Here is a 72,089-nt window from a genome sequence, read left to right as displayed (position 1 = left end):
CTTTCATTCATGTATTATATTGTTAAATAAGTAAGATCTTAAATGTCACAATAATGAAGATAATATGATAGCACTTAAATAAATCACTGAAGTACCTAGAACCCTACTCTTATATTTCTCTTAAAACATGCTTTCAATTCTAGCCTAGTGTCATGGCATTGTCCCTGAAAAGTTTAGGATTCTATATCCCAAATGCAAGAGATTTTATTTACAAGTTAGCTAAATAACACACAATATAGTCCCTGGAACAGCATTCACTTGACTTCTTCAACTTTACCTGTCATGCACCCTTCTCTGTGGTACCTAACGAACTGCCCTATAACAGCTTCGTTTAATTAAATACCAGTGTGAATGAAAAATGGGTAGGGCAGATTGTGTCCTTTCAGGGTACTCATTGTAATGGTACCAGTCAAGGCAAACAAGTTAAATGGATGACAAGTGAAATATTTTATTTCTTGGATAGCTAAATCTCAGGTTGCTGGGGTTATCTGAACTAGGGGAAATTTTCCTCAATTCCCTGCTACATCTAAAATGACAAAGCAGAGAGATTTGGCTCAGTCCTTTGTAGTACTGATGGCCATACAACTAAATATCATAATCTTTATGGCCTGAGGAACAGCAGTTTTTGAGCCAGCACAAGATGCTTTTTGCTGCTCTGACGTTATGTGGAAGTTATGTGGTGCTCTTGCTTTTTAGCCATTTAGGAGAGCTCCCCTTGAGAAAATCCTTGTTGATTAACAACATATTCTTCATTTATTTATCTTTCCCAAGATGTACAAATACACATTTAACCGCAGCATTTCATTAAGACTGTTCACATCTGCAAATATCTGGCATAGAAATAGTTAACCATCCTTTTTGTGTCTGCTCAAGATAAAGCGAGTTTTCTTACCAAGAGGAAATGTCAGCAGCAGCAGCTAAATGACATGAAAAGACAAAAAGAATCCATAAATATTTTATAACATCTATGCACTCTTCATTCTCCTCTGCTCTAAAAGAAAACTATGATTCTGATCTCCATCACTGTGCCGTGCCTAGAACTGTATTAGACAAGCTGTCTTCCACCACAAGAGTAGCATCATTCATGCAGGTTTAGTTACGCTCTATGGTTTACAATGTAGTGCTATGAGTACTACTGAATAGATCTCATTTACCTCTAGATATCTGTTTTAATGAATAAATTATTATTATTGCACATATTTTAAAGCAGCTTAATCATGTCGCAGATGAATTTAAAATACAATTTACACAAAAACTATGATATATCTTTGCCTAGCACAGGGTTCTCAGGACAAATTTATTGGTGGCCTTATTGGGTGGCCACCAACTCTTGCTGGTAGCCACGCTCACAAGTTCTCCTTAACTACTTATTTAGCTTCAGGAAAAACAAATAACTATGGACATATATCCGTCCAGGTCATTGCAATGTATTTATAATGTAGCTAGCAAGTTTTGTGAAAAGCGATATTAATAAACGCACAAGTATCACTTTTCACAACAGACTTACTTAGCCCTGGCAAACTTGGGGACAAATTAAACTCTGGATAGGGGTCAGGGAGGCAGCAGCAGCCAGGGACAATAGGGTGGTGGGCAGTGGGCCAAAGATGCAGCAGAGGGCTGGAGCCTGAAGCTCCATAGTCAAAGCTTCAATCCCCATGGCCAGGGAAAGGGCCTAGGGATGGAGCCGCATGTGGCTGGAGTCTAGGGCCTGCTGCTATGCAGCATGGAGCCCAAAGTACCAGAGCCAGACCTTGGTGCCCCACCACCTTAGGAATGAAGCCCAAAGCCTGAATCCCACCACCCCTGGGAAGGGGGGGAATTCACTGGCTACCTGTTCTCCAACATTGTGCCCTAGCTGTCTCCCAAGGAGGGCAGAGCCCAGCCTCCCTGCTGGTGGCCTCAGCAACCAATGCCAGGCTACTCTTCTGGACTTTTCAACACCACGGTAGTGAATCTGTAATGCCGACAGGCAGGACCGAATCTCCAATCACTGGAGCTTAGTGCATGAGCTTCTCCAGCTTGAGTTAAAGCCAGGTGCTTCTCAGCTCAGGCTGCAGAGGAAACTCATTCTTTCCCTCTGTAAGTTATCTAAGTGCCTCTACAGCGGGCAGTGAACCACACCCAGTAGGTGTGTGGGTTACACATCCAGGAGCAACAGGAGAGGGATGGGCAGCTTCTTTACTCCTGCCACAGTCCAGGAGGCCCTGGATACAAGAAAAAGCCCCTGGGTGGCTGCACACAGCCAGGGAGGCCCCATTTGGGAAATGCTGGCTTAGCCTATGCGATATAACTGTAATACTTATTACTTCTAAGAAGAGGGCTACATGCTGCTCTGTTATCCTTATGCAGGTCTGTTGGAATCAGCTGAGCTCTACCAGAGAAACTGAGAGCAGATTTGACCAGTTGAGCATTTTCCATCTTGAAAATAGAGCTGGTTGAGAAATGGTTTTCCCATCTCACAAAACTTTTTGACATTTCAAATATTCTCTCGTTCCACATTGGGATAAAACTGAGACCTTTCAAACTTTTTTGAAAAAAAATCAGAGGGAAAAATTTGTTCCTAGAACAATGAACAGCCTGATGGTGAAGTCATTCACTTAGGATGTGGGAAAGCCAGGTTCTAGTGCTATTCTGGGGTGTGCCTCTCTACCACTATCTCATTGGTCCAGAAATTCCATTCTGAATGAGAGAAACTTTCACAATGAAAGTTTTGTCCCAATTGGAAAAGTGGTGTTTGCTTATGCTATACTTTTCAGGGGTTCTGATTTATTTTGGTTTAAAAACTGTATAACGTACAGAACTACGGTCCAGACAGTGTTGTGAACTGCAAAAGCACAATGCCAGGATAACTTTACCTGATCATGTGAAAAACACACTGAACTCTAGAAAATGGGATATCAGATTGGCATGCTGGTAGGCAACACAAATCAAAGATATTCTATCCTTGGGGACAAGGAATGTACATCACTAGCATATGTTTCAAAAATCCCTAACAGAATAAGGAAGTTCCTTAGCCAGGGGAAACTTGTCATTGAATGATTTTGCTAAGGGTCTATGTAGTACAATCACTGATACGGTCACATCTGCAGAGGAAGAATAGAATGCATAGATGAGATGCAGACATATGGCACGGCTGCTTAAACCAGGAAAAATAATTCAGACAACTACCAAGCACTCTGATGAGCATAATAACAGCCGTGGCAGAGATCACAAACCTAAATAGTTCTCCATCATCCTGGATAATAATCATGAGATGAATTGCTAGGAATTGTTGTGACTTGCAGTTACAAGTTAAGTGTCGCTTCAGAAAATGTTGAAGACCACCTTTTTGGATTCTCCACAGCAAAGAATGACAGAACTGCTTCTCCAAATGCCAAACAAAAATGAGCTTGACATTCGCAAAGCTTTCGCGACTAAGTTGATGGTGATGACAAAAATTTGGAATGGAAGAAATGGAAGAAATTTGATATGAAAGTCTGTGTGCCTAAGCAAAATAAAGATAAGAACACTCTTGTGTCCCTGTCACAGTCTGAACTTACTGTAATTGCTATTATTGTTATTTATGGCTGTGTCCAGACTCAGGGGTTTTTTCGGGAACAGTAGCCTTTTCCCGAAAAAACTTCCCCTGCGTCCAGACTCAAGCCGCGTTCTTTCGAAATAATTTCGAAAGAACGCGGCTTTTCTTTCGATGGCGGTAAACCTCGTTTCACGAGGAAGAACGCCTTCTTTCGAAAGTTCCTCTTTCGAAAGAAGGCGTTCTTCAATGTAAATAGGGCTTCCTCGAAAGAGAGCATCCAGACTCGCTGGGTGCTCTCTTTCGAAAAAGCGGATTGCTCTTTCGAAAGAAGCCTGCAGTCTAGACATAGCCTATGTGTTTTATGGTATCACTTAAGCCCCAGATTATGGATCTGGATCCCAATATGTTAGTCACTGTACAAAAACATGGCAAAAAGTGCCTTTTGCTACGAAGAACATAGTACAATATAGATCTCAGTATTGATGATAAATGATTAATAAAATATCATTATATTCGTAGTATTATTATTATTATGCTTAGGAGCTGTAATCATGAACCAGTACCTCAATCTCTTTGACACCACATAATTTTAGTCTAAAACAATTCTGATCTTTCCTTTAGGGTATGTCTACACTACCCCGCTAGTTCGAACTAGCGGGGTAATGTATGCATACCGAACTTGCTAATGAAGCCTGGGATTTGAATTTCCCGGGCTTCATTAGCATAAAGCCGGCGCCGCCATTTTTAAAAGCCGGCTTGTTCGAACCCCGTGCCGCGCGGCTACACGCGGCACGGTCTAGATAGTTCACAGATAGTTCGGAATGGCTAGCTAGTTCGAACTATCTAGCCCGTGCCACGTGTAGCCGCGCAGCACGGGGTTCGAACAAGCCGGCTTTTAAAAATGGCGGTGCCGGCTTTATGCTAATGAAGCCCGGGAAATTCAAATCCCGGACTTCATTAGCAAGTTCGGTATGCATACATTACCCCGCTAGTTCGAACTAGCGGGGTAGTGTAGACATACCCTATCTGAGGTTTAGGAGCTACAGTGGGACAGTCTCTGTTCACAGGGAACTTGGATCCCTCCCCCCCCGCTTTTCCCGCAGACAGAGGCTACTGCTGCCCTATACTGCTGCTCTTGTCTCAGGGGCAGAAGCAGGGGGTGGCATGAGGGAGCCAGTCTGCGTGGGGAGACTGTTTTAAATACAAAGGCAGCAGCACAAGGTAGCAGGGGGCTCCCTGGGTCTGGGGTCAGGAGCACACTGGATGACGCCCCTCCCCTCCCCTTGGACCATCAAATAATCATGTAACTGCTAAGATTTTGTGTGGTTACATGATTATTAAATTAAATTATATCTACCATCCCTAGTCGAACCCCAGAAGGTTTACCTCAGTAGCGTAGATCTTCAGCACACTGTAGACATGCCCGGGCAGTGCTTCTTCTCTCCACTACATGGCCTTGGGGCTCAACGACTGAGAGCAGCCAGCCAGATACTCTAGCAGGGAGGACCAGAAGCAGCCAAAGCAGAAATCTCTGGATATTCCAGTCAAAGCTGTAATAGTTCTCTGACTTTCTCTGCCCTGTGCTGACTGGCTCTTTGCTTCAACCTTTCCCTTCCCTCAGAATTTTTTCACTTCAGATTCACTTCACACCTGCCTCTCCCCCCCTGCCCAGTCCTCCTCAACCGCTTCTCTTTTCCTCTTTTCCCCTTTGATTTAATTCTACTCTCAAGCCCTCCAGAATCATGGAACTAATATGACTTTTTCCATCAATGCATTAACTTTGTTTTCTGTTATATCCCTTCCCCGCTGTCTCTGGCTTGTCTATTTAGACAGTTTTGTCTCATTGTTTCTTGTACTCACTCATTGGTCTATATCCATTTGCTTTTCTTGTCTCGTATAAATTGTAAGCTCTCTACGGCAGGGACCATCTGTTTATTCTGTGTTTGAACACCACCTTGCACAATAGGGTTTTGGTCCATATCTGGGCTCCAAAGCACCACATAAATACAAATAATAATAATAATAATTATTATTATTTTATTATTATTATTTTATTATTTTATTATTATTAATAATAATAACATAATAATCCACTGAGAGAAGAAATTGTAAATTGTTTACTGCTTGTTCTTTATTATTTTTCCTTTCCTTTCTCTAATAATAAAATTGTCCTAGTTAATATTTATGATTATTTTTACTTTAATTGTGATGTCCTCTATAGAAGGCATGAACCCAAAGTGTTGAAAACAGTAGGAGTGAGAGCAAGGGCAGAATTTCAGGAGGGTGGGGGAGCAGTAGCCATGTTCCCTGGACACTAAGGGTATGTCTACACTACCACCCTAGTTCGAACTACAGTGGTAATGTAGGCAACCGGAGTTGCAAATGAAGCCCGGGATTTGAATTTCCCCGGCTTCATTTGCATCTTGCTGGGCGCCTCCATTTTTAAATGTCCTCTAGTGTGGACTCCGTGCTTCCTATTCCGAACTACCGTTACTCCTCGTGTAACAAGCCAGTGTAGACAGCTCAGATTTGTTTTCCACAAAAAAGCCCCGATTGCGAAAATGGCAATCGGGGCTTTTTTTGCAGAAAAGCACGTCTGAATTGGCATGGAAAAGCATCCGTGCCAATCTAGATGCTCTTTTCCGAAAAAGCATTTCCGGAAAATCATGCCAGTCTAGATGTAGCCTTAGTGTTCAGCTAAGGCTGTAGAGGAGACTCATTTATTCTCTGTGTAAGTGGTCTAAGTGCCATTATATGGGACAGTGAACCCACATCCTGTAGGCCATAGAAAAGGGAAGAAGAGAAAGGGGAAGGAAACAGAGTTGTCATATGTCAATATCAGTCTGAAGGGTCAGGAATGTAGTTTCAGTTTTGGACATGGGCTCACTTTCCATAAGATTCAGTGTGTGAAACAGCTTCTAAATGAAATCATACCTTCCTCCTTCAAATAGAACACACATGTTCAGACCCAAAAACCCTCTTTATAACCTACACAATTATTTGTAATAGTTTTTAACTACAGTGAGAAGAAATATTCTTGAACATGGGAATGATGAATCACCTACAAATTCCTGGGGTGGGTTGAAATCCCATGGAGATGCACTTCTCATGGATACAATCATCTGTATAGCAGCAGAAAACACAAATGAAAATAGCAACAAAATATGTGCCATATGAACTGAGTCACTAAACACAATAATAGCAACATGTCATTCAGTCAAAATTCTTTCATCTCTGAAATCAACATACCATGGCAGTCAAACTGATGATGGCATCTAACCATGCCTGTTGAAAGTGATGTTAAATGGCCATATCCCAATGCCCTAGAAGGCAATAGCAAAAACCATACTATCCTCAATGAAATCAGTATCAGGAACAAAGAGAATAAAATGATCATGAAAAAAGAAGTAGAGATGCTGTAAAACATGCCTGCTATTAATGTTAGATTGCTGAATTTCTCTAATGAAGATTTTTGTTTTATTTTACATTTGAAGTCCTTTCTGGAGATTTCACTACTATATGTAAAGGCAAATCTCTGTTATCTGAAGGTGGTCAAGAAAACTAACCAATGTCCCAGCCTAGACAATACAACTGAATTTAGACCAAGTGTTCTCTGTCCTTTTCATGGTTTGTTTCATCTTAGCAGAGTCCTAGGCTGAGCTTTTGTGCTGCACATGTGACAGACAGAGCTCAGTACTTACAGTTCAGGCAGAGGGGGAACTAAAATGACATTTAGCAATTTTTACACCTGATTCTGAGTGGCTCTAGGGTCTGGAGATGCCCGAACAGCTGTTTAAATTACAGCAGCTTCCTCTGACTGCTCTTCAGAATCTCCATGCAGCTCTGTAAACTGTAGCAATGCCTCACCATGTCCCTCTCACTCCTTTCCCGGGACTTCTGCCATGCCCCCTACACTCTGATTTATGAGGAGTTCCTCAGAGAATAACCTCCCTCAGTTCCTGCTATGAGGAATTCTCCCCCTTCTGGAACCAACACCCTTTTAATTATCTCCAGAACATTTATCCGGCATATAGTGGCAAGAGTGGGAGTAAGAATCTCTCCATCCGATTAACTTCATTTTAGATATTCATCTGAACAGAAAGATTGTCTCCTGGACTACCTCTCTTTCCATTTTATATTACAAAACATTCCTCAGGCAATTCCAGGAACATATTGAATGCTGGTTTTTTAATGCAATCTGGCAGCTGGAAATAAGAAGAAGTGGTAGGGGCCAGAGTTACATTTCAAACTACTCCAGTCCTAAATAGGATCTTCAGTGTAGTTTGTAATAAGAAAGAGTTGGTACAGGTAATAATATTCTAGTCCTTTGAGAGAGGGCCTTCTGAGCCAGACCAATCATTTGAACAATTAGAGATCCAAAACTCCATTTCCCTGGTGGTAGTATTGCCCTCAGAAAAAGAATACATTAAATTTCTGTGCAGTTCTAGAGGTCAGAGATTGTAGTCTTTGTTTCACTAGATAGCCAGCCTCATGGATGCAATTTTTATATGCCTTATTTTGACTTCTTCTGAATCGTAATTCTTTCAGATCAAGTTACTTTACATCAAGATAATCAGTGACCTAATTTACATAGGCGACATCTCTGGGCAGTAATGAGATTTTCAAATGAAGGAGCACATTACATCTAGATGTAGGGTTGTATTTCTTTCGCTTTTAGAAGATGAAATTGCTTGAAGACATCTGTGGTGCTCATAATGCAGGTTTGGTACATATTGACTTTGACACCATTCTGAAAATATTGTCATTTATAAATCAAGGTGACTTATTAACAGCAGACATTGTTTTCAGATGTTATTAACCATTTCTCCCAAAACATAGAGGCTATGTCTACACTGGCAGGTTCTTGCACCAGAAATATGCAAATGAGGCTAAGCGTGGAATATCACGGAGCCTCATTTGAATATCTAATGAGCCACCATTTTTGCAGAAGAGGCTCTTGCACCAGAAGGAGCGTCTACACTGCCCCTTCTTGCACAAGAAAAACCCTCTTGCGCAATGCTGCTATGCTGATTATTTTCAGGAATAATGGCATTGCGCAAGAGGGTTTTTCTTGCACAAGAAGGGGCAGAGTAGACGCTCCTTCTGGTGCAAGAGCCTCTTCCGCAAATATGGCGGCTCATTAGAAATGCAAATGAGGCTCAGCGATATTCCACGCTTAGCCTCCTTTGCATATTTCTGGTGCAAGAACCCGCCAGTGTAGACATAGCCAAAGGTTGCTGTCCAACTCCAATTCACTGCCATGGACCTGATTAGCTGTAATACCAAAGATTGACACATATTTGGTAAAACAATGAGGATCTTTCTTTATCAATAGCTGCTAAGTAATGTTGGTAATATAGATCTAATGTCCTATGTGAAATATGTATTTAATATTTTTCAATTTAAACAGTCCTTCTATGTAAAGGAACACTTCGCTAGTGCTCCAGATGCTCACTGCCACATTTAAAATACAGTTTTATAAACAGGTTATTCCAGGACCCACTTCTTAGCTGATGACTAACTTAAATTATATCACGTTGACAGGATGCACCACTCACCACTTGTCTGGAGCCTTCTCCCAGTTACTCTGAGGATTACCTCTGTGCTAATGCAGATTCCCCTTCACATGTTGTCATAACGTCTCTCTCACAGGTCTGCTGCTCCTCTCTCATCCCAAGGACTGCAGCATCCTCTTCATGACTCAGCCTTCCAGCTAGGTCATTGGCCACTGTCAGAAGACAGGATGCTGAGCTAGATGGTCCTTTGGTCTGACCCAGCAGGGACATTCTTATGTTCTTATAAGCCCTTGTCCAACAAAGAAATGCAATGATCTGAGTGCTGCTTTATGTCTTCATTCATGTTCTACGGCCACTATTGTCAGTGTGGAATGCATCTGAGGTCCTATCTACTCAGTATTAATTTTCAGACAGAGTGCCTTCCAGTTATGTTGCACTAAGGTGCCTCACATTCAGCCCAACCCAGGTAAAGAGATGGATTGAATTGAAAATGCTGGGAGCAAAGTCATGAGGGATATGCATCAAGACTTCTAAAAACCACTGACTGTCTGGCATTAGGGAAAAAAACCTTCCTCCATAAGCATCTTATTGCATTACAATCCATCATACATGAAGGGGGCAGTGGGGAAGGTTCAACTTTCCTCTAAAGCATCCAGTACTGACTATTTTCAGAGAGATGGGATGTGCAGCTCCTCTCACCCTACATCAGCATGATTCCATGGACTTCTGTGGAGTTACTTCACCACCCCTTATTCCCATGTATATGAGGGGAGAATCAGATAATGGGTATTGTACTAGATATGCCACTAGTTTGGTATGGCAATACCCACACTCCTGTACTAAAAGAGCTCTTGAACCGTGTCTGCTAAAGAACATTATTTCTATGTGCATCAAACAGATGGAAAATGAAATGTCCTCAGATCTCCTGAGTTTCATCTATTTTGGTTGACAATTCAGAAGGATCTCATCCATCATTCTTCTCACTTGCATTATCGTACTGTAAAGATACTGTCACATTCACGCACATGTCACTTTTGAGATCAGAATAGTATGGGCTTGCTCAAAAACAGGCTCACTGTGATTCCAGAAATTGTGGGCCAGCTCTAGGCCTTCAGTATTTATGCTAATCTCTGACTGACTTTTAATGCAGTATGTAACAGCAATAGAAATGTCAGCTCTGGGGTTTAACAGACACATGCTGACTGGGGGGCTATTAAATGTATAACTGAGCCTTTCAGCTCACAGTTTCTGGTTCCGATCCCTTGCAGGTTGGTTGAGAATGGAAGTTTCTACTGTCAAGTTAGTTGTTCTTGTGATGTGAATTGGTCATCTCAATTTAATAGTGATTCCTTGGGTGTTCACATCACTAAAACCAATACCCCTGCTAGTATCTGTGCATAATTTAAACAGGCTGCTGGTGATTGGAACATGGTAGCTGTTCCATCCAATCAGACCTTGAGAGTTAGCAGCTGTTGATGCTTCATATTTTACTAATGCCACTTAGGAAAAGAGAACAAAATAAACAATGGGTCTAATTCTCCCTCCCATATTCCTGCTAAGTAAAATCTTGCAGGAGGAGTAACAGCAGTCTGAATTAGGGGCTTTAGTTCGAACTACCTAGCCCGTGCCTCGTGTAGCCATGGGCAAGGAGTCCGAACTACCGGGCATCTAAAAATGGCAGCGCCCGGGAACATGACAATAAAGCCCAGGATATTTTAATCCCGGGCTTCATTTGCAAGTTCTAATGACTATATTAGCCACCCTAGTTCGAACTAGAGTGGCAGTGTAAACATACCCTGACTGGCTTCTAACTGAGGCTATAGAGGTTTGTGCACTAAGCCTCAGAGCTCTCAGGCTTGGTTCTGCCTCTGGGCATTACACCTGCTCCTCCTTTTTAATCCCTGAAAATTCCCTTCTTAGATGGATTCAATTATCAATAGGGAACTATATGTTTGTTACCTAGACAATTTCTCCAAATTATTATTATTTATGTTCAATATTACACATGTGATGTTCAATGCAATATATTTTGCAATGACTTATTTTGAGGCAGGGAAATGAAAAGCTCTCAAATTTAAATTTTAACTTGAATGATCTACAAAAAACCAGTATAAAAGTATAAAAGTATGACAGTATAAAAGTTAAACAGTATGAGGAGTCCAGTTGCCAGGCAAGACTGGGAAATCTGCACTGTGCTTGTTGTATAGCTTCATCTTGTAGGGGTGCAGATACGGTATTTCTCCATACCAGCAGAAGTCTCTCTGCTCAGTTACTGGGGAATGCTGAGTTCTGAACATGAGTCATTGGTAAATGCCATTAAATAATCACAAGAGTCTAATAAATGTACACAGGCAAGAACATTGTAAGCTTTAAAACCGTCCTTCTATTTCCTTGTTCCATTCAGAGAAACTTTAAGCATCCTAAGGAACAATTATTATCATCACAGTGGTTAACATTAGGAAACCAATAGTTGCAAAAGAGGCTGAAAAACAAAGTGGAGTAAAATACACAGAGACGACATTTCTACAAATTTTGCAACAGCAGCAATATGCTTTATCTACTAAGAAGACACCAAAAGTAATATAAAATCAGAGCTAAGTCCTGAATTTCTTATTCAATTTTTCATTCAAATGTATGCAGTTCTTACACAGGCAAAATCCTATTAACTGCTACAAGGATTTGTTTACCTAATAATGAGGAAGAACCTCAGGATTTGGTGCAGTCTTTCTGATATTAGGGACACTTTTGAATAGTACACATGTAACTGTAAGGTGGAAAGTTTGGGTTTGATCTGCATTGATAGTGGCAATTTAGGTACCTAAAGCCAAATTCTGACATGAAATTTACAATAGTGTATACCCAAAGAGCTAAATCCTGCAGTGATCGCTCATCACTTACCCAAGAAATACTCCCAATGACGTCTAAGTAAGTTTGGCCTGAGTAAGTCATAAATAAAGACTGAAGGATTTGGGGAAATAAATGTGCCAGTGTAAAATGGGTAAAATCTCTTACCCATACAAAATGATTGTGCCATGATCCTAGCTGAACTTCCCTACCTTGGGAAGTTAGGTCTGCAATTGTTAAATAAGTGCAAATGTGGAACAGTGAAAAGCTATGTATCTTATTTATAAAATGCAGAGAAAAACCCCACATGCTGTCTTACATAGTGGACTTCAATAGACATCTTATCTGAATAAAACATTCAACCTTTGATAAAGTACATGCATAAAGCCCTGCAAAAATGCTTCATTTAACTTAGGCAGTAAATTCAGTAGGACAGGGACCATATCTTTCTCTGATGCTGTGTATACAGCAGGGGTGAGGAACCTTTTTTGGGTCAGGGGCCACTGATCAGTCATGGGCCAATCTCAAGTGAGAAGCAAAAACAAATAACTCCCCCCCCCAAAAAAACACCCTGACCTCTCACATGTGGCCCCCAAATGATGAGAAAGATGCTCCCAACATTCCCCTCCCTCACCAGAGCCTAGGGAGGCTGAGGCTAGTAAATGCTGTATGGTCCAGCCCCACCATGGGATAACAGTGGAGGCTGGAGCACCAGCACGGGCTCCCGAAGGTTGGGGGGCCCCTAAGCATCGGGGGCCGGATCCAGGCAAGCCAGGGACTGTATCCAGCCTTTAGTCCTGAGTTTCCCCACTCCTGGTACACAGCAATAAGCCTTGTAAGAGGATGGTATTTTAGACCACTTGTTGGCTGCCAAAGTGATTAGTGTATCTGCCATATCTAAACAGACAGATATATATGTATGTCAGTCTGACTGCATCCATATTGTCACCTGGTATAATTGTGATTGTTTCTCTGTGTGATGCATTTTTCTCCTTCATAGTGGCTTCTACCTGTTGGATGTGCCCTTAGGCATTCCTGAGTTGGGGGACCTTTTGGAAAGCAGTGCCTCTCAGGGCTGCATATATAGTCTCTCAGCACCAAACGTTCAGAAGCAGGGCTATAAAAGGGATGGACTGCAGCAGACTCAATTACTCAGGATGTCAGGAACTTTTTTCCATGTCTTCTAAGCCTCAAGCAGGTGCTCATTTCAAGGATGCTTTGATGCCATTTTTGGCTGTCCTCAAGTTCAACAGAAAGAAAAGGAGACACGCCAAGGATTTTTCAAAGGCAAGTTTTCAGCAACATCACACCAGAAGAGGAAAACAGATAATCATGACTCAAGGAACCATGCAAGTCCTCTAATTTCTGGTTCCTCTTCTCCTCAAACTGCTTTGCTGCCCTTAACACTGTCATCAGGGCATGTGATTGAGCCTCTGAGTACACATTATCTGGGGATGATTCTGCAAATTGTGGAGATCTACTCTAGAACAGGTACTGATAGAGATTCACTCACAGATGCATTTCTATTAGTCTGTGAAAAGACATTTCTTTATGCTATTGCATTTCAAAGATTCGTTGGTGCTATTTTCATCTGACTCTTACTGTTGAACAAAAATATACGCTAAAGCAGAGCCCAGGTCATACTGCTTGTGGCAGTATAGGCCAGACAGGATTGGCACATTGATCGCTAGATGTGTCTTAAGATCAATGTTCCCTCTCATCTTTTCCATCCATGTGTGAAATTTTTCCATCCATGAGTGGAATAAATGTTTGTGTGCACTGAGGCATGTGTGAATGTGCACCACGAGTAAAAACAAAAAACCCAGCTGTGTGCGCTCTGCTAATCATCTGGTCAGCATTTGATTCTATCCTGAGTGGCTGCACAATCACACAGCTTACAAGGAACACTGCTTGGGAGCCTTTGGCCAGGTCTATAGTATAAGGAAAGGTCAGCTTAAGGTAAGCAATTCCAGCTAGGTATATAACATAGTTGGAGTTGACGTATCTTAAGCCGAACTTTGACACCATTCCAACATCAGGAGGTTGACCGGAGAAATACTCTCGTCTACTTCCCTTACTCCTCACAACAGTGAGAATACCATTACCAACAGGGGCACCCTCAGTGTTTTATTTAGTGGGTCTTTACTAGAACCCCTAAATCGAATGCTGGAAGATTGACTGCCGCAGAGCTGATCTTACTGCAAGTCTAGACATGGCCTCTGTGTCTTCTACCTCCAACAACAGATATAATATCTAAAGGTAACACTCAAATCATGCATCCAAATCCAGTGTTTCACCCCATGGCTTTACTCAACTAACATTGACTATGTCTGACCTGACACGTTCCATGGAACTGCAGGAATCTCTGCAGTAGTCCTGAAATAAATCTATTTTCAGAATGGAAATAGTTTCTTCCATGGGCAGGAGATAACAATCTGTCTCTACATTCTGCATCTATATAGCATATTGTGGCATCTTTATTATTCATTCTGTTTCTTCTATCAAGGTGCACTTGTCATATTGCCTACCACCTGTTAGTGGATAGTTCTACTGTTTTCACTTAGTTCACCATCACGTTACTCCTGAAAGGTCTTGTCAATGCCTTCCTGCTGTGCAAAGAACCTGTTCTTTTATGGGATCTGAATTTGGTGTTGACAAAGTTAAATAATCGTTGAGCCCTTAGGAGACTGCTCTTTCTTCCTTTGTTACTAAAGACATTGGGCTGGATCTCCAGCTGATGTTAATCATCTTAGCGCCTTAGACTCAACAGGACCCATGCAGATTTGCAACAGCTAATGATCTGGCCCAGCATTTTCAATTTCAATTACATATGTGAGAGAAGAGCAAAAGAACTGAAGGCTTCTTCTTTTTCTCATATTTTAGAAGTACAAAGCTGCCCTGCCAAACTTATGCCAAAGTCTGAGTTCCTTCTGAATCACCATACCAATTTGTTGTCTTTCCTAAAACCTTTTTAGCTGGCAGAAAATGGACTTTCTATCTTAGATATCAAGAGGTCTTTCAGCTTTTTATTTGGATAAGACTAAGGCATTTAGAAAACAGACATGATTTGTGATAATTATGGGGAGCAGTGGAAAGAGAATGCCATTTCAGTCAATGCCTGTTCAAGTGGATTTAACTGAGAATTTAGACTTGTAATATCTGAGCTATGCAAAGAATACTTAAAGATCTTAGAGCTTAGTCTACCAGATTAAGATGGCCTACCTTTTCCAGATTAAAAATCTACAGGGATAATACATGGAGGTCTGCGGCACATTTATCCAATATTACCCTCATAATACAACACAGGAATCCAACACTCATTTTGAGAGGGTAGTTTTACAATCCTTGTGAAATCGAGCCAGATGTCTGTGTGTGTGCTGCCACCTAGAGTTTCACAAATAAAAATATGCAGAGGTCATCTTCAAAAAGAAGAAATGGTTAGTTTCCATAAAAAGTGATGTTCTTGGACAGTATTGTCTCTATATATTCACACTACATACCCACTTTCCTTTCTTCTGTGTTGCATTCTTACAGGGCTTTAAAATAAACTTAAACGGATGTAGCCACACAACCTGACAGTTCAATTCTGAATCTGCAAATAGACATTATGTAGTCCCAACAGCCACATCTTTCCAGAAGGCTTCTGGAGCTCAGGATGCTAGGAGGAGGATCTCCTATGTGTGACTATGCAGAGACAACTCTCTCAAAGAACCACACTTACAAAGGCAACCATTTTTTCTAGAAAATGGAAAGAGACAAAATTTAGCAGAAGATGTTCATAGATGTGTTGTAATTATCTGTCTTACTTCACTTTTCAGCAAGTTCTGCAATGTTAATTTCCTTATCTCAAACATGCAATACTGGTGCAGTAAATGGGTACTGAGGATGTAAACATTCAAAGCAGGCAGGATTGAAAAATTAAAGTCTTTTTTTGGAAAAAACAGAATAGTTTCTCCTTTCTTGTTGCCCGGGGACCCCACAAAGGGCTACTTTTTCATCTTACACATACTGAATTTTGGTGGCAATTAATATCAGATAAATAGACAAATTTGCATGCTTGAAACACAGCATTTAAATCTAAATGTGCCATGCTAGATCTCCTCTGACTTGCAAGCATGAAATGAAAGGCTCATTTCTTCAGCCTGCAGAGAGATTTGCATAGCCTCGTTTTTAAGATTTAACATTTATGATCTAGATAATCAGAAATAAAATGTGATAAAACCAGGTTTGTGTGGGAGAGAAATTTTGTGTCTAACAAATGCTTATTTACCATCTATTTATGCACAATTAAGTGGCTGAGTAAGGCATTAAGTTTCACCAGAATTTTCCATGAGATGACTATTGTAGATGATTCCATATTTAACCTTATATCTACTACAGAGGCAGATGAAGATTTATTGAGACCCTGGGTACAAAGAACCCTTGTACTCCTCTACCTCATTAAAAACACAAATGTATCAAAATGCATTAATACAAAGACTCCATTCAGTGTTTACACACTGCATTAATAATGAAGCAAATCGTATCCCAGTTCAATATGGCTAAATTAAGTGCTCAATTTTTCCACATAGAAAATGAATATGGCTAAAAATTATCCATATGCCTCACAAAAAGGTGTTCACAGCTAATCTGAACAACACTAGTGTTACATGAATAACGCATTTAGGATACGTCTACACAACAGCATTATTTGAGAATAATGTAAGGTATTTCAAAATAACAAAGAGCAAGTCTACAGTACAAGCCTTTATTAGAAATAATATTGAGCTGGATGACTTCTTACTCCAACTCCTGTAACCCTCTTTTCATGAAGAGTAAGGGAAGTCAAAGGAAGAGCATTCTTCCTTTGAGTTCCTGCTGTGCAGACAGCATCTAAAGCCGAGTTAAGCTATTTCAACTTAAGCTACACAATTGACATAGCTGAAGTTGCATAGCTTAATTTGACTTCAACCCTACTGTGTAGACATACCCTTACAGGTCAATAAACAGTTCTTTCACTTCTTCCAGTTTTCTATCATCTGACCATTATGCATTGGGAGCCCCTCCCGGAGGCTGTGACTTATAGTGGTCACTGAGACACTTTTTTCGAAAATAGTTATTTAACTTTAGAAAAAGCAAATAAGTATGCATATATGCATGTGCAACTCATTATAATTAATTTATGCAGGGTTTTGCAGACTCGGTAATAAATACAATATACCATTGTCTACATTCTTTATTCGACCTAAGCAGAATAGAAACACAAATAAGGCACTTCGCATGTTCTTGGTTTTTTTTGCTTCAGGGGGTAGCTGCCTTAGTCTGTTACAGAAAAAAACAACAAAGTCATCTGAAGAAGTGAGCTGTGCCCATGAAAGCTCATGATACCATCTACATGTTTTGTTTGTCTTTAAAGTGCTACCAGACCATTTGTTGTTTTTTTCTTGGGGTTTTTTTGTTGTTGTTTTTGGTTTTTGTTATTGTTTCTTTGGCTTTTTTAGTTCCTTTTTCCAAGCCTTTCTAGTAGGGATGTAAAATCCTGATTAATCAGTTAACTGCATAAGCAGGATCTGGGTGGGGGACCACTACAGCCTGCTTGAAGCAGCCCCTAGCCTCCAACCCACAGGGTTCCTGCTTGTAACCCTGCACAGGCTGGCTGCCAGCTCCCAGCCCTCATGATGGGGATGGGGCTAGCTGTGGAGGCTTGAGCAGTCCTTCACTGCTCCAGGGGAATCAGTTAACTGTTTACATTCCTATTCTCTAGCTAGTAGGTCTGCTGCTGTGAAAAGTGACACTTATACGTTGCTATCACTTTTCACAGACACCCAGGGGTGTGTCTAGACTACAGGGTTTTGTCAACAAAAGTGGACTTTTGTCGACAAAACTATACCTGCGTCTACACTGCCGCTGACGTCTGTCAACATAACGGTGACAGAACTTAGCAGTTTTGTCAACGGCTGTAAACCTCATCCTCCGAGGAATAACGCCTTTTGTCGACAGAGTTCTGTCGACAGAAGGCGTTATTGCATCTACACTGTCCTTTGTGTCTACACTGTCATGTTGACAAAGCAGCTTGCTTTGTCGACAGAACTGGATGTAGTCTAGATGCTCTTTGTCGACAGTATCTGGCAACGAAACTTCTGTCGACAAAAGCCTGTAGTCTAGACGTACCCCCAGATAGCTACTAAGTCTGCTCTGAAAAATGACTAACAAACAAAATTTCACTTTTCACAGTTAACTTATTCAGACCCAGCAAGCCCAGGGACAAATTAAGTCCTGGATAGGGAGGTGTATAGGGAGGCAGTGGGGGGCCAGGGCAATGGGAGTGGGAATGGACAGGGAGCTGGGGGCAGAAGAGGGACAGGGCTGTCTTTAGGGGAGTGTGGGATCAGGGCAATGCCCCTTCTGCCCCAAGCCTTGCCCCTTCTCTATCCCTGTTCCACCTCATCCCTGCCCCAAGTCCCACCCTCTGATCCCTCATTGTACCCCTACGTGAAGCCCCCTCCCCTGAGTGACATGGCCTGTGTGATTACTGAAGGTCTCGGTGCAGGGTAGCAGCAGGATTTGGGCCCCTGCTTCCCTCATCATGGCAGTGGGAGCCATGAGAAGTGGCACAACCCAGCAGACTGCTCTGCTCTGTCTCCCATCTCCCAGCTGGGGCACACTGCTTCCCCATTGCAGTGGGAAGCAGAGCCCATGTCACTCAGCCCATTGTGCTCTACTCCCCTGAGCCCATGTAACTCAGGGAAGGTGGACTCTGTGGTCTCTGGCCAGACTTAGAGACCCCCAAATTGGCTGGGGCCTCTAGGCACAGGCCCTGTGGGTCCATATATTAGTCTGCCACTGATCTAAAGTTATTTTTTACTAGAAATTAGTTTATGTTAAATTCTACACAGCCAGCTACATCCCTAAATGGCATAACTGTGGTTGACACTACAGTACAGTGATGTGTGGTGTAAGATCCTATAAAGCCTAGAATAGAATAGCCTGGAGATATTTTGATGGAAAAATAAACACAATAATGATGTTTTCCCTGTTTGGTCCAGGAGATCAGTGCCTTTTGATTCTTTTTATGAGCATTTTTTTCTTTTGTAATTTTTATCCATAACAACAATATCCATAATTAACATTTTTTAAATATTCCACTTCCATTGGATAACTGATGTACATTTCATTAAGAACATCAAGTTATGTTTATAATTGCTCTTAAGAAATCCTTGTATGTGTGCAGTATAGTTGAGGCCATGTTTGTTCTTGGATGTGAAAAACAACATGACATAAAGTGAAGTAAAATCTTTTATTGGACTAACTTCCGTTGGTGACAGAGACAAGCTTTGAGTTGCACACAGAGCTCTTCTTCAGATCTGGGAAAGATACTCCCAGCTTCACAACAAAAGGCATGGTGGAATGGTCCTATTGCATATGCATGCCTTTTTTTAGATGCCTCCATCTGCTCCCATTCACAGGTATCTGGATTGCCTTTCCTTCCACTCATGATCACAAATTATCTGTGGTAATCCCATAGCATAACATTAATAGGAAAATATTCAATGTATTTTTAGCTGTCTTTAATGTGACATTGAAGCTGGAAATGAGGAGAGCCAGGCTAGCATCGTATGACCAGCCAACTCATCCCCACCACCCTTCACTATATGTACTATAGTTGGGAATCAGGGGCTGCAAGTTATATGAGCCTGTGGTTCTCAGGTTCTAGGAATAGTCCTGGCCCAGGGGCTTGATTTCAGTAAAGTTCGGGTCCAAGTATCTTCCCCACCCCATCTGCTGCCCCCATGTGTCCCAGGCTTGCCTGCCACCCCTGGGCAATTTTAAAAGGCCGCCAGCAGCAGCCCCTATGCAGGGGAAGTGGTATGCATGCACTGTCACTGCCCTGAGCAACCCTGCAGAGAATGGAAGCTGCAGGGGTAGTGCTAGTGGGCAGCAGCATGCCGAGTCCCTCCACCTAGGAACCATTGCCAGAGGGGGGTGCCCCAAGTAAGCACCACAACCCCATCCCTTCCCAGAGTTGCACCCCCCTGCTCTATACCCCTCCCCCACACCTCCTCCATACCCTAAACTCCCTCCCAGAGCCCCCACCCCGATCCTGAACTCAGCACCCAAACCCCATCCCAGAGCCTGCACCCCAGACACCCTCCCACATATACATTCTCTCCCATAGCCTACCCCCCATCCCCAACCCTTGCCCAGAGTCTGCACCCAGCACCCAAACTCCCTCCAGAGCCTATATCCCAAATCCCCCCTTCTGTAGCCAAACTCCCACCTAGAGTCTCACTCCTTCTGCAAACTTCTTCCCAGAGCCTACAACCCTTCTGTACCCTAATCCACTGCCCCAGCCAAGAGCCAGCACCCAACAAACAAACTCCCTCTCACAGCCCGTACTCCACCCCTTCCCAAACTTCTCTGTGGAGCTTTAGCCTGTGGAGGGGCGGGGGGGGGGGGGGCAAGGGAGTTTGAGGAGTGTGGGCTCTGGATGTTTTGGGCACCACCAAAATTTCTAAAACCTGCCACCTTTGTTGGGAACTGGCTAAATTATGACACATATAACACCTAACTGCATACAAAATCTCAGAGGACCCCTAGTGCTCTGCAGGTGGGCCACAGGCTTGAGACTCTCCCTCCCCCAATGTGGAGAGCCCGTGCTGGTGCTTTAGCTCTGTACCCACTCTGTAAGGATAGAGTGCCAGCGCTGGTTCCCCACCGTGGGGGGGGGGGGGGGCAGGGAGGGAGTGCTGAACCTTGCGGGCTAGATGTAGCTTGAGGGGGGGAGGAAGTGACTTCTTGCACTGACAGTCCGCTCCCTCTGGCTGGGGGAACAGCAATGCAGGAAATCGCTTGCCTGGAGGCTCTCCCGACTGCTGCCACTGGCTGGAATCCCAGGCAATGGGAGTAACAGGATGGTGCCTCAGGGTGTGGAGACAGGTAGGTGCATCTTATACCCCTCCTGCTAGATCCCACACCCTCATCAGCCTCAAATACACACTGTCCCACTGAGTGCCCACATTCTCACCCTGCTTCTGCATCCTCCCTTCCGCCCAGATCTCTCCCCCTCAGCCAGTTCCTGCACCCAACCTCCCAGACGGCTCACCCAGAGTCCCCTCCTGAGCCCTCCCTCCCATACCTTGCACCCCAGTGAACCCTTTTTGTCATCGTCGGTGGTTGGCTGGTGGTCTGCAGAAAGATTTACCTTGTGCAGCTTGGATCACGGGCCAAAAAGTTTGAGAAACACTTAGAGACTAACAAATGTGTAAAATCATGAGCTTTCGTGGGTAAAACCGCATAGTACAAGCCATGGGGAGAGGAAGCGCGCTGTGTCCCCCTCTAACTCACTGCTGGGGTCTCCTCCGCTGGATGGGGAGTGGGAGAGGATTTTGCTCCGTGTGTTTCACAAAGAGCCATTTAACCATCTCCACTGTGATCCATGATCCCAGCAGCACCGGCAGGCTCTGACTCAAGAGCCTGTGTGAGCCTGTGTCAGCCCTGCTGCTCGTAACCTCTCCTCTCCCGCCCTGTTTGCGTCCCCGCCCGCTCAGCAGGTCAGACGAGGACACGCGGCTGCAGACGTGCGCTCCATGGCGTTCTACCACAGCACAGAAAAGCTGAGCCTACATTTCCCAGCATGCAATGGTGTCCTGGAATGCCCTCTCACGGTACAGCTCCCCGGGCCGGCCCTGGATGCTGTCCTTGTGAGCCAGAAAGAAGCAGCGACGCCTTCACGGACTACACGTCCCAAAATGCAACGCGTCCCCTGACCGGCATCTCATGTGTATGAGTCACCCGTCCGGTAAACCAGCGATGGCCATTGGTCATATTCGGTTGACGTCCACCAAACGTCACTTCGCCCGCCCCCGTAGCTCGTCTGGCTATAAAAGCGGCGTCGGCGCCGTCTCTTCGCCTTTAGCTCCAGGTGTCTGAGAGGAGAAAGATGCATCGATTCTGTTCACGGGCCTCCACGGGGATTTCTGCCGCCACCTCTGCTTCGTCTTTCGCCTGCCTCCGCCAATCTCCTCCACTGCCTCGGTCCGGGAAGTCAGCCCCGCAGAGACGTTGTAGTAAAAAGCGCTCCTGCTCCTCCATCGGCTGATTGTCGCTGAGACCCGGGCGGGGGGGAACAGAGAGACCAAGACCCAGCGAGGGGAGTCGCGCGCGCCGCCGGTGACCATGCCCAAGTCAAAGAAGCGGGGGAGCAACCACCAGCGCGGAGCAGGTAGGAGCCGTGAGGCACCCTGGGAGTTGTAGTTCTCTCCTGCGGCCTAGCCCAGTCTCTTCTGTTGGGGGCGACCAGAAGAGGAACTACATTTCCCATGATGCGTTGGTGCTCGAGCACGGGGTGGGGGTCTCGGTGGGCTGTAGGGAGCCGGACCTCGACCAGCGGAGCCGCCCTGTCTAGCTGCGCGGCCGCGCTTCACGCTGCGGGGCTCTCCCGGCATGCAGGAACCTGCCCGTCCCCTTCCTGGTGCCCCCGGGGTGAGGGGCCCGGTTACAGCGGGGTTGACAGGAGCTGAGATTGGAAACCGCCACCTCACACAGCCACTCGGCGCATGCGCACAGTCTCCTGCTGCTCCGCCTTTGCTGCGCAGTGCTCGGGAGGGGCCCGGCCGATGGGCAGCGGGCGGCCAGCGGCCTGTGTCCAGCGCGGCGCCGCAGGCAGCGCCCCGGGGCAAATGGGCGCAGCCGGCAGCTCCCCCGCCGTGCGCTGGTTTCCTCTGAGCCGAGCTCGCCGTGACTAGTGTCACGTCTGCGGAGCAGCCCCAGGACTGGCGTCCCTGCTGTGGCCTGGCCCCACCTCGGCCCGCCCCATGGCTGGAGCGTTGCACGGTCCCTGGCGCCAGGGCTGGGGACGCTCCAGAAAGCGCTGAGAGGGTTTCTCGGGTCCCTTCTGTGCAAATGGGTCATTCCGAGTTAAGTGTCTGCACCTGAGAGGACTCGTTGCCAGGCTTCAGTATCGCCCTGGGAATGTCAGCTCAGTGTTGTGTCCCTCCAAAGCCCTGGGCCTAGCAGTCTGGTAAGGGCCTTGTTATGCCCGCTAAAAAAGGAGAGCTCCAAAATGGTCTACTAGCTTGTGTGAGGTGCTGGGGAGAGAGGCATTAGTGATGGAGGGGCCTTGACTACTGAGGAGTGTGTACTGGCCGTAGTTGTGGAGATGGGTATTGTTTACAAGCTTCCATGGTATGGACAGTACACTTGATTTTTCTGAAATGTGCAAAAGTTAGTTTTAGTGATTCTCAGACTTTCACGTGCTGATCCTCCATTTAGAAATTTCCATGTGATAAGAGGGCCATGTGCCCAATACCTGTTTGTAACTGGCCTGGAACTCTTGAGAATCCATGCCAGGTAGTTTACTTGTGCTGAGGGTATGCTTCCACTTACCTGCTATAGTGGCACAACTGTTGTGCTGCTCTAGTGCTTCATTTTAGATACCATTTATTCTGATGGAAGGGGTTCGCCTGTTGGCATAATCAGTGGTCCCCAATGCAGTGCCTGCTGGGGCATTTATGTGCGCCCACCTAGTGACCAGGGCTGGCCTGAGCCATTCTTGCACCCAGCGCATGCCGGCCCCAAAAGGTTGGGGACCACTGGCATAAATAATTCCTCTGCTCAATAAATTATAGCTGGATTGATAGAAGTCGTCTTTTGTTGACCTCACGGAGCCTACTTTGAGGACTAGGCCACCATCACTCATGTCTCAAGGGTATAGATTTTTTTATGCATCAGATCTAACTATGCTGATGTAAGTTTGCAATGTAGATCTGAGACACCTTGGAAGTTACTGATTTATGCCTTATGACTAGGTATGTGAATGACTAGTTGACTATCTGATAAGCAAATGCTTATTGGATAGTCGATATGCTAGTTGCTGCCTCCATCAGAAAGACAGCGGGAGGAGGGGGAGAAGATGGGGGGTGCTTCAAAGCGGCGGCACTGTATGGAGCCTCTGGCCAGACACTGTGCTGCACATGGCATATCAAAGCTGCAGTGCCACATGGAGCCTGGGGTCTACAACTTTGAAATGTTGTGTGCAGCCCAGGAATAGTTGGGAAGTTCAGCTGACCCTGGGCTTTATGTGGTGCTGCTGCTTTGAAATGCCATGGGGACCATGAGGCCAGCAGACAACTGCTTGAGTCCTCCGCTGGCCCTGTCCTCCCCACAGCACTCTTGCCTTTGAAGTGTAGCTACAGCTCTGGGACAGAGGCATCCTTATCAAATAGTCGATGCATATTGCATTGACTATTCTATTAGCCAGTTAATCTAAATTTAGCATCCCTAGTTGTGACTACTAAATATTAGTATATGAATTTCATTCTTTGTGCCTAAAATTAAAGGATATGGCATAAATGTTGTTACAGGCTTTGATATTCAGCTAATTATCACAGATTGTGGAATATTGACATCTTGCATAGTCAAAATCAACTGCCTCACTAAAGGAAACTTCCTCTCTGATGTTGGAAGAATAGAACCTTGAGTTCAGAGCACCCAGAAAACGAAACACTGCAAACTATCAGAGAAATGTAAATAATTTATGTATCGGTTTCAGCAGCACTTCAGCATCAGATTAATTAAGGAATAGTTGCTGTTACCTTTTGCACCTAAAAATGACAAATCAGACTGATGGTATGAAAAAAACACAGGGTAAAGATGGACATTTAAAGACAGTTACAGTTTTTATGCTAACGTTTCCTTCACTATAGCTCTGAGCAATTTAAGGAAATACTAATTCTGATTTAATAACACTTTAATATCTGTGGAAAAAACCAAGTGGTTCTTCAACAGCTTTTGGGTTTTTTGTTTTTTGCAATCCTCTCAAGTCTCTTGGTTTCCTGAAGGATGTTTTCAGGAACCTTCCTAGTTATGAATGATTGGAAATCAATTTAAGATTGTCTTTTCAACATTTAGGAGGCTTGGCAGCAACTTGTTATACATACAAGTACTTTGAACAAACATGTATTTTATTCAGGAATTGTAGACACTAAATTTCCAAGAACTAGGGGTTTTGAAGGCACTTGATAAGTAACAGGCTTTCACTGCTATGTTGGAGGAAGTCTGGCTAAGAGCAGGTAATAAAACTGGAACAGGGACAAAACTGAAGAAGAAAAATTAGGAGCTATAGAAACTTTGTTACTAACACCAAATATTAAGGTCTATGTTGAATCCAGACAAAAGAAGGCTTGATGGGCTGTGGAACATCATCCTGCATTGTTCTGTTTTCTCTTAGCATTAAAACAGAATATTTTACTTAGATTACTTAACACTACAGCAGTTTAAAAAAAGGGTGGGGGAAGAAGGAAGACTCATAGGTTGTACAGCCAGCTCTGTTACTGCTCAGATTTATATTCGCTCCACTTAGAATGTTTCAGTGAAATTTAAATATGGTAGGTGCTGAAAAAACAAACTGGAATGAACTACACAATGAGTTGCATTTTGTCATATCTCTTAGGTATCTTCATTGTCTTTTTTCATATAAAGTGTGGATTTGGTTTGGTGAAAATCACAATAACTCCCTTTGGGTCTTCTGCAGTGGTCCCGAACGCGGTGCTCGAGGGCACCATGGCACCTGCCAGGGCATTTAGGTGCGCCTGCCTAGTGACCAGGGCCGGCCTGAGCCATTCTTGCGCCCCTGGGCGCACAGCGCTTGCGCAGCCCCAAAAGGTTGGGGACCACTGGTCTACTGTATAGACACCACATTTTGTGCCCATACCAAAACCACATTTCTGGTTGACTCATTAATCAGTGCTCTTTCAAGAGCAGCAGATTTGGGCTGAATTCAGCTCTTGATTGTCAGTGGTATCCAGACAAGTGTGTGGCAATCTTATCTCAAAGTTCCCTTTCTGTTGAATGCTGTGGCAAAATTTGCCATAGTTAGTGCACTTCATGCTACTCTGTTTGGGTATATAGAAGACTATATTGTGTGTATCAGGGCTTCAAACATGCAACATGTTAATAAGTTACAATAAAAAGAAACTGCATACCAAATTTGGTGATCCTGACTCTGCCTGTCAGTTTAAGAACTCCTCCTAAATAGCAAAAGGCAGAGGGATGAGAAAATAGATGTACACTTCTAAAATAGTCGATTTTCTAGAATGGCATCCTTCTCAGTTATGGAGATATACAGAAAAGCAGAATCCAGTAATGCTCTTGGTAGTTTAGTGACTAATCCATTGCTTAAAAAGCAAAACTCAGTTGTACTTTTATGTTGATTAAAATGGATTTTTAAAAACAAGGAAATTCCATTATTTGTGGTTACCTGTGAATGGAATACATTCTTTAAACATAGATTGTAGTGCTGTTTGAAAGCCCAATCAGAGGTGTTATTCCTCCATAATTCTAAATTCCACCAGTACACTGAATACTGTGTATCAGAACACTATTCCAGGTGCAAATCTCTGTAAGTAGTTTAAGATTGGGAAAGGTTTCCCTGAAGCCCTCTTAAACCATGAAACCCTAAATAGGGCTAGGAAGAGATGAGAACCCAGGATCTGGAAAGCCTCATGTTTTCCAGAGGGCAAACCTTTTACATGAAAGTCCCTTATTTCTTTCTACTTTCTGCAAGGGGTCAGAGATACTAAGGGTTAGAGCAACAATGTGTGACGCTGCTGCAGTGATTCCCTAATATAGAAGTAGTTACTAATGTGTTTTTTTTCCCCCCTCAGGTGGTCAGCACAGAAATGTGCAGCCTTTCAGTGATGAGGATGCATCAATTGAGACTATGAGCCACTGCAGTGGCTTCAGTGATCCTGCTAGCTTCACTGAAGAAGGTACAGGTTAGATTTTAATTGATGCATTTTATGAAATTTCTTTATAAACAAAGGTCATGTTTCTGATGCATTCTTTACTATCTAATATTCAGTCACTAACTGTGCACTAATGTTTAAAATAACCAAAAACTTGGTGGGGGGGAGTGTATGTGGCGGTCCTCTGGCAGTGTTCCTTGTAAGCTGCACATTTGTGTGGCCACTCAGGAGCGATTCAGATGCTACCCAACCAATTTAGCGGACTGCCCACAGCCAGATTTTTTGTTTCTGCTGGTGGTGCACATTTGCACATTGCTCAGCACACATTAAAAATTTATTCTTGGATGGAATGAATGGAAAAAATCTGTACCTGAATGGAGAGAGTTGAGGGAATAGAATTCTCAGGGCAGTGATCACCAACCAGTAGATCCAGTTCTACTGGTAGCTCTTAGAGCCTCTGACAGTGGATCCTGACTACTTTGGCCAAGAGGCTATCAAGTGCTGGCACTACTGCTGCCCCCCTTCCCCTATTGTTGTGCATCTCCTGACCTTTGCCTTGGGAGCTGCCCCTCCCCTAGGCTACGTCTACATTGCATCCCTTTTTTAAGAGGGATAAGGGATCTTTTGGAAAAGGCTTTATTTTCCGAAAGATCCGCGTCTAGACTGGCGCTTTTTTCGGCAAAGCTCCGTGCCGGAAAAAAGCAGCAGCCATTTTTATGCTAATGAAGCAGGGGAGATTTAAATCCCCGCTTCATTAGCAATTTCGATACGTCTAATTTGCATCCTTTTTACGAAAAAGGGATGCAATGTAGACGTAGCCCTAGGGAGCCTCCTGCTTTCTGGGCAGGGCAAAGGAGGGATGCTGATGTTAAGGTGCCCCCTCTCCCACTCAGTATCTTTTCTCCACAGACCAGAGAGGGGGCACAACAGGACTTGGGATGGAGTTTGCTGGCTTTTTTAGGGAGTGGTGCAGGGCCAGGAAGCCTCCCTTAGCCCCACTGCACCACCACCCAGGAGTGCCCATCTGGAGTCCACATACTAAACTCCTCCCTCAGTCAGGAACCCCCTCCTGCACCCCAAGCCCCTGCCCTAGCCCCTAGCACTATTGCATCCAAATACCACCCCAGGGCCTGCACGTAGAACCCTCTCCTACATCCCAACTGCCTGCCTCAAGAGTATCTGAGAGTCCCTCACACTCTAAATCCCTTAATCCAAAACCAGAGCCTGCACTACAGCCTTCTGCCCCAGCCTGATGAAAGTGAGTGAGGATAGGCAAGAGCAGGAGGATGGAGTGAGCAGGGGTGGGGCCTTGGTGAGAAGGGGTGGGAAGGAGGTGTGGCAACAGTATTTATATTTGAGGAAGATCTTGGATTCCATTTAAATTCAGAAAGTGATCTCATGCTCAAAAAGGTTGGAGACCACTGTCTCAGGGCATTACTGACCCCTTTACTGTAATGTGTGCCTCTTTAGGTATGTTAAGTATTTACAGATAAATGTATGTTTCATAAGATTTTTAAAACCTCCTGTGGCTTTTATTTTATAAGTATAGTTTACTAATTTCCAAAACTAAGGTTAGATTTAATCAAATTTATAATGTCTTTATTCAAATGTAATTTTTACCACTTGCGTCAGGGACCACAAGAGAACCTAAGACCTCAACCCCCCCCCCCCCCCCCCGACTTTGATTGCTGCTTCATTCTAAAATGTACACATGCAAACTATTCAGCAAGAATTAATTGGCTACTAAACCAAATGCTTATCCGTAGTTGCAGTCTGATAGGTTCCTCTCCTGGGTCATTTTACTGCTGTAATATCCTACACTTACTGCTAAAGTTCCTGTTACTTGAAAGAAGGTGGATAGTATATTTAAATGTAGTAGTTAGTGTTTCATACTGTATATTTCAAATGACCTAAATGCAAGTGTTGTGATGTGTTAAGATTAAACTATGTTGTATTCATTAGGACCTGAAGTTGATGAAGAAGCAACTCAAGAAGACTTTGAGTACAAGTTAAAGGGATTCATTGATCTTACCTTGGACAAGAGGTATACTATGTTTGGTGACTACTCTAATACAAACTAATACTATGGTACTGCTCCATAGAAATTTAGCCTATCTTTATTTGTTACATACTTACTAAAATTATAGATTAGTAATGCACACTGGGGGAAAAGGGGGGCAGATTGATTCTCTTGTGAATCAGGAATAGCTCCCCTGGAGTCAGTGATGTTTCTTCTGAACCAATGATGGGTTGAATAGTTTTTCTGGGCTAGTAAACTATTGTGTTGAAGTGCCGAAGAAGGCATATGTCACAGCATCTGACTATAAAGGTTTTACCCTGCTGCATTCTAGCTGAGGAAGGCAGTGGAAAGAGAATAAACTGTGTTGTAATTGGAGCTGGTTTGCCCAGAAGATTTGCTCAGCATCTGTATTAAATGTTTGTACTTAATTCATTGAACTTCCATAAATTGACAGCACCAGTTAGATGTGTAATAAAGACTGCTATAAAAGCGTGCTAAGGCAGAGCCTTCAGCTTTAACTTGCATGAAGACTTATTTGTATCAATCTATTCCTTCAATAGTGCAAAGACAAGACAAGCAGCTCTTGAAGGTCTTAAAAATGCTCTGACTTCTAAAATACTGTATGAATTTATCTTGGAAAGGAGAATGACTTTAACCGATAGCATTGAACGTTGCATAAAGAAAGGTAAGTGCTTGTATACTACTGGAATGTAACTGAACTATAGGATAGGTACTAATTTGTCATACCACTGTAGAGTTAACTACTATGTTGAAACTTCTTAGTATTTTACAGAAATTTTTAGTAGCTACCATATGTTAGCTTAGCTTCTCATGTCCATATTGAGAATTTATTGATTTTTGGCCATTGAGCTACAAAATTGACTAGCTTCCTTTCACTTTTGGCTGGAAGTATGGATATCATATCAGTTCCCATATTCTTTTCTTCATTTGAGTTTTCTTTGTTGCTGGATCTCACTTTAGAAGTCTCTAAATGTGTTAGTGATTCAGTGCAGGAAAAAACCCACAGGTGATCTCTCAATGTATGTTCTTTAATCTATAGGTAAGAGTGATGAACAGTCTGCAGCAGCAGGGCTGGCATGTCTTCTCTGTGTGCAGTTAGGATCAGGAATTGAAAGTGAAGAAGTCCTTAAGACCCTTGGACCAGTTCTGAAGAAGATAATCTGTGATGGAACAGCTAGTATCCAGGCTAGACAGGCTGTAAGTATAAAATGTGCTGGGCAGTCAGAGGTAGTACAGCAGTTCTAAGTGTTACTTTCTTTCTCTGCTGCCACAATACAGACACTTCATTGATGTGTTAATGCAGGGCTATAATTTAATTCATGCTTTAATATAAAGTGGCATTGTGCTGTAAGAAGCTTTCAGCAATGGCATGAAATTTGAGAATTGGTGTTAAGCAAATAAGCTTATGTTGATGTTCACTTAAGCTGAAACTTCAAGTTCTGGTACCAACGCATTTTGTCAATCCTAGAGAGCCATGTTCTATAGAAATTGGGGCACCATGTAAAGTATCTTTGTTCCTTTGAGTTTTAGTGCTTTTTCTATCTCAAAACTTCAGTCACATCTTACAGTGTGACTAGGCTTCAGTCAGTCCTTCAGTTTGGACTGTTAATAGCTCTGACCTGGAACAACATTAATGTATGACACCTACCATTAACTAGGTATAGTGTATAGTCTAGACTAGACAGTGTATAGTCCTTTCACTTCTAGAATTGCTAGTAAGTATTGTCTGTCTTTTAGGATTATTTTAATTTTCCTGAAACAGTATCCTGAGTCCACAGGTATTTAAGCAATCTTGTTAAGCATAATTATAGTCAAGGGTTTTTTGGTAGTGATACTAGCCTCAAACACAAGCACAAAGAATCCACCAGTTCCTCTGGTCCTGCATCTAGCACAATATTAACTAGGAGCCTCTTCAAAGCAATAGCTGTTTCTGCTGTTGAACTATCACCATTTAATTCTCTTGCATTCGCTCTTGAACAGATGGCTTGCCTGTGTTGTTCTCAAAGACCATCAAAACTAATAGTTCTAGCTTGACTATTATCTCAAAGCACAACTGAAACACTGCTTTAAAAGTAAAGCACCTCTGGTATTTAATGCAGGCATTTAACACTTAAAGGGCAATTCAAGCTCCTCTTAGATGAGGACATCCACAAGAAACTGCAATCCATTTTATTTTGTTGTGAAACTTGTAGTTCATAGTGAGGTTTTACTAGCTCTAGCTAAATTGGAAATCAGATGAAAGGCTGACTGCACTCAGTTTTCTGTAATGCCCTAGTAGAATCAGGCAATATAGCCAGGGGTCGACAAATGATGGAAAACCCTACTTGCCAGACAAAAAAGGGACTCGCCACCCTCCCCCACAAAGTGTTTTTTTAATGGCATAAATTCCTAATAAGAATAAGAACAGTAATTACTAATAAGTTATTAATAAATAGCACCCAAGTTATTAATAAATATCTTATAAACCTCTACCTTTTCCCTCTGCTGCCATGTCTCCTCCCCTTGCTCCATCAGCTCCCCTGGTGCCTGCTGCCCCCCAACCCCTCACCCTCCTCTGCTGTCCTGACTCCTGCCCTTCTCACTGCCCTCAGCCTTCTGAGACCTGCCCCCCTCCATCAGCCCTTCTCTTCCGCCTGTGCCCACTCCTCCAGTAGCCCCACTCTGCTCATGTGAGCTACCCCTCATCCCCGCTCGTAATACCTCCCTGTACACACCTGCCCTGCCTCTCTCCTCTGGTGCTGGTCCCTCCCCTGCAGGTGTCTGCATTTCTGCTTTACCCCCAGAATCCCCAGGCACCTGCACCCTCTTGGTGCCTCCCCCTTCCCTCACTGCCCCTGCCCCTTTGCTCTCTTTTTCCCTGATTCCCACTCCCCCAGCCTTTTCCCTGCCCTGTCCAGCCCCTCCTATGGACAAGCACCCTTTGCTCCTGACCCATGGGGAGCAGGGTGCAGGGACAGCACAGAGCCAGAGGAGTGCAGGGAACAGTGGGGGAGAGGGGACGGTACGGGGGAGGCGCAGAGCCAGAGGGATGCAGGGATCGGGGGGAGCAGGGTGCGGTGGAGGCATGGAGAATGGGATGCAGGGAACGTGAGGGGCAGAGGGATCGGGGTCTAGGGGCAGTGCAGGGAATGGGCAGCACAGAGCTGGGGGGGGGCAGGGATTGGAGGGTGTGGGGTGCAAGGGTGGTGCAGAGCCAGAGGGTTGCAGGGAAGAGGGAGAGCAGGGGGTCCGGGGTGCAGGGGAGCAGGGGCGGCATGGGGAATGGGTGGTGCGGAGACAAAGGGGGAGTGGGGCTGTGGCGGGACTGGAGCGGGTGGGGCCTGGCTGCGCTGTGTGCCGCAGCCAGCTCCCAGGGACATGTGGCCAGAGCCGAGCTGCTGTGGCCCTTTAGAATCAGCAGGGCCTGGTCATGCCAGCGTCCTGGCATCCCGCCCTGCCTCCTCATGCCGGAGCTGCCCGCAGGCAGCCCGGTGGCAAGAATCGCCGCACTTCCTCCTTCCCAGTGGCGTTCTCCTCCTCTGCCAGTCTGCTGATCGGATGCGGCCACGCCGCCTGTAGTGCGGGCTTCGGCCAGCTCGTCACAATGGCCCACCAGGCCAGTCCGCCCCTGCACTCACCAGCTGGTAAAATCTACTTGCTGCGGGCGAGTGTATTTGTTGAGCCCTGAATATACCCAACAAAGTCATGAGCTTCTGATGGGCCAGATACAGCTATGAAGTACAAAAATGAAAAACTGGGAAGGAGGAGTTCATGCTGTTTTTAGGTCCCAAGTGCATTCAACATAGAAATTCAATTTATATGAGCAGTTTGACAGCTGGAGTAACCAAGATCAAAGGTTACAATTTGGGGATGATCTTGAGTCTGGTAGAATCAAGCTGAAGTATGAAATACTGACTTGTTTTATTTCTTTTCCATGTCTAGTGTGCGACCTGCTTAGGAGTTTGCTGTTTCATAGTCACTGATGATATTACTGTAAGGATAAACACTTAATACTTTTTATGAAGCTTCACAGAAATTTAGGTAGCTGAATTTAGTCACTAACACTGCTTTTTTTTTTAAAAAAAAACAGGAACTGTATTCAACTATGGAGTGTTTGGAAAATATCTTCACTAAATCCTATCCAAGGGAGAGAGAAACTAATGGCATCTCTAGCACCCACAATACAGTGCTTCACATCAGAGCACTTTTAGCATGGACTCTGTTGTTGACCATCTGCCCAATGAGTGAAGTGAAGAAAAAACTTGAAATGTATGTTCATTTCCCAGAAGGCAACTTTTACAGTTATTTGCTATTTTACCTTAACATTGCTCTATTATAAAAATCATTCTTCAATGATTAATAAAATGTAGCTAATTTTTCTAGGCATTTACCTAAACTTCCAAACTTGTTATCTTGTGATGATGTCAACATGAGAATTGCTGTTGGAGAAACACTAGCTCTTCTGTTTGAGCTAGCACGAGAAACAGACACTGTAAGTATGATTGATTAGCAGTAGTAGGCTTCTTGCATTGAGATTGTTACACACTGCAATGTTTAGTCTGCGATTCTTTCACATAGACTCCCTAATTCCAAACAGCCACCTTTTACAATCAAGTTGCATCCCTCTGCACGTTTATTGGAAAGTTGCATAGCAAGAGTAATGAAGAAAAATCTATCTAAACAGTGAAATGAAATTTAGGTAGACACTTGAATAGTCGAGTGACCTCATGAATTCTTATCAGTTACTTGACTATTCCATAGTCCCCAGGGATGGGGCTGGCAGCTAGTGCAATTTGGCCCAATTCCCAAGTAGCATCTTGTCAGTCTACACTGCTGCCTCTGATACATGATACAGGGGTGTCGGCAGCCCCTGTTTGAAGAGTGTGTGTTTGAGCTCCTGGGCCTGGTGTGAATCAGGTCTGAGCCAGGGCTGCCTGCTCACCTACCTCCTAATAACACTTAATATTCAGAGGTGTAGTTGGGGTAGGTCCCAGACCTGTCAAGCCAGGACTGAGACAGGCTGCTGGCCAGCCTGCTAAAAAATTTACTGATGGTGAGGGCAGATGTGTGTGTGGGGGGGGGAGAGATACTTAGCTTATAGCATTAACCTATATGCTTTTGCTTATTGGTTAATCAACTACATTATTACATCCCTACACCTTATAACTACCCCAATAAAAACGGCTTACTTGTTAGCTCTCCCATTATTGTCTTCTAACTCCCAAGACTGCTGGAAGGCTAGCATCTAAAAATCTGATACCAACCTCTAAGTAACTATTTTTTTAAAAAAGGAACTACAAAGAAAAAAAAGTAGATTAGCATCACATACCTCAATAAATAATGTTAAAGGGGTGTTCGGCGCAAACTTTGCCCTTTTCAGGTTCCCTAAATCTGTCAGCTGAGTTCTAGAAAGCTTTGTTTGCTATTGCAATGTACTCTTGTATTATATTTAGTAGTATTTTTCTATTTTTTATTTAAAGTCTCAAAGGGGGTATCTAATGACAAGATTAATAAAAACCAAGTATTAAATGACACTTGCCTGACTCTTGTTTTTAAACGTATTGTTACAAGTGCCAGGAATTTTTTTGTGGCTAGTTGCAACTTTTGAGGAAGGAATTAATTACATGTTTATTTTGTGCTTCTGAGTTTCATTGGTGTATTTTCCCTGTCACTCACCTTTGCACCAATGCTTAGCTATACTAAGTAATTTGTAATTTGTTTTTAATATTGCCTTACAGTAGAGACTTAATGTTTTGTTGTCATTCAGTAATGTGCCTTATTAACTTCTTAACTGTTTTCTTGACAGCACTGAAGAGAATAGTCTCCAATTACCCATGGGCACAGCTTGGGAGGGCTGCCAGAGGGCTCCTGGCAAAGCACGTCAGCCTTGATCGAGCTAGAACTGTCTGAGGGGGAAAGGGTAAATGTAAATGAGGCAGGGTATCAAGCATGGTAACTTCCCATAGTAAAATTCTGATAATTTTTGTGATGCCTCTAAATATGAAAGGGAATTGGCTGCAACATCCTAGCCATGAAAACTTACTTTGAAAGGCCTTATAGTGAAGATGTTAGGCTTGGCAAGATGCAAGTGAAAGCAATTTTGATTTGAATGTAATAGATTTTGATTAAATATCTGCATTCTGTAAGATCTTAAACATTTCCTTTAAGAATAGCACTTCAGTTTCAGAGGGGTAGAAGTGTTAGTCTGTAATTGAAAAAATTTAAAACAATGAATAGTACTGCAGCATCTTTAACAAAAAATGTAGATGGTGATATGAGCTTTCATGGAGAAGTGGGTTGTGCCTCTAAGATTCTGCAGGACTATTTAAGTTACTTCAGTTCATATGGAAATTACCAAATTCAGTGGCTTGTATAACTGGCAGAATTCCACAAGGATTATCCCAGTGGCCTTGCAACACATCTGATGCTAATCTTATATAGACAGTTCTTTCATACTAGATTTTACTATATTCTTAGCCTTTATATAGCATTCAAACTACATGCAATATTCAATATTAAATTTATCAACTAAATATCAAGATTGGGTGATAATGCTGAGTATATTTGTGTGACAGGGCAGACTGGGAGGATAAGAGATAAAATGAGAAGGAAAACGGAATGACAAGAACAAATAGACAATTGGCAGCTATTAAATATAGTAGTGCCTAGGAGCCTCTGATAAAGTACAGGGTTCTCTTGTGCTAGAAAATTTCAAGAAATAAGATGGACCATGCCACAAATACCATGCAATCAACATAAAATACTCTCATTGGAAAGAGTACTGCAAACAATGTAAAACTGGTAAAAAGACAATGCACTTTTTTTGTCTAGGAGTTAATCTGGTCTCCATACTCTGTTTAGATTTATTCTTTATAAGGGCAACTTCAGCTCCCTTTCCAAAACTTTAATTCACAGAAATAAATGGCTTTAACCATCTTACTTAACATCCTTAATACTAACAGTTGACTATCAGGTAATTGACTAATTGAATAGTTAATGCATCGATAGGACGCCTCCACCTTTGAAGTGTAGCAACAGCCCTACGGCTATTGCTGCACTTCAAAGATGAAAGCAGCTCGTAGAGTCCAGGATCAGTTGGGGACTCCCCCACTGTCCCCGGGTTCTGTGCAGCACAGCTGCTTTGAAACACCACAAAGAGCCTGGCACCAGCTGAGCCCAGGCTCTATGTGGCGCTGCCACTTTGAAACGCTGTGTTGAGCCTGGGATCTGGCCCCAGGCTTCAAGCAGCGCTGCCACTTTGAAGTACCACATCTTCTTCCCCCTCCCTTGCTTTCCTCTATTTGATAGAGGCAGCAAGGGGGGGAAGCGACTTGTCCTTCACATCCCTTGCTAGTGTGTCTCTGATGCACCCCAAAACATAAATATCTCATGCCGATAATCAACTCCTTGATTCCCAAGTGCCAGAGAACAGAATGATACAGCATGTCTAAAGGGTTAACAAATATAGGCTCTTGCAGGCTAAATGGCGAGGGGGGTGTTTCTATCCAGGGACCTCACAAGATCTTGTTGGGAGACAATTTTCTATTGAGGGAGCTCCACTTTAAATACTACACCTGATGACTGCCAGTAAGTGCGCACAGGTTATATTTGGGTAACCTGGACTCTGATTACTTAATTTTTCCAATACAGTTAATACATTTATTTTTTCTTTACGAACTCCTCATCTAGTCAAAATGACAGACAGTATCATTGGGAAAAGTTGATGTAAGACCAGAAGCTGAAATCTCTCATATTGTCTGGTTAGGATTTCTTTTATGAAGACATGGAACTCTTAACACAGAAACTAAGAGCCCTGGCTACAGATGGAAACAAGCACCGTGCCAAAGTAGACAAAAGAAAGCAGCGATCTGTCTTCAGAGATGTCTTGCGAGCTGTAGAGGTATTCTTCAGTTATTTTGAAATCCTTGATCTGAATTAAAAAGTGGCAAATAATTTATAAAGCAGTTGTATTAATGCTTGTGATATTGCTTTTTCACTGGAAAAACTTTTAAAATTGTAGGTGAATTTGGAGCATAAACACAAAGTAACTTCAATTTTCATTATACAGTAAAAGCTTTTTAACCAGCATTCTAGGGAAATTGTGGTGCTGATCAATTAAAAAGCTAATTAAGGAGAAGTTTGGAATGTGGGGCAGTCGGCTACATGGGAGGGGCTGTGGGACACAGGCTCAGTGAGATACTTTGGGTCCAGAAGGGGATTTGATGGGAGTGTTTAGAGGGTTGAAAGGAACATAAGAACGGCTGTACTGGGTCAGACCAAAGGTCCTTCTAGCCCATATCCTGTCTGCCGACAGTGGCCAGCACCAGGTGTCCCAGAGAGAGTGGACAGAAGACAATGATCAAGCGATTAGTCTCCTGCCATCTCTCTCCAGCCTCTGACAAACAGAGGCCAAGGACACCATTTTATTCCCTGGCTAATAGCCTTTTGTGGACCTAACCTCCATGAAATTATCTAGCTTCTCTTTAAACTCTATTATAGTCCTAGCCTTCACAGCCTCCTCTGGCAAGGAGTTCCACAGGTTGATTACACGCTGTGTGAAGAAGAACTTTCTTTTATTAGTTTTAAACCTGCTACCCATTAATTTCATTTGGTGTCCTCTAGTTCTTCTATTTAGGGAACTAATAAATAACTTTTCTTTATCGGCCCTCTCCACACCACTCATGATTTTATATACCTCTATCATATCCCCCCTCAGTCTCCTTTTTTCTAAACTGAAAAGTCCCAGTCTCTTTAACCTCTCCTCACATGGGACCCGTTCTAAACCCCTAATCATTTTAGTTGCCCTTTTCTGAACCCTTTCCAAGGCCAAAATATCTTTTTTGAGGTGAGGAGACCACATTTGTACACAGTATTCAAGATGTGGGCGTACCATAGTTTTATACAGGGGCAGTAAAACTAGGGAACTCTGTGCTGACTTGGGGGGTGGAATGCTCTCCTCCAGCAGCTTCCCTTCCTGCTCTTGCTGATGGAACCCTCTCCTGAAGTTCCAAGCAGGCACACTGCCTCCATTTGCAAGTGCTGCCCCCTGCAGCTCCCATTAGCTTTGGTTCCCTGTATTCAGTGTAATGAGTTTGCTGCTGAGATTTGTCTTCTAGCTCCAAATTCTGATTTACTGAATTGTTCTAAAATGTATCAGTTAATTAACAGAATCCTTGCCATACAATATATGCAAGGATCAGCTTGCATTATTTAGCTATTGCATAGATTCAGTTTAACTGCTCTATTCAGTGCCCTCAGAATTTGTCCCTTGCAGCATATCTCAATTATGCATTGTTGTAGAGAGCCTTATATCATACCATTGTTGGAAGCTACTGTTCAGAGCTTTCAGGACCTGAGCAAAGGATTCACAAGTTAGTAAGGCACATCAGTGATTTAATGTAACAAATCATTAGCTTACATTTAGTAAGAAAAGGATATATTGATAAGGCAGATGACATTTGAATCTTTAACGGGGCAAAATCAGGCCAATGCCAACTGAATAAAAAATGTACTTTCAAACAGTCCAAAGTTTTTTAGTAGTGAACATAGCTGTAAGAAATTGGTATTTAGGGGGGATGCTTACACTGTCAGGAGTAACTGCCAGTTAAATGCAGAAGAAAATGATTTGGTAATAGCTTCAATTGACATTGGCACTCATTGCTAAGCGGTATACACATTAGTATGGTTTGCTTCAAAACTCAGCATCTTAAAAGGGGTTTAATAAAATTTCCTTTTTAATTAAGTATTAGGAATTTCCATGGGTATTTAAAGATCCACTGAGACTTGACTAATTTATAGATGCAAACCAAGTGCATTGAACCATTTTAGACAAACCCCATGCCCCATGTGAAAATTCTTTTGCTCTTCTGTTATGTATTCGTACATATAGCAGTGTGACTGTTAAGTGCTTTCTAATGTTACCTATGGCAACATAAATATTAAGTTTCAGTCCTGCTATCACCCTGTGTCTATTAAAAGCAGCAATTGTACTATACAGTGTAGTAGGCTACAAAACATGCATACTGGTTACTTCACAGGATAAATCATTCTTGTCCTTACTTTGTGCAGGATTTCACTCAGTGAAAGGAAAACTACCCTAGTTATGCATAAGCTTTCTATATAACTTTTGCCTGCTTAGGACTTTTCTAAATCAGGGGATGTGGTAATGTAGCTTGCTTTCCTGTTTTGCCTTTGCCTTTGATTTTTTTTTTTTTTTTGTCAGGAGCGAGACTTCCCTACAGAAACTGTCAAGTTTGGACCTGAGCGTATGTATATTGACTGCTGGGTTAAGAAACAAACATATGACACCTTCAAAGAGATTCTGGGATCAGGGATGCAGTATCATTTGCAGGTGAGCTGTTTCCACAAATTTCCTTTCTGGCCCCTCGAAATTATTTATGAAATTATCCTAACTGTTCTCTATTGGAATCTAGCCAATGATTTGTTAATGTTTCCTAACAAATGTCATAGCAGCTATGGTAAACTGGTTGTAAAGTAACTTTACATTTTCATTCAAATTTTGTGAGATGACAACTAAGGGGTATTTTACATTCAGCCTGATTATCCAGTGTGATCTGTTATAAAATGGCTAGCTGACAACTCTGCTTGCAAAAGGGACCTCACATTGGATGTGGCTTACACTAGGCCCCATAGCATAGGACATATAGCAGAGTAGTAGAGTCTTCAATGCTGAGGTCCGCATTGCAAAAATAGGAAGCTGTAACTGCTTCTTTGACAACTCTTTATTTGCATCAGACAGTACTTAGACTTAAGCCTTGACTAATTACAAAAAATGATGGTGGGGGAGAGCATATATTACTTGTTATAGACTCAATATTATGTAGTTTAGATCTCAAATTTAAAGCTACAGCAGTATTCAGAATAAAAGCTTGGTTACTGATGTTTCCATTTTTTCACTCAGTCCAATGAGTTTCTTCGGAATGTGTTTGAACTTGGACCACCAGTAATGCTTGATGCTGCAACTCTTAAGACAATGAAGATATCCCGTTTTGAAAGGGTATGTTATCACACCTTTAACCATATCACCTGCATTTGCCCGCTACTGTTCCCTTTTGGGAATTAAGTAACTTTCAAACCCTTAACAGTTGAACAGCTGTAATTGTATAGTCAATCTGCTACAAATATTTAGTTTAATGAAAAATGGCTGTTCTGGGGTGCTTCATATACATTCTGTCCTGGACCAACTTTTAATCTTCTGACTGAAGAACTAGTATACAGCTCTCATTATACTTTGACTCCTTTCTTTGGGGTACAGCACTTGCTTTTGTCTCTGGAGTGTCCTGAAATATTGCTGAGTGTGACAACTGAAGGCTGTGGAAAAGCATCTTACCTCAGACATGAGTTTAACTCTTTCCCTGTTAAAACGTTATAGTGGAACTCATGGGAACTAGAAGACCTAGTTATTCATGTGTGAGAAATGGTCTTGACAATCATCAAAAATTGATGTAAAATGACATCCAGAGTTCATGTAGTGTGCTGGTATGGCTTTATTGTGATTGAATAACCCTTGTTTTGGAACTATCAGTGTGGTCTATCAGGCAGGAATACTGAGCTACAAAACTTAGACAATACCATGTTATGTATCTGAAACGCTACTATGCTTGGTCAATTCACACTTATTGGAGATGTAATATAAAACCTGAATAAGCAGGTAGGGTTTTCCTGAGTCTGAAGACTGAAGCTGACTTGACAGGAGAATTAACTCTAAAGTTTAAATGACTGACATTTGGAGAATTTGCTGTGCATTAGTCTTAAAATCATTCCTTGGCCATGTTTAGGTTGACCTGTGGACTATAGTTAAATGCAATTTTGTCCTTTTTTCGCAGAATGAGTTTGACACCTGTGTTTGGAGCTGTGAAAGAAATACTCAGATAAGGAGTAAAACTTTCTAAAGTGCCCAAGTCACTTCCAGTGAAATTTGAGGAGTTTACAGTCCTATTCCCTTTCATTGTGATTTAGAAAATATAATAGGCATTCAGGAGCCTATTTTGAGAATTTAGATCTTCCATATAGTGACACTCATGCTTATTAAATAGCAGTTCTCCTTTAATTAGTTTATTAGAATTGTGTTAAAATGTTGGAATCTTTGATCTTCCTGGATGCAAAATTTGTATTTTCCTATCAGAATTTTGAGTAATAAAATTTTAAATCAGAATTTACAGTCTTATTTAGCTGACCTTTATAGCCTAATTATGTAAAGAACATGAACTAGTAAATTATGTTTAGACATAGATATTTCAAATACCTGACTGACTTTTTTTATCTTTCACTTTGTAGCATTTGTACAACTCCGCAGCATTCAAGGCACGAACAAAAGCTAGAAGTAAATGTCGTGATAAAAGAACAGATGTGGGTGAATTTTTCTAGATCTTCCATCTGGGATCCAATGTTGAAGACTTTCATAATTTTCTATAAATGTAATTGAAACTTTGAAATCTGAGATTTAACTTATATATCCACATAGCTTAGACTTTATTACACAGGGATATATATCCAATGTATAGTATAGTATCTGTAATTGTGATGAATGTTAGAATTGCTTTAGTTGTGTATAAACCATGTGTGTATATAGCATCAGTTCACCTAAAATTGTGTGGAAATGTACCTTAACACTTGTGCTGGATCAAACTTACTCATGAATTTGAATATACTAACACTTAGTAGTTAGCTGGTGCTGAAAACTGTATATGTTGAACTGCCATAACTGTCTGATATTGCTTATTTTGAATTAATACAATGATGAAATTACATAGAACAAGTAAAGGGACAAACTTGCCTCTGGAACTGCTATTTCTTTGCCCAATTATACCTTGTAATTTTAATACTTTTTTTAGACTGGCTGATGGACTAACAAATTGCACAATATATGACTTTACTATATTAAACCAGTGCTATAAAATCCTGCTGTGGGCACTTGAAGTTGTAAACCGCTCAAGTATACCAGACTACGTTGAAATTTAGAGTGGTGACACATTTTGCATATCTTTGTATAAGACTGTTCCATCATTGGAATAAAAATTTCTCTGAAGTGTTTTCAAATATGGTGGTTAGACAAGGTGTATAAAAGTAAATGCGGTCGGGTTTTTACCACTAAATGATGCATATACTAATGTAGCCAAAATATACATTGTGAAAGTAAGTTTCATGCAAAATTAGCTATTGAAGATTAAGTGCTCAAACTTGGTTATTGTGAAAGCTCAATTATAACTCTTTTTAGTCTTATGCCAAAAATTGTGTAACTTGTCAACTGGAGGATCATGGGGAACATCAGTAATCTCAACTACATGACTAACTTTTTTCTGTAACTTTGGTTCTAATAGTAACAGGACAGACACTTTATAAATTCCTACTCACAACAATACTGTGGAAACATCACTTATGATTATCAGCTTAAGTTTCCCTTATCACTTTCTGCTATAGTGTAACATACCTGTCCAAATGATCATTCAGTTAGATAAAAGCAAGTTTAACTAAATTCTGCCACAGTTTTCCTTTTTCCTTTTTTCCTTTTCAGTAAAAACTCTTACATAGGTCTTAGGGATTTTTTTATGCTCCTCTTAAGGTACATCTAGACTACAGGCTTTTGTCAACAGCTACTGTTGTCAAAGCTTCTGTTAGTGTGTCTTTCTTGGTTCAGAAAACCAACACATTTGGAAACTTCTACAAAATTGCATTTTTGTGAGAAGGTTGAAATAAAGAATATTTTAAGAAGATGGTAAACTTAAATTGGCTGGAAAAGGATGGCACCTTGCATCCAGAGCCATTCATCAGTGCATGAGAACTTGGTTTTAGTAGGTGTCCACATACAACTTTAGATATTTGCGTCAGATGCAGGGAAGATTTGGGTGAATGAAGTTTTTTTAAAGTGTTTGCCTGCTAACACAAGTTTCCGAAGAATTTCTGAGTAGTCATGGTAGCCAGTCTTTAAAATAAATTGTATGTAGACTTAACTGGTTAAGGCAGGGGCTGGCAGTTTTTGAACAAGGGCCACTTCAGAAAATTGGAGGGGTCACAGGCTGCCTGACAGGGGTAAGGCCTTAAACAGAAGGGGGTGGGTCTTCAGCAGAAGTTTAAAGGGTTCACTCCTGCTCTGTGGCTTCCAGCCATGTTACTAGGGGACGGGAGCTGCAAGCCCTTTCACTTCCTGCTATTTAAAGGGCTTATTGCTCTTGGCCTTGCTGCTAGTGTGTTGCCTGGGAAACTGGGATGCTAGAGCCCTTTCAACTGCTTCCATTTAAAGGGCTCGCACCTTCTCCATGCCTATCAGGCAATGCATTGCCCGGTAGCTGTGGGGAAGGCATAAGCTCTTTAAATAGAAGCTAAGGGCTTGTGTGTCAGGCACCTAGGAAATGTTAGCGGTGGGGCCTGGAACTGCTGGGGGCGGAGGGGGGATGCATCAAAGCCCTAGGCAGGCCAGATCCAGCTCAGAAGCTTTTGCCTACACCTGTCTTAAGTGTTCTAAGTCATTGTCAGTAATGACACTAAATAGTCTATTAAAGCCTTCCTGGCAGTAATCCTGTCTAGCAGCCAATGCTAGATTAATAGAACTTCACTAATTATTTTGTGGTAAATGTAGTACCACCTCCTGATCCACTTATGCCCCAAAACAGGCAAGTGGGTATTCTTAATACTCTTCCTTCCATAACTGCAGCTACTATTTTTGATTATTTAATTTTACTGAGCAATTTGAGTGCTACAGCATAGTTATTCATTATAAATAGTAGCATGGATTTGTCAAGAACAAATTGTTAAATCAGCCTAAAAGTAATGTCTGCCATTATCATGAGCTAGAGAAATAAAACCTAAATGGAGGTAGCTAGGGTGGCTTAACTGCTTGCAAAGCCAATCCTAGAGTGGTGTGCAGTCATACAGGGAGAGCGTTGTGAATGGGGTACTCCTGGGCTCAGTTCTGTTCAATATTCTCAATGATTTAGATGAGAGTATCAAACACTTGTGGATGATACAAATCAGGGAGGAGTTAAAAGTGCTTGCAGGACAGGATAAACATTCAAAATGATCTGGATTAAAATTCAGTCAGGATAAATGAAAAGTGCTCCACTTGGGAAGGAACAATCAGTTTCACATATACAACATGGGAAATGACTGTCTAGGAAAGCGTACGGAGGAAATGGGTCTGTGGATCCTAAGCTACACATGAATCAATGGTATACCAATGCAAAAATAAAAGTGGCAAACAATTCTGGGCTGCATTAGCAGGAGTGTTGTAAGCAAGACACACAAACTTACTCTGGGCCGAATAGGCCTGAACTGGAGTATTGTCCAGTTCTGGAAAGATATGGATAAATTAAAGAAAATGTAGAGCACAACAAAAATGAGTAAAGATGTAGAAACATGACTGAGGGAAATTAGAAAAAAATGGGTTTATTTAGTCTGGTGCAGAGTTGAGAGAGGACATAATAGTTTTCAAGTACTTAAAAGGTAGTTATGAGGAGGTGGGAGAAAATTTGTTCTTAGTTTCTGATGATAGGACAAGAAGCAATGAGCTTACATTGCAGCAAGGATGGTTTAGGTGGGACATTAGGAAAAATTTCCTGTCAGAGTGGTTAATCCCTGGAATAAATTTTGTAGGGAGGTTGTGGAATCTGCATAATTGAGGCCATGTCTACACTGCTCCCTCTTGTGCAAAAAAATGCAAAGGAGGTGAAGTGTGGAATATGGCTTTGTCATTTGCATAATTAATGAGGCTCCATTTTTGCACAGAAAGGAGTGGTCTACACTGCTCCTTGTGCATAAATTCCTTCTTGCGCAAGAGTCGTTCTTTCACACTTTTTTCAGGAAGAACAGCTCTTGCGCAAGAGGGTGTTTTTGCGCAAAAAGGAGCTGTGTAGATTACTCCTTTTTGTGCAAAAGCGTCTTGTGCAAAAATGGAGCCTTATTAATTATGCAAATGAGGCATGGTGATAGTCCATGCTTCATTTCATTTGCATATTTCTTGCGCCAAACAGGCGCAGTATAGACATAGCCTGAATGTTTTAAGAGCAGGTTAAATAAATATGTCAGAGATGGTCTAGAGCAGGGCTACTCAACACACAGCACAGAGCCCATTTATGGACTGCGGTATGGCTTGGGTTTATGGAGGGCTCAACAGGCAGCCCACGTGTAGGAACCAAAACAAAAAAATAGTCAATATAATGGTCTTCTGTTGATATGTGTTTCAGTAGTTAAATTCCTGGACTGTCATTGCTCATAAAAAGTGATGTCATATATGTGGAAATTGGGTAAATATTGCATTTTATTAATATCAGCAGAACTGACTTAATCTTTGTATTCATACTATCAATGTGAAAGAAGCTATTTGTATATATTTGCGTGTACATTCAACCACACTTGAGCTGTGGCCTTCAGCATGTACTGAGAATATCATTGTGGCCCTTAGGACTTCCAGAGTTGAATAGCCCTGGTCTAGAAAATAGCGTAATTTAAATCAACATAGCTTAGATATGCTTATCCTGGGGTCCACACTACACTATGTCGATGGCAGACTCTCTTATCGACTCCCCTTACTCAACTCTGGTGGAGTACTAGAGTTGATGGGTGCGGTCTGCAGTTGATTTAGTGGGTCTTCACTGGACCCTCTAAACTGATCTCTGATGCACTGATTGCCACAGCATTGATCCCTAGAGTCCTGCACGGATACAAAAATGAGCTGTGGATATAAAGCAGATTTGGAGGTGTCTATTGATCCCCTGTTAGGCTACATCTACACTACGAGTTTTCTCTGCAAAAATATGCTAATGAGGGACTCATTTGCATGAGTCACCATCTCATTTGCATATTTTCTGCCGATCAGTTTTTGCACAAAAACAAGCAGTGTGGACGTTTTCTTTTTGTGTAAAAAACGCTTTTTCTGCAAGATTGGTATGCCTCCTTTTTTGGGGCATAAGGATCTTGTGGAAAAAGGGATTTTTGCGCACAAAGAAAATGTCCACGCTGCTTGTTTTTGCACAAAAATGCCAGTGCAAAAATGGATCGGCAGAAAATATGCAAATGAGATCACGACTCATGCAAATGAGTCCCTCAGCATATTTTTGCCGAGAAAACTCGTAGTGTAGACGTAATCTACGTGTATGTAAGTCCTAAATCCTGCTTGGAGTGTAGGGCACTGCACTACATGACGTCTCGAGGTCCCTTCCACTCTTACAATTCTGTGATTACACACTTGTTTGTTGCCTTTAGTTCCATTTGCCTTGATTGTTAGAGAATGTCTTCTGATTTTTCACATTTGTTATGCTCAGATTCAGCAATTATGTGGTTTTGGCACTTGACATGACCAAAGTTTCACACTGAAGAGGCAGACTATCATGTAATGGTATAGAAATCTGGGACTGTTCCATAGATAACTATGTGAGCATATTTTCGTTTTGTATTAGCAGCGGTTAAATAAACCGCTTGTGTGGCAGCGGTTAAATAAACACGATCAGTAATATTAATTGGATAAATGGAAATTTGTATTGTAGGTATTTACACATATTCTTAATAACAGAAACATCTGTTAGAATTGTTTTTACGGAGTACTCCATTTATCTTCATAATAAAGTGATTTTAAAGGGATGGAATTTGTGTATTTTAAGATGTCTAAATATTTCATTAACTAAAATATTGTTTTGATTTGTTTATCGAGCCTGAGTTTTAAAGTCACACAATGCAAAAGATTAGTAAAATGATACATGTAAAAAACATATGCTAAAACTCGCCATATTAACAGTAAATATTAAAATTTTATAGTGACTCTAGTCTAATAAGTGAACTGTGTGTGTGTTTTAAATAGGTTAGTATTTGGAAACCAGACTACTTGGCCAAAATGAATGCTAAATATAGACTGAAAGAGTCAGTTTCATAGCAGTGTTTATGGATCCTGTGGGAGTTTACAGGGTCTAAAAGTGAGGGGAGAGGGAATTACAAAGCATGTTTTCTTCTCATACTTGATACTAGATGACTTCTATCCTGAATTTTTAACTGAATATGTTAAATTGTAAGTAATTCATACTTCAGTCTAATGTTTTGCTAATCCATTTAGACTTGATTTTATTCTTTAAGAATTTGTAGGCACTTGTTTTACAAAGTGGTAACATCACCAAAAGTCACTTATCACAACTTAATTCTTTTAAAGTTATTGTAATGTTCATAAGGTGGTGGCCTTTAAGCAGTATTAAAATATAAATTAGAATGACTAATTTAAAAGCTATGAGGGTTAGCATAGCCCGGTTGTGAAATTAATTAATAGGAAGCCAGTGACGCTGATATCTGTGTTCATGTTTGTTTCAAGGTGCTGATGTAGAAATAAACTATACAAGAATTCACAGGATGCTGTTTTTAATCATTGAGAAATGTGTACATTGGGGAAATTGGTTCTAAATATTTAATTACAAAAATCTACAACTTGTGAATTTAACACGTCTAAAACTATCAAATCAGTTACTTACATTAGAGCTCAAGTGTTTAGAAGAGTCTTCCTTAAAGTTGTTGCAAGAAAGTGTTAACCAAAATGGAAAATGTTCAGGAGAAACAACTGTCCTTCTGAAGCTAAAAATAGCAGGAGGTCTTGTGTGTTAGAGATGGCTAATCTGTGGAAAGCTGCATAACTACGTCCCGTAAGAAGTATGACTGCCATGAATGTGGTCATGGAGATTCCCAAGACAGTAATGATAGAACCACTAGAATTTGTTAAATTATACATTCTAGTGGATAGAACCTATCTATCCTGAAATTACTGCTGCATATATAAAAATCTACTGAACGGTTGCAATTCTAGTTTTCCCACCTTATTTTTGTATTTTTTCAGCAACACCTCAGAATGAAAAAATAAAAAGGGGTTGTACTCATTTTCATATCATTTACCCTAAATTGAATAAAGACCGTATTCTTTCTTTGGCTGTCTTATTTTCCCTTATTAATTCTAGTCCCCTTTTCAAAAGCACCTTAGCAAAGTAGGAGTCTCACTGAATAGTTATTAGGCTGTGTCACCAAGTTTGGGAGAAACATTGAGCAGCAGCATGATTTGGCATGATGCTATGAGTACCTGCTGCTGCATGTGCCTGACAGGAAACAGCCCCTAGTTTCCAAAGGCACTTATTAAAGTGTTGGTACAGAGGAAACCTGCTTTTCATGATGTAATACTATAGAAAGGGTGAATAAAAAAAACATGCCAGTTGAGTTTGGTAACAGCTCACCAGAGAAGCTATTCAGGCAGCTAAATCCTTTCTAGTTCTTTCTTAATGGTGAGGGAAATAAGAGTATGTCTACGCTGCATTGTTTTTTTGGAAAAATTGCCATTTTTCTGAAAAAACCTTCACTTACGTCCACACTGCAGTCACGTTTTTTCAAAAAAAATTGAAAGTAGAGAGGGGATTTTCTGACATTAGTAAACCTCTTTCTACGAGGAAAAAGTCTTTTTCCAAAAGAGCTCTTTTGGAAAAAGGTGCATTGTGGACGGGGAAGAAGGAGTTCTTTCGAAAAAAGAGGAAAAAGCACAGGTGATCTGTTGGCCACTTTGTCCATAGTAATCACAGCTTAATGCGAGATAGCATCCATTCAGTGTGGATGCTATCTTTTGAAAAAGCAGATCGCTTTTTTGCTGTGCTTTTGCTGTGCAGACGCTGTCTTTCGGAAGAAGTTTTTTAGGAAGATCTCTTCCAGAAAAGCTTCTTCTGAAGGAACCCTGCAGTCTAGAAATAGCCTAAGAGGTTTTTATTCTCTATAATGACTTCAGAAGGGGCTAACATAGCAGCCTCCTTGGGGCTCTGATAGCAGCAGTTTCAAATTCCCTATTAACAGAGAGAGAGCTGGAGCTTCACACCGCTGAGTGTTTCAAAACTGGTAAGTAATCCACTCACCTTTGGAATGGTACAGATATATGCAACTTTTTCAAATTAGATCCTGTGTGTCAACCAAAACTATAGTAAGGAAAGAAGGGCTATTACAGCAAGCTACACCTTTTTGCTGACAACCCTGCCCCAACCACAGTCACTTGTTTATCCAAGAAAAAACAAGCCTCAGTGGTACATCAATATTTATAAGCAAATTAATGAGTATCATTGTAATTCTCTCCATTCCCCTACCTCTGTTATGTCATATCATATCCCTAGTACTTAGATTGTTAGATACTCAAGGGAGAGACTAGGGGTATGTCTACACTGTAGAGCTATTTCGGGATACCAGAGGCTATTTCGGGATACACAAGCTGCCCATTATTTCAAAATATTTTTTGAAATAATGGGCATGCTATTTTGCCATCTCAGTAAACCTCATTGCACGAGGGATAAGGGATGGCTCAAAATAGCGTGTTATTTCAAAAATTGGTGCTGCGTAGATGTGCCAAATTTCGAAATAGCCTATTTCGAAATAAGATACATAATTTGTGTAGCACAAATCCTGTATCTTATTTTGAGTTTAGGGTGCTGTGTAGACGCACCCTATATCAGGGGTCTCCAACCTTTTTAAGCATAAGATCACTTTTTGAATTTAAGTCAATCCAGGATCTACCTCAAACCCAAATACCCCTGCCCCACCTCTTCGCCAAGGCCCCACCCTCCTCTGTGAAGATAGGTTACAGGGAAGGGGGACAGAGTGACATTAACATCCCCAGCCTCAGTCTCCTGCACTCTGTACAACAAGCAGAAGGTTCCCAGGAGTCAGCTCAGAGGCTCTGGGTAGGAGCAGCAGGGCAGTGGAGGGGTTGGGGGGGGAGGGGCGGGGGCAGGGGCAGCTGAAGTGCAAGCACTTGAGACTCACAGTCAAACCAGTCAGGATCACCTTTCAGAGACTCCAAGATCTGCCGGTAGATACCAATCTACTGGTTGATGACCACTGCCCTGGATGTATTATCCTGCCATCACTGAAGTCAATCACACTTTTGCCATTGGCTTCAATAGTTGCAGGATTTCACCCTGTTTTACTGGTCTGTAAAGTACCTTCCAGGCTTTGGATGTTATACAAATAAGTAATAATTTACACCTGAATCAATGCAGGAGCTAGAAAGATGGAAGTTTACTGCAAGATTCAGATGTGGCAATGAACTTTCAAATGTGGAGATCTTGAATAATAAAGTAGAAAGGTTAGCTAGTGAGTTGCTCGCAGCTCATTTTGGTCCAATCCTGAAAGGTGCTGAGTGTCTCTATAAAATGTCTCCTATCATTCTCAACTCCCTCTTACTTTAATGAGAGATAAGGGAACTGAGCACTTCCCAGGATCAATTTCCACGTTTTCTTTTAGGTACAATGGAGAGTTCTTCTCTGGAAATTGACTTACTGGATACCAGTGAAGAAGGAAAACTTTATGTCGTTGATTCTTTAAATAATCTAAACAAACTGCATCTGTGTTCTGATGGATCTCAACACCTGTTAAGTATGTATGCCAGATAATGCTTGTCAACTATTCTCAATGTACTCTAGGTCAAAAGAAAAAAAAGAAAGAGAAAAGAAACTAACATACAGATGTATTTGACAATTTAAACTAATGTGTATCATTCTGGGATTTATTTTCCATAGAAATACATGTGCTACTTTTTAAAGAAAATGAGCCATATTTGCAGCTGGTGTAATTCCAAATAGTGTATTTCCACTGATGTCAACAGTACAATGTCAATTTACAACCTCTAAGGATCTGGCCCAATAAGTGCACTTCAACTCAGGCTTTAAAAGGAAATTGAATTCTGATAACAGAGAGCTATAACAAAAACACCCAATTCAGCTAGAATCTTACACAGAACACATCAGATCAGTGATCTTAATACTCGGGTAACCTCTCTACAACAATTGCTAGTATGAGATTCTTCTTGGTGGCATCTGTAGCATAGCTAAGGATTCTCTGTGGAAACTGAACTATCCTTTCATGCCTATTTGGGCCATTCACATCTTATCTGAGGTACATTGTAGGAAGCCTGTGCCATCATTCCCAATATGTATCCATTCTGGGAATAAAAATGACCTTTCTTCTGTCTGGCACTTTTCACAATTACTAAAATACACATAAAAGCTTAAAAGAAAAAAAAACCAAGAGGCAACTAAAATTATTTTGATCCTGTATTTGTTTTTATGGAATCCTCTGATGATCCGAGACAGTTTCCTAAGGTATTCGATTAACCTTCCTTTGATCCTAATTCAGGGAATTTACTTCAAACAGATTCAGAATTGTACTATCCTCCTGATTTTACTGTTTTTATGCATTTTATCTTTGTCTCACACGTGACAGCAAGATTATTTTTAGCTAGCGATATTTGAAATGTTTTTGACTCTTGTGATCTGAAAGAAATTTAGAAGCAGCAGTTTCTTGGCAGAATTCCACATTATGGTATTTAAGTAGGTACAATATTCTATAGTTTTTCTCCTTAGTTTAGCAGCACAATTTGTACTTTTAAAATTTAGCTGAAGAATATTCGTACAGTAAGAGTCATAATCAAAGAGGCTTCAAATAGAACAAAAATGCAGTGACCCACTCCACCACCGCCTTTACTGATTTTATACATGTATAGATAATGCTGAAAGAAATGTCATTGGCGACACTGGTTCTTAGATGCAAGACAAATTAGAAAGATATCAATATCTTAGCTCAGGGGTGGGGAACCTTGTTTGGGTCATGAGCCACTGACCCACAATAAAATCAGTTGGGTGCCGCACACAAGTGAGAAGCAAAAAAACCCAAGACAAACCCTCACTGATGTGGCCCCAGCTGAGAAGGAGAATGACACATCCCCACATTCCCCTCATACACCAGACCCTACAGGGACTTAGACTAGTAGATTGTTTGCCCCAGCCCTGTGGTGGAGTTTTGGGGGGGGGGGGCAGGAGTGCCAGGATGGGCTCCTCAATGATGTGGGAGGCCTGGAGCCTTGGGGGCTGGATCCAGGTAAGCTGGGGGCTGCATTCAGGCCCCGGGCCTTAAGTTCCCCACTTGTCTTAGCCCATGGTTGTAGGGGGCGGGAGTGCCAGGATGGGCTCCTCAGTGATGTGGGAGGCCCGGAGCTGCATCTTTCAGCTGACTCTGTTTCTGAGTCCTCTAATTTTTCTGATGCTAATGACTATAGAGGTGCAGCTGCCAGACACAACAAAGATCCCATATTGAAAATGATAGAAATCTGCCATATTATTGTCTTATGTAGGCCACTTGTCATTTGAACAAGAACAATGAATGCATCAGTGCTACTGTCAGATCATTTCTGTTTTGCCTACTTAGATTCTCCCTATAATTTTAATGGGTGTTATTCTTCATTTCTGGACTCCAGGTGCTTGTAAACAATTACCTACAGGTTCTAGCATTTCAGCAGAAAATGACAGCAGAGCTATGTGTAGTTCATAAAGCAATTTGGCTCTTTCTCTATAATATTTTTAGAAGTTTCTTTAATGTTTGGAGTTTTATGAAAGTATCTTGCCCTCACACCAGTATAATATATTCAAAGAGACTGCACTATTTAGCATCCTCAGCTGCTGTACCAAGAAACATGTTACATTCTGGATCTCTTTGTTACAGAACTATTAAGATAATAGAATCATAGGATGGGAAGGAACCTTCACATCTAGTCCTGTCCCCTGTACTGAGGCAGGACTTAATATTATCTAGGCCATCCCTGACAGGTATTTATCTAACCTGTTCTTAAAAATCTCCAATGATGGAGATTCCATAACCTTCTCAGGTAATTTGTTCTACTACCCTTACAATCAGGATTTCCCCCCTAAAGTCATCCTAAATCTCCTTTGCTGCAGTTTAAGCCCATTACTCCTTGTCCTGCCCTTAATGGTTAAAGAGAATAATTCATCCTCCTCCTTTTTATAACAACCTTTTACACACTTGGAGTGTTGTCATGTTCTCCTCTTCTTTTTTACGGACTAAACTAACCCAGTTTTTTCAATCTTTCCTCTGAAGTCATGTTTTCTAGGCCTTGAATCCCTTTTGTTACCCTCTTTTGAACTTTCTCCATTTTTCCTTATCTTGTGCACTCACCATGTAGTAGCTTTATCTAGCTATATTTCCCTGGTTTATTTATGAACAGGTCATGTGAGATGGTATCAAAAGCCTTATGCAAGTCAAGCTATACCATATCCGCTGCTTCCACCTTTGTCCCTGGATTGTGTGAGCATTTTCCATCCTCTGGTAATCATTAAAAATGCATGGGACAATGCTACCATTTTCTATGGAAAATACCAGATCTGAGTTTAAAAAAAAAAAGATGTTTCAACATTGCTTGTGATGCAGTATGCATGACTTTTCTTTAGCTCAGTGGCTTAATATAACCTGACATCACCAAATCCAAGGCAACACATTAGCCATAATTTTAAAGCAGTTTTCTAAAATAAAAGGCTTCTAATTTTGGTAGGTGCACCATACCAATTACTTTTTGCTTCACAACATAAAATGTCCTCATTGTTTTCAGCTTGGCAGGAATCCTTGTTCACTGGTTGCTTACAATAGCGTAAGTTGGCACATTTGGCCAGTTGGTTAGTATGAAGCATTCATTAGACAGAACAGACAAGTGGCATTTATGAGAACTCTATTGATAGCTTGCAATGCATGAGAGACCATGAAAGCAGCTCTCCTGTCATTATTATTCTGGCTAGCAAGCAGTATCTGTGGCAGTGGCATTTAGTACAAATTTGATTTTTTACGAAGGCTGAGGGCATGATAATAACCCCCCCCCCCCCCCCAAATATTAAAAAGCTGCAGGCTTTACCTTATCCACAGGCAGGAACACATTAAATGTAATAAAGGACAGCAAAAATACTCCCCGGGATCTCTGACTAGTTCAGTGAACTCCTGAACCCCATGTCTACTCATTATTAAAGTGCTGTTACAGCACACACAATTCTTTCCCTTCTTTATCATCATCAGCTTAGCTGCAAAGCCCCACGAGTCTTACAACTTCAACACCACACTGATAGAAACCTGGGAAGACATTTTTCATAGCAGATTGTCATATGCAGCTGTGATTTCTGTCCCAGTTTTAGGGTAACCCCATTTTAACCTCTCCTCTGTGGACTGCCCATGCTAGTCTCAAGCCTCTAGTCTTTCCCTCTCTATGAGCAGAGACCCACATCCATCCTCTTTCCAACCTGGGATTTTAGACAGTGGACCATAGATTCCCAGGCCAGAGAGAGTCATTGTGATCACCTAATTTGACCTGTATAGCATAGGCTACAGAATTTCCCCAAAAGGTTTCCTAGGGCAAATGCTGCTCAAATGTGAAACTGAGGTACACTCAAAACTCTCAGTTGTGCTCAAGAACTCTAAAAAGGATTCAGATCCTGTTCCCACTATCTTCCCTACTCCTTCACCATATCCACCCCACACTTAACTGTTTTGTTTTTCAAGAGAGACCTGTCCTGTCACCCACTAAAGTTCCTAAATAGCAACAAGCTGGCTTGCCTCACAAATTTCAGTGAAGGAATACCTAACTGGTTGTCCTTTAGTGCACAGTCTTGCACCTTGAGGAGGGGCGGAAAGTGATTATACCTCTCACCCGCTGCCACACGTACTTAGTTGTATATACTAAATCTGGCTGGAGAAGGACCATTCCATTTCATGATAACTTTTCAGGCCTCAGATATTGTTTTCAATTTGCATAGGAACAAACCAAAACATTCCAAATGTTTTCACAAAAGAGAGTTGTGTGGGCTATTTGTGGATCAAATGGCTATTTGCGGATCCAAAAATGTTAGCTTTTTATTTGGGTCTCCCATTCTCTGTTTTCCTGGAAGTGCCAGGAAAGTCTTGGCTGACAAAAACTTCACCAAACTCCATACATCTTCATTTTAGTGAAACAGTATATTTAAAGAAAATGTCCCAACAAGCTCTAATATAGTCTAATGTCCAGTTCTGCCCATTCAGGGAAAGTAAAACGGGGGTTTTCCCTTCTCGTGCCATATTGTAAGAGATAAGGGTTCTGCAGGCCAAATTAGATTCTCAGCCTGTGCAGGCCCATTGATATCAGCAGAGTTGCAGAGCTGGTCAGGTGATGATTCCCAATTTGGAAAGGAGTGTTGTTCATTCTCCCTTAGCTGTATGGCTCTGTCGGTATCAGAGTGAAAGCAGCAAAATATTTTTGTCACTAAAGTGAGCTGTTATAACCCTGCCTGCATAAAGGGAGTGAATCTGTTAAGCAAGCATTGCCCTTTTTGGAACAGGACTGCAATTTAACTGGAAACAGTTCACAGTTTTAATAACATGGTGCCTGTCTCCAGCTTAGAAACAGAAATGGACCCAAGTCATAAAGGTTGGACTTGGCTCTGAATGTTCCCAAAGTTTGGGTGTATTCTGGCTTCTCTTTACTTAGCACTAGAGGCTTTTTGTTAATTGTTTTCCTAATAATCTCCAATCAATTTCTTAGCAGAATATTATTTTCATTCCATAGGAACGCAGGAGGAAGAGAACACTGGCAGTTTGATGACATGGAGTAGCATGAGAAGCCAACATTTGTTCTTCGTCATACTGATAATTATTTTGATTGTCAGTTTGGTGCTTGTTTCATTTGTAATATTCTTAATAAGTAAGTATAACACACCATGCTTCTTATAAATAACTTGGTCAGTCAAAGGAAGGAAGTGTTGGAATAGCTATGGGGGGGTTCCATTGTAACATGCTATCGTAACACCTGGATTGATAATTGGCATTAGGCATTGAATCTGGGGAACTTCTGGATCTAAAAGCATGAGCTTCTAGTTCAGTGGTTCTCAACCTATTTAACATTGTTGGCTGTATATGCATCCCGTACACCTGTATGGCCCTAAGAATGTCACATGAGCACAACTCTGCTGATTCAGCCACAATGGCTTGTGGGATGCAGGTTGAGACCGCTGTTCTAATCCTTGAGCTAAGGAGACCAGAAGCTACATCTGAGATTTCAGACTTACAAGCCTCTCTGCTCCAACTACTGGCGTGGGACAGAAAGCCACACTATGTGAACAGGAGCTACACTACTGTATTGGATCATTTAAATATGTTGCAGTTAAAATGGCTCTGCAAACAAAAACATGGATAGCTGGTGTCCCAAGATGGGAGAGTTAGATACCTCCTGAAATGTGAAGTGACAGATGTTCACTGGAACATGTCTTAGATTTGACACCCAGGCCAGAGAATTATTCAGACCTGCTTTCTTACCCCCAAAACAAGAACACGGGTAGCTCTCTCCATAGCACTGCACCACTGTGATCCTAGAACGCATTCTCTCAGGACAAGGGGTAGAAGTTAATTAAGCTAAAAATGTCTTGTAGAGGGGCTGCTGCTGTGTGCCAGCTTAAGCAAAGCTGGCAGGGCAACCTTTAAAAAGTTTGCTTTTCATGCTACTTCATCAGCCAAGCCCAGCAGCAGACTATCAGTGTGGCCCAGACCTTAAAGGAGGATTTTAAACAACCTGCGTTTAATCTTGAAGTGATAAGAACAGTTATTTGAAATATACCTCAGCAATGCTGTGTTTTAGTTCAGGAGTGGGGAACCTAAGGCCCAGGGGCCAGATGCAGTGCCCAGCTTGCCTGAATCTGGCTGCCAGGCTCCTCCCTCCCTCCCACAGTGGGGAGCTTATGCTGGCACTCCAGCCCCAGCTGCCTCCTGCGTGACTGATTTTCCTGTGGGTCAGAGGCCCCTGAGCCAAAAAAGGTTCCTCGCCCCTGCCATAGTGCCTGGAAATGTTTGTAACGCAGAATGCTTTGTTTTCAAGATGATTGTACTGCTGGGACATGTTTTGAAAACATCTTTTTTCTTTTCTTCTCCAGAATTTTTTTCCTTGTGTAAGGCTGATGGAGTAACATGTAGGGTGAATTTAGCTCAGTTGCCATGGAGATAGTTTAGTCTGAGGGCTTCAGGTTCCAGAGCTAAGAGGAAATAATCTGGTGCAAAGAATTCCCCAAACAAAAAGAGCCTGAAAAAAAAATCAGATGTGATCTCAGAATTGACTAACAGCAACACCTCGGTAAAGATAATTATCTGTTTGTAAGGTCAGTAATGCTGCCTAGCCAACAGCCACAGGCTACCCTTGAATCATTGCTCATGCTGGTGTTAGATAAGAATGGTTGGTTCTGCTAATGTTGCTCAGGATACTGGGGGAATGAGCCCTTGGGGCCTTTTGCCAGGAGGATGTTTCCCCTAAGTTGTGGCTCTAGCTAGATAGAGCATGTTACATGTTCCTCACTCTCTTTTTAACCAGAAACTTTCATCCATTCTTTCCTGAGCTGTCTACACTAATGCCATTTCTGGATTCATAACAGAGCCTGTTGGCAAAGCAGTCTTGGATTGTTAGGCTGCATCTACACGGCACCCTTAGCTTGAAATAAGCTACATGATTTGTGTTATCCAAATTGTGTAACTTATTTCAATGCTATTTTGAAATAGCTTATTTCATAATTTGGCGCTATCTACACAGCACTAAATTTTGAAATGACTCACTATTCTGAAATTCCCCATAACCCTCACGGAATGAGGCGTACCAGAATGTTGGAATAAGAAGCCTATTATTTCAAAATCTATTTTGAAATAGAGGGTTGCTTCAATAGATGCGGAATAGCTATTTTGGGATACTTCTGGTATCTTGAAATAGCTCCAGAGTGTGGATGTACCCTTAGGGAAGTAAAGGCTGCACAGGGGATCTTCGTACCTGAGAAGCCCTTATTAAATTGCTTTACAATGACCCCAAATTTGCTTAACAGGAAGTGTCACTGTTGCAAGTTTTGGCTTTATATTATGTATAACTGAATGAATAATATTGCTGTGTAGTGATTAGGTAGCAAAGAGGGTAAGGGATCCACTAATATAATTAATTACAGGAAGTCTATTTGGACCCAAAGTGGGTAGCAGCCTGCGTTTTGGGAGCTGAAGTGCCACGGTTTTTCTCCCAGTCATGAGTTCAATCTAGTGTTATGTCTGCAATCTCCAGACATAGGTTCATCAAGGATTGGCAGCTTGCTGTTGAATTAAAGCTCCTATCAAACTCAGAACCTTGGGGAAAGTTTTGTCTAATTAGAGAAGGCTCAAGTACATAATGTATTGGCTTGACTGGAGTTATATCTAACTATAAATGAAGTGGATGTAAATCTGTGCAGTATTAAGCGCTGAAAGATTTATCCCTAGGTCTGGTCACAAAACATTCATAAACCCTTTCAGGCACAATCACTAAATAAATCACAGAGATTTAGGACTAGAACCAGAACCCTTCATTTCCCCAAACATAGTTCTCTACCATCTGAGTTAAAAGAGAACTCCTGTATCTCTCCATCTAGATATCTAGAAAAAGTGAAGCCAGTACTTTATATCTTTGGGACATCTTTAGGTAGACAAAACTTTCTACAAGGTTTTGAGTGTGTGTGTGTGTGTGTGTGTGTGTGTGTGTGTGTGTGTGTGTGTGTGTATATTAATCCTAAGAGTAGTAGGAGTTCTCTTTTAACTCAGATGGTAGAGACCTATATTTGGGGAAATGAAAGGTTCTGGTTCCAGTCCTAAGTCTCTGTGATTTATTTAGTGATTGTGCCCGAAGGGGCAAATGAATGTTTTGTGACTAGACGTAGGGATAAATCTTTCAGCGCTCAAATAAGAACATTTTCTATGGATGGAAAGGAGAAGATTGCCCATCTTAAAGAGTATATGTGCAGCTTCTTAACCAGTATATTTTCTGCATTATACTCAGAGGTGAAAGTAAGAGACTGTGCCCTGGTGCGTAGCTCCAGCGAGAGCTGGCTGAGCTGTGGCAAAAGCCAGCAGGGAGCTATTTAAAGAGCTGGCAGGGACCCAGATTGCAATAGAACAGAACCTGTACAAAATTTTAAGTTACCTTCACCGCTGATTGTACTATACTAGATTGAAAAACAAAAATCAGTTGTGAAAGAATTCAGTCAGATCATGACTGCTCAGCACACAACCTTTTCCAACTAGGTTTCTGAACCTGTCATCTTGTTATGTCTTTGAGCAGAATACATTCCATTCCATTTCCCACAAGAATGCACCAAGTCACAATGCTCCAATTGGTTTATATGTTTCCAGTTTAACATAAAGTACTTTTCTTTTAAAGTTCACACTGGCAACAAGATGAATGAAGTGTCGAGCCAACTAGCATTTGGAAGGAAGAATACAGAAGATCTTAAGAATATAAACAACATGCTATTAAATCATCTAAACCAATCAGGAATTTTGGAGAAGGAAGGAAATCGCTTCACAGGTCAAATGCCATCGTCTCCTTATCTTCGTAACTATTTATTTACCCATTCAAAACTGGAAGCAACAGCACATTAGATCTGTGCAATGAAAACTACTCTCAGTATATTCATTTGCTTTCAACTGTACTCCCATGTAACCAGGTGACTTATTTAACTATTCAGATTTAGCAGGTGCCATAACAACCATTGAAAAGCAACCTGAAGAAAATGGAGCTATTAACACTGCACAGATTTACATCCTCTATATTTTCTGTTTTGTTCAAGCTTGAATATATGAATGAAACATGTTTAGCTCTGGCCATTTGACTCTGAGATGCTTCACTAAGGCCCCACTCTTGCAAATAGCTCCACGTGAGCAAAGTGTCTTGCAGGATCTGGGCCTAAATTTCTAATAACTTCTAAATTAAAAATGGAAACTAGTACCTGAACCTGTTTATATGAGTAAAGTTTTGCAGGTTAGACTTGGCTCCTGGGATTTATAATGAATTGGGTGTATTGTTAATTGTTTTCCACATGGTCTAAAGGTCAGAGTCCCTAGGTTTTACTACCCACAGAAGAAAATAGCTATTTTTCTATTTCAGGTTGAACCTCTGTAATCCAGATTTCCTTGGTCCGGCAGTGTTGGCAACTGCATGTATACTACAGGGCTGGAGAACTTACAGGGTAAAATAGGTTGGCTGGGGCCAAGAGTGTTGCTGTGCTAGGGAAGAACAGAGCCTGAGGGCCAGCAGCTGGGAATAGAGCCCTGCTGCTCTGGTGCACCGGGGGTGGAGGCCAGGAGCAAAGTCCTAGAGCCTCAGGGCCAGTTGCTGGAAGTGGAGCCCTACTGGCTGGCTGCTGGGAGGAGAAGGGCCAGCACTGACCCCCCTTGGTCTGGCAAATTTCCTGGTTTGAGCCTGGTCAGGTCCCAAGGGTGCCAGGCCACGGGAGGTTTCACATGTAGAGAACAGTGCAGTTTTCAGTGAGAAGCGTTTCAATGCATATCCTGATCAGTGAGTATTTTTACCATGAACAAGTTCTACATTTGCTTGTATATTGTTTGTATTAAGAAGATGACACGACTTCTAAATATACCTGGTTCTGCCTTGTTGTCTGATGGTTTACTCTTGCATCAATAGAAATATCAATGTGCTGCTTAGTTTAAAATAACAAAATTTTATATTAAAAAAAGTAACTTCTGTAATATGACAAATCCAGGCCAGGCTGGTAATGACCGAAAGTGGCTGTCAGTTGTCAAATGTTTGTGGCTTTATGTGTTAGATGATGTTACTCGGAAATCTGGATCCAAGGCACTTCAATAAGTGCCTGCCTATAACTGTAAACCAATTGTCAATTTGGCTGACTTCAGTGGGTAACCAGACATGGCTTATGATTGAGGAATTGTCTCTGACAATCACTGGACTCTACAGAATGAACCAATTCTGTTAACCTGTGACAGAACGTGGATATGGTCTTCTGTTCAAAGGATTGGCACTCAAGCAGTAATTCTTTGAACACAAATATTTATTTTAAAGGAAATAATTTTAATAATCAAGAAAGAATACATTGTGATACATGATACATAGCATAACACAAATTAGCATAGCATTTAGAAGTCTTGTACTAAGGCAATGCAATAGATTACCCAAAACATATAGCAATACAATGTTGCATGGTATGGTAGACATTGACCCCCCCCCCCCTTATATATGTTTCAAGCCCCAAATACAATGCTATAATATTGCTTAAATAATATAATAGATATTATGTATAAATATATATTATATATAAATAGTAAATATAACAATGCTATAATATTAAACCTATTACAATGTAACACAGAGAAACTGTACATGTGAAAATCAATATTACACCTTTGGGAACATTACTAAATAATAGCATTCAATGAGTAAAAACAATGAGAATTTCTGTGGCACCTTAGGGTATGTCTACACAGCAAAGTTATTTCAAAATAACAGCCATTATTTTGAAACAACTTTACTAGAGTCTACACAGCCAAACCACTATTTCTAAATTAATTCAAAATAGCAGAGCGCTTATTTTGAATTTGGTAAACCTCATTCCATGAGGAATAATGCCAAATTTGAAATAGCTATTTCGAAATAAGTGCTGTGTAGATGCTTATATCAAAATAGGGGGACTCCAGCCTTCCCAGGGTGCCCTGGTGGCCACTCCAGCCTCAACAAAGAACACTCCTCTACCTCCCGCCTTCCTGGAGCCCTTAAAGGCCGTGTCCAGACTCAGGGTTTTTTTCGGGAAAAGTAGCCTTTTCCCGAAAAAACTTCCCCTGCGTCCAGACTCAAGCCGCGTTCTTTCGAAATTATTTTGAAAGAACGCGGCTTTTCTTTCGATGGCGGTAAACCTCAATTTACGAGGAAGAACGCCTTCTTTCGAAAGTTCCTCTTCGAAAGAAGGCGTTCTTCAATGTAAAGAGGCCTCTTCGAAAGAGAGCATCCAGACTCACTGGGTGCTCTCTTTCGAAAAAAGCGGATTTCTCTTTCGAAAGATCCGCCTGCAGTCTAGACGCGATCTTTTGAAAGAGGCTCTTTCGAAAGATGCTTTCGAAAGAGCCTCTTTCGAAAGAAGCCTGCAGTCTAGACATAGCCAAAGGGGTTGACTCTGGCCACAGTGCCTGTTCCAGCTCCAAGCCTGCCAGCCCAGAGTCACGAGTCACTGCCCCTGACCCAGTGGCCCCAAAACATGAGCCAGCAAGCCACTGGCAGCCAGCCCTCCACCACTCCCCAGGAGCAGTCTGCCAGCTCCCAGGAGCCTGCCAGGGCCTGGAGAAGGCGGGCGCCTTCTTGGTCCGGGGTGGAGATCATGGACCTTATTCAGGTTTGGGGGGGATGCGCCCAACGTCCATGATCTCCTCACTAGATGGAGGAACGCAGCCATATATGACAGGATAGCTGCCAGCTTGGCCACCAAAGGCCACATGCAAACCCAGGAGCAGGTTCACATGAAAATCAAATTGGTCCAGCAAGACCCCCAACCCTGAGCCCTGAGCTTCCCCTCCGCCTTCTTCCCCCTTCCAGCTCCCTCCTCCCAAGTTTTCCCCTACCCTCTTCCACCCTCTCTTCTCCCCCTCCTGCCTCCTTTCCCCAGTCTCACCAGAGTTTCCTTCCCCCCTCCCAGTTTTGTTAAATAAAGAGAGTTTATGTTCATGAAAATACGTGTATTTAATTTGCTATCAGGAAGGAGGGTTATGGAGGGGTAAATGGAAGGAGGTGAGGGAGGAATGAGGCACAAGCCCCCAGTGGGGCAGACAAGGGAGGCTCTTAGTGCTCCTCAGGGTGGACACTCTCCCGCAGGGCCTCCTGGATACTGACGCCCCTGATGGACCTCCCAGATGGCAGACTGCAGAGAGTGTAGCCAGGCTCACAGCAATGCATCCACAAGAAGCACCAGAGTGCCCAGGAATGATATTCTCCTTCTAAAATCCCTCTGTACCATCTATGGTCCTTCTGCTCTGTTTCTCTCCAGTTCTGATGCTGCTCTTCCATTCTCTGCTCACTGCTTTTCTTCTGTGCTTCTCTTGCTTCTTCTACTCCATTCTACTTACACACCCACCCCCAAGCCTGTCATCTCTTTCTTATCTACGATTATTTTTGGCTTCTCTGGCTGCATTCTCAGTTCCAGCTATTAGCTTAGATACTTTCAGTGGGGCAATACCTGCTTAGCCAGTTAGCTTTACCTGTCATTTGAGCTGAAAGTAGTTGAGATCCTTCTCTTGACCTCTCCCTTCAGGTGTTTTGGAGTGAACTCAGTCTAACCCTGCTGAGCTTTATTTCACCCCAGTCCGCTGTCTGCTGTTGGTCAAGTCAGTCTGAGTCCTCCATTTTGATTTTTCTAAAGTAAAATTATTACAGTTACCATTTTAGACTTGTAGATATACCCACACTAATCTGTTGCTATTAATTATGTACCAAAAGCCTTAAGTCTTTAACTAACTACATTTTGATGCATGTTTAAGTATTATGATCGCTTCACCACCTTCATTATGATAATTGGGGTAAGGTGAATTTTATGATGTTTTCTGGCCCTTCCAGCAACATGGTTGGGTGCCTTTCTTGGTACTACTGAGTAAGCCTCCTGTATCAATAAATGAGGGGAGCTTAGTCAGGTTCCTAGGAGACTGTTGGCCACTGCCTAAAGGACATTGTTTTACTGGTATTCGTTACAATTTTAGCAGCAAGACCACGTATTAGTGACTGATTTTATGAGGTGATCTCAAATCAGGGTACATCTATACTACAGAGAAGATCAAAGCTGCTGATGTCTATTCTCCAGGGTTCGAATAAAAGGGTCTAGTTAAGACAGTTAATTCAAACTGAGAGGGACACTCTGGTTGATGCTGGAGTCCTGCTCCTGTGAGGAGTAAGGGAAGTTGAAGAGAGTGTTTTCTCCCTTTGAATTCCTGCAGTGTGGACAGCTCCAATAGTCGAGATAAGGTACTTCGACTTCAGGCACACAATTAACATAACTGAAGCTGTGTATCTTAATTCGACCATGTCCTGTAGTGTAGACATATCCCAAGTGTGCAGCACTTCACAGGATGAACCTGGAGCCTGACGTTCCCTCTTATCCCAAATGTGGTCTCTGCAGTTTAAGATTGATGTCCATGGAATGGCAGAAAGGATGAAAGGAGAGAACTTGCACTGTGGCTACCTTTGTCATATTTGCTCTGTGACTAAATAGTAGATTTCAGCCCACAGGATTTTCAAAATGGCACCTTTCAGATCTTAAGTTTTTAAAAGTTGCATGATATACTTGAAGTGCACAAATAAAAGGCAAGAGAGTATGTTCTGTTGAAGACTTGTTATTGAACGGAACTGGTCACAAAGACCTGCAATTGCATCATAGAAAATGGAAATATCTTAGGCACAAAACTACTTCTATACTTATGTATAATCGCTGTGTATATACATAATAACCTTCACCTGGAGTCAGAGGGGAAGAAAGCCAATACCTTTAACACTAGAAACATAGCCCTACACTACTTGAGCTTTAAGAGTAATTTTTTCTACTAGTTGTGGTAGCGGGCCCTTATCTGCTATGTGGTCTGGCCTCTAGAAGGGGACATCACACAATGTGTCTATGTATGCCATAAACTTTTCTTTATCTCCTATTTCAGTTTTTTTCATTTTAGTTACTTAGTTGAGAACATTCACATGAAAACCTTTATTCTAAAGAGTTCATCAGCTCCTGCTACTAATTCCCCAGCTGGAATCATAATTGTCTCTTTTGGGATACTACAGTGAGTTGCTGTGATTATTTATAATGTCAACAACAAATGATTATAATAGCAAGTGACAAATAAACTGAGAGACAAAATGAATCCTAAAACAATAATCTTCTGTTTCTGTAAATGTCTTTAGCGATAAAAGATTTAGGAGAAACTTTCCCCATGTACTGAAAACATGACATTCACAAAGAGTTGTTTCAAATCTGCCCCAGAGCTGTTGCTTTTCAATGACAACATGAAGTTCTCACGCAATCTCTCCCACTCATATTCTTGTTACCATAACTGTGTTCTGGTTCTTTCTGACACACATCCATTCTTGTAAGCCAGTGGGAAAAATTCTAGTATTTGGCATTCCCGAACATGTAGATTTGTGAAACCCCTATGAGTGCTGCAGTTATCAGAACAGCCTGTGGTTTCACATGAAACTGACACTTCTAACCTATAGATTTTTCTGGCAGGAGAGAACATAAATCACATCTGTTTTATCAACAAGAATCCCCAAGGAAATAAACACTTCATTATCTCTGTGATCTAGGTCTCAGATACTGCTCATTTGGTAACTAAATCATAGTCCAGAATACAACCACCTACTACAGCCTTTCAGAGGTAGATTAAATATGTTGCTGTTTTCTCTATCTTGCAAAATATTGAACAACTGCAACTTCTATTGACTTATCTCTCAACACTATTTAGGATTTAGCCCTAAATCACTCCTTTTGTAGAAATGAAGGCTGGTAGGGATTTTGAGAGGTAATCTAGTTCAGCCCACTGTGCTGAGACAGGACCAAATATACCTAGACCAGTCTTAACAGGTGTTTGTTTAATCTGTTCTTAAAAGTCAAAAGATAAGGATTCTACAACCTCTCTTTGAAGCCTATTTTAGCTTTTAACTACCCTTATAATTAGAAAGATTTTCTGAATATCTTACCTGACTCTCCTCTTCTGCATACTGAGACAATTATTTCTTGTCCTACCTATAGTGGACATGGGCTATGTCTAGACTGCAAGCCTCTTTCGAAAGAGGCTCTTTCGAAAGATACTTTCAAAAGAGCCTCTTTCGAAAGAGAGCGTCTAGACTGCACGCGGAACTTTCGAAAGAGCAAGCCGCTTTTTCGAAAGAAAGCACCCAGTGAGTCTGGATGCTCTCTTTCGAAGAAGCCCTATTTACATTCAAGAACGCCTTCTTTCGAAAGAAGCACTTTCGAAAGAAGGCGTTCTTCCTCGTGAAATGAGGTTTACCGCCGTCGAAAGAAAAGCCACGTTCTTTCGATTTAATTTCGAAAGAACGCGGCTGCAGTCTAGACGCAGGTGAAGTTTTTTCGGAAAAAGGCTACTTTTCCCGAAAAAAACCCTGAGTCTGGACACAGCCATGGAGAACAATTTTGTGTTTTGCCATATTAGCTTTCTAGCAGATGTCTTGGTAGTTAAACTCCCCAATACTACCAGGTCTTGTGTTTTGGATATTCTGTTCTTTGTTCTAAAAATATCTCCTCCACTGCCTCCTCCTGATTTGGTGTCCTTTTAACATAAGAATGGTCATACTGAGTCAGACCAAAGGTCCATCCAGCCCAGTACCCTGTCTGCCGACAATGGCCAAAGCCAGGTGTTCCAGAGGGAGTGAACCGAACAGGCAATGATCAAACGATCTCTCTCCTGCCATCCATCTCCACCCTCTGACAAACAGAGGCTAGGGACACCATTCCTTACCCATACTGGCTAATAGCCATTTATGGGCCTAACCTCCATGAATTTATCTAGTTCTCTTTTGTACCCTGTTATAGTCCTAGACTTCACAAGCTCCTAAGACAAGGAGTTCCACAGATTGGCTATGCCCTGTGTGAAGAAGAATTTCCTTTTATTTGTTTTAAACCTGCTACCCATTAGTTTCATTTGGTGGCCCCTAGTTCTTCTATTATGGGAACAAGTAAATAACTTTTCCTTATTTATTTTCTCTACACCGCTCATGATTTTAAATACCTCTATCATATCCCCCCTTAGTCTCCTCTTTTCCAAGCTGAAAAGTCCCAGTCTCTTTAATCTCTCCTCATATGGGACCCGTTCCAAACCCCTAAATATTTTAGTTGCCCTTCTCGGAACCTTTCCTAATGCCAGTATATCTTTTTTGAGATGAGGAGACCACATCTGTATGCAGTATTAAAGATGTGGGCGTACCATGGATTTATATATTTATCCCTTTTTTAATGATTCCTAACATCCTGTTTGCTTTTTTGACTGCCGCTGCACACTGCGTGGACGTCTTCAGAGAACTATCCATGATGACTCCAAGATCTCTTTCCTGATTAGTTGTAGCTAAATTAGCCCCCATCATATTATATGTATAGTTGGGGTTATTTTTTCCAATGTGCATTACTTTACATTATCCACATTACATTTCATTTGCCATTTTGTTGCCTAGTTACTTAGTTTGTTGAGATCTTTTTTAAGTTCTTCACAGTCTGATTTGGTCTTAACTACCTTGAGCAGTTTAGTATTGTCTGCAAACTTTGCCACCTCACTGTTTACCCCTTTCTCCAGATCATTTATGAATATGTTGAATAGGATTGGTCCTAGGACTGACCCTTGGGGAACACCACTAGTCACCCCTCTCCATTCTGAAAATTTACCATTTATTCCTACCCTTTGTTTCCTGTCTTTTAACCAGTTCTCGGTCCATGAAATAATCTTCCCTCTTATCCCATGACAACTTAATTTACGTAAGAGCCTTTGATGAGGGATCTTGTCAAAGGTTTTCTGGAAATCTAAGTATGCTATATCTACTGGATCCCCCTTGTCCACATGTTTGTTGACCCTTTCAGAGAACTCTTAGGGTATGTCTACACTAGCCCCCCAGTTCGAACTAGGAATGAGGTGTAACAGTTAACTCGAACTAAGGACTTAGTTCGAGTTAACGTTTGACTGCTGTGTGTAGCCGTGGGCAGTTAGTTCGGACTAGGGGGATTTAAAAATGGTGCCCGGATGGCAGGGTGCAAATAAAGCCCGGGATTTTTAAATCCTGGGCTTCATTTGCAACTTTGAATGCCTACATCAGCCTCCATAGTTCAAACTAGGGGGCTAGTGTAGACATACCCTAATAGATTAGTAATACATGATTTCCCTTTACAGAAACAGGGTTGACTTTTGCCCAACAAATTTTGTTCTTCTACATGTCTGACAATTTTATTCTTTACTATTGTTTCAACTAATTTGCCCAGTACTGACGTTAGACTTACCAGTCTATAATTGCCTCTAGAGCCCTCTTTAAATATTGGTGTTACGTTAGCTATCTTCCAGTCATTGGGTACAGAAGCTGATTTAAAGGATAGGTTACAAACCATAGTTAACAGTTCTATCAATTTCACATTTTAGTTCTTTCAGAACTCTTGGGTGAATGCCATCTGGTCCCGGTGACTTGTTACTGTTAAGTTTATCAATTAATTCCAAAACTTCCTCTAATGACATTTCAATCTGTGACAAGTCCTCAGGTTTGTCACCTACAAAGGACGGGTCAGGTTTGGGAATCTCCCTAACATCCTCAGCCATGAAGACTGAAGCAAATAATTCATTTAGTTTCTCCACAATGACTTTATCATCTTTAAGTGCTCCTTTTGTATCTCGATCATCCAGGGGCCCCACTGGTTGTTTAGCAGGCTTTCTGCTTTTGATTCACTTAAACATTTTGTTATTACCTTTTGAGTTTTTGGTTAGCTGTTCTTCAAATTCCTTTTTGGCTTTTCTTATTACATTTTTACACTTAATTTGGCAGTGTTTATGCTCCTTTCTATTTACCTCACTAGGATTTGACTTCCACTTTTTAAAAGATGTCTTTTTATCTCCCACTGATTCTTTTACATGGTTGTAAAGCCATAGTGGCTCTTTTTTTAAGCTCTTCTACTATGTTTTTTAATTTGGGGTATACATTATTTAAGTTGGGCCTCTATTATGGTGTCTTAGAAAAGTGTCCAGCAGCTTGCAGGAATTTTACTTTAGTCACTGTACCTTTTAATTTCTGGTTAACTAACCTCCTCATTTTTGTATAGTTCCCCTTTTTGAAATTAAAAGCCACAGTGTTGGGCTGCTGAGGTATTCTTCCCACCACAGGAATGTTAAATGTTATTATATTATGGTCACTATTTTCAAGTGGTCCTGTTATAGCTACCTCTTGGATCAGATCCTGCGCTCCAGTCAGGATTAGATTGAGAATTGCCTCTCCCCTTGTGGGTTCTTATACTAGCTGCTCCAAGAAGCAGTCGTTTAAGGTATCAAGAAATTTTGTCTCTTCATCTTGTCCTGAGATGACATGTACCCAGTCAATATGGGGATAGTTGAAATCCCCCACTATTATTGAGTTCTTTATTTTGATAGCCTCTCTAATCTTCCTTAGCATATCATAGTCACTGGTCAGGTGGTCGATAATAGATCCCTACTGTCACATTCTTATTAGAGCAGGGAATTACTATCCATAGCAATTCTATGGAACATGTTGATTCATTTAAGATTTTTACTTCATTTGATTCTAAATTCTCTTTCACATATAGAGCCACTCCCCCATCCGCACGACCTGTTCTGTCCTTCCGATATATTTTGTACCCCGGAATGATTGTGTGCCATTGATTGTCCTCACTCCACAAGGTTTCTGTGATGCCTATTATATCAGTATCCTCCTTTAACACGAGGCACTCTAGTTCACCCATCTTATTTTTTAGACTTCTAGCATTTGGGTACAAGCACTTTAAAAACTTGTCACTGTTTGTCTGCCCTTTTCTGATCTGTCACTTTTTTATGTTAATGTTTTTCGTCTGATCTGGCCCATATTTTATCCTCTTCCATCCTCTCCTCCTGACTAAAACCTAGAGAATCTCTATCAATAGACTCTCCTCTAAGAGACGTCTCTTTCTGATCCATGTGCTCCTCTGCACCAATCAGCTTTCTCCCATCTCTTAGTTTAAAAACTGCTCTGTGACCTTTTTAATGTTAAGTGCCAGCAGTCTGGATCCATTATGGTTTAGGTGGAGCCCATCCTTCCTGTATAGGCTCCCCCATCCCAAAAGTTTCCCCAGTTCTTTATAAAGCTAAACCCCTCCTCCCCACACCATCATGTCATCCATGAATTGAGACTCTGAAGCTCTTCCTGCCTACCTGGCCCTGTGCGTAGAATTGGAAGGATTTCTGAGAATGCAACCATAGAGGTCCTGGATTTCGGTCTCTTTCCTAGCAGCCTAAATTTGGCTTTCAGGATGTCTCTGCTACCCTTCCCTATGTCATTGGTACCTACATGTACCATGGCCACCGGGCTCCTCCCCAGCACTACACATAAGTCTATCTAGATGCCTCGAGAGATCCGCAACCTTCGAACCAGGCAGGCAAGTCACCATATGGTTCTCCTGGTCATTGCAAACCCAGCTATCTACATTTCTAATGATCAGCTCTCCCATTACTAACAACTGCCTTTTCCTACTGACTGGAGTTCCCTCCCCTGGAGAGGTAACCTCAGTGCAAGAGGATACACCAACATCTGGAAGGAGGGTCCCAACTATGGGAAGGTTTCCCTCTGCTCCCGTTGACTGCTTTCCTTCCCTGAGCCTTTCATCCTCCTTGACAGCACAGGGTCTGTCTGACTGGAGGTGGGACAATTCTACAGTGTCCCAGAAAGCCTCATCTATGCACCTCTCTGCCTCCCTCAGCTCCTCCAGTTCAGCCACACTGGCCTCCAAAGTCCATACACGGTCTCTGAGGCCAGGAGCTCCTTGCACCGAATGAATAGGTATGCCACCCGCCCACAGGGCAGGTAGTCATACATGCTACACTGAGCACAATAAACAGGATAGCCCCCAGTCTGCTGCTGGGCTTCTGCCTGCATTCTCTCCTACAGCTACCTAGGTTATTGATAAGGTTTTTAGTTAAATCAGGAAGTTTTGATTAAAACCTTTAACTAAAGACTGGCAAGTGCACCCAGGCTGCTTCCCACTCCCTTTCCAAACTCCCTCTCAAAACTCCAAGTTTGTTGCTCCTGTTCACAAAGCTCCCTGGTCACTTACTCACTGCTTTATAAAACCTGGGCCTTCCTGATAGCCTTGCCCCCTAACTAAGGCTCAGCCAATTAACAGAGGCTTCTAGATTTCAAACCTTTAGAAGCTCACAGCTTCCAACTGCCAGCCACAGCACACGCTTCTTCAAACAAACAAAACAAACAGACAAACACAAGCTCAGCATACAGCAAGTAACCCCTACACACTACAGACAGCTACAGACAGCTACAAACACACACTACAGACAGCTACTTACCTGAAGGGTCCTGTATTTGCTCCTCCTTTACCTGAAAAACTCCCTCTCAAACTCCCTGTTTGCAATGAGACCCTTACTGTGATGCCCACCCTTTTATTTCCCTTTTTCCTTCACACAGAGACTTTCAGTTGGTCTGCTTCTCACTTTCTGTACATCAGCACAAGGGTATCTATTTTCAAGCAGCAGAATTGGTTCCACTAGTGTGGGGAACTTTCCTGGTTTATACACTACCCTGGTGAAACGGCTACTGAAAGGATCTGAGCTCTCATTCCCACTTCCTTTACCCAGAGATCTGCCTGACCTCAAGGGCTCCCCTTCCACTCTCCTGTATGGCAGAATCCTCATAATCCCAACAAGGTTTCATGAGCCCAGGATTCATGAGGGGCTCGAACTCCCTCCCAACTTTGTCATGGTCACTTAAGGAAGTGACATCTCAAGCTGCATCTCTGGAAAGTAAGGGGAATTCACAGTCTGTTCCACACACATCCCAGGTCTCCTTCTCAGGCCCTGGCTGTGTTGCTGTGAGTTGGACTGTTTGCTTTGATGGTGGCCACAAACCTTCAGGCTCTGGATGGTAGAGTTCTTTTCCCCAGCATCAGCCCCTACCCCATGGGTTATGATCCCCCTCCCACTCTAGCCTGCAAGGCCTCTTGGTTGGTGCCATCTCCCTGCACTGGGCTCTCTACCTAGTGTGCCTCCCTTCCCCCGTTAACCTAAGTTGGTCACCACCCTGCTCTAGTCCTAGCTCCAGCTCCACTTTGCCTCAGCATTGATGCTGCTCTGACTCTAATCCCTTGGGTTCTTTTTTCTGGCCCTCTGGTCCTCGTTGTTGCAGCTCTCCTCCCCGCACAGGATCTGCTCTCTGGCCTGCTTCTGTGGCTCTCTCTGGCTGACATGGCTCCTGCCTCCCAACTCAGCTGGGGCCCCTTCTCTCTCCTCAGCTCAGCCCCCTGCGTCTGACCCAGGCAAATCCAGCTCAAATGGAGGATGGGATCACCTCCTGATTGCCTCATTGGCCTGCCTGCCTGGTCAATCAGGCTGACCTGGACCATTGGTCGCTCCCCATTGCTCCTGGGAACTATCAATCTCAGGATCCTGATTTCTCATTGACTCTTCCTCTTTCTTTTAGCACTGTCCACTAAGCATGACCGCACTTGTCCCTGCCCCTGACAAACAAACTCTTTGCATTTGTGTACAGACATCTAAGATGTTGACTAAATTACTTCACTGTTTCCCCCCTTGTTGCTGCTATGACCCTACTATAATTTTCCATTCCTTCTCCTGAGTCCCACCCCCATCATCTATTAAGTTCACCCTTTTTATTCTTAGTATCTCATGATTAATCTGTCAATATGGACATATTTAGATCAGATTAACTCTTCATAAAGTACTTCATCTGAGATAACCTGAGATACACTTCCTGAGATATGTACTTCCTGGCAGATAAAAGTCAGTGAAGAATATGACCACTACTCATAGAAATAGTCAATACCTTCTTCACAGAAGCCCCTCTGTGAAACCCCTTGCAAAATGCAATAGTTCACCTATGGTGAAATGGAGGTAGGAGGGCGTAACAACATTTCTCTGGACATGCCAGCCACTCAGTTAGTGAAAATATTTTCTTGGTAGTTGTTAACTCTTTAGATCTAACTCTAATTGACTTGCTTGTAAGATATTAAAGCCATAGACAATGAGTCCTAGAGAAACCCCAGGAAGAGCGGAAAGCAGTAACTGAGTTGGAAGAGGTGAAAAGAGCCAATGAAAACGGAGCATGG

General features: G+C 42.1%; 2 protein-coding genes across 5 annotated transcripts; both read left to right on the top strand.

Annotated features, from left to right (window-relative positions):
- Window positions 1-21,470: 21,470 nt before the first annotated feature.
- Window positions 21,471-41,679, top strand: IFRD1 (interferon related developmental regulator 1). Of its 4 annotated transcripts, none has more exons than XM_006122515.5 (12): window positions 21,471-22,078; window positions 26,520-26,630; window positions 28,563-28,644; window positions 29,181-29,305; window positions 29,681-29,838; window positions 32,563-32,613; window positions 32,711-32,889; window positions 33,004-33,112; window positions 36,386-36,520; window positions 38,843-38,971; window positions 39,542-39,637; window positions 40,918-41,679. In XM_006122515.5, exons 1-12 carry the CDS (start codon window positions 22,033-22,035, stop codon window positions 41,005-41,007), a joined length of 1,311 nt encoding a protein of 436 aa, XP_006122577.1. In that variant the 5' UTR covers window positions 21,471-22,032; the 3' UTR covers window positions 41,008-41,679. The 4 variants fall into 4 exon arrangements, with proteins under 4 accessions (XP_006122577.1, XP_006122578.1, XP_006122579.1 ...); XM_006122516.5 differs by having other exon boundaries at window positions 21,487-22,078; window positions 26,520-26,624; XM_006122517.5 differs by lacking the exon at window positions 21,471-22,078 and adding an exon at window positions 22,434-22,876.
- Window positions 41,680-41,828: 149 nt separating this feature from the next.
- Window positions 41,829-61,109, top strand: LSMEM1 (leucine rich single-pass membrane protein 1). The gene is made up of 4 exons (XM_006122518.5): window positions 41,829-46,633; window positions 49,873-50,004; window positions 55,001-55,135; window positions 58,643-61,109. The coding sequence occupies exons 1-4, from the start codon at window positions 46,624-46,626 to the stop codon at window positions 58,861-58,863; spliced, it is 498 nt and encodes a 165-aa protein (XP_006122580.1). The 5' UTR covers window positions 41,829-46,623; the 3' UTR covers window positions 58,864-61,109.
- Window positions 61,110-72,089: the final 10,980 nt, after the last annotated feature.

Source organism: Pelodiscus sinensis, chromosome 1 (genome assembly GCF_052426305.1).
Source record: "Pelodiscus sinensis isolate ZL-2025 chromosome 1, ASM5242630v1, whole genome shotgun sequence".
NCBI classification, from domain to species: domain Eukaryota; kingdom Metazoa; phylum Chordata; order Testudines; family Trionychidae; genus Pelodiscus; species Pelodiscus sinensis.
Note: the sequence above shows the minus strand (reverse complement) of the source record. Positions and strands in the feature narration are given on the sequence as shown.

Excerpts from the sequence above, each read along its gene's own strand:
- IFRD1 (XM_006122515.5), top strand. The coding sequence starts at position 22,033 with ATGCCCAAGTCAAAGAAGCGGGGGAGCAACCACCAGCGCGGAGCAG. Across the intron at positions 32,890-33,003 it reads GTGAAGAAAAAACTTGAAAT|GCATTTACCTAAACTTCCAA; the intron begins GTATGTTCATTT and ends TAATTTTTCTAG. Across the intron at positions 38,972-39,541 it reads GGATGCAGTATCATTTGCAG|TCCAATGAGTTTCTTCGGAA; the intron begins GTGAGCTGTTTC and ends TTTTTCACTCAG.
- LSMEM1 (XM_006122518.5), top strand. Across the intron at positions 50,005-55,000 it reads TGGATCTCAACACCTGTTAA|GAACGCAGGAGGAAGAGAAC; the intron begins GTATGTATGCCA and ends TTCATTCCATAG. Across the intron at positions 55,136-58,642 it reads ATTTGTAATATTCTTAATAA|TTCACACTGGCAACAAGATG; the intron begins GTAAGTATAACA and ends TTTCTTTTAAAG.